The sequence below is a fragment of the Labeo rohita genome, chromosome 19, assembly GCF_022985175.1.
Source record: "Labeo rohita strain BAU-BD-2019 chromosome 19, IGBB_LRoh.1.0, whole genome shotgun sequence".
NCBI lineage: Eukaryota > Metazoa > Chordata > Actinopteri > Cypriniformes > Cyprinidae > Labeo > Labeo rohita.
Window position 1 is genome coordinate 23,014,277 of NC_066887.1, and position 72,089 is coordinate 23,086,365.

The 72,089-nt window shown below is 34.5% G+C and overlaps 1 long non-coding RNA gene across 1 annotated transcript; it reads left to right on the forward strand.

The window, feature by feature from the left end:
• Positions 1 to 35,451: 35,451 nt before the first annotated feature.
• On the forward strand, positions 35,452 to 41,083 carry LOC127181460 (uncharacterized). The gene is made up of 5 exons (XR_007829781.1): positions 35,452 to 36,208; positions 36,310 to 36,401; positions 39,052 to 39,152; positions 39,706 to 39,783; positions 39,976 to 41,083. It is a non-coding gene; the product is annotated as an uncharacterized LOC127181460 (long non-coding RNA).
• The last annotated feature ends 31,006 nt before the right edge of the window (positions 41,084 to 72,089 follow it).

A 72,089-nucleotide genomic window follows, 5' to 3' on the forward strand; every position in this document is an offset into this window, starting at 1 on the left:
AAAAAAAACAGACAAAAAAAAAATAAAGCAAAACATTTGCATTGCAATTTCATAAGGTATTTTGGAAATTTCTGTGGCAAAAAAACTAAACAAAAAAAGAAAAAAACCCAACCAAAACAAACATTTGCACTGCAATATCAGAAGATATTTTAGACATTTTTGAGCAATAAATAAAAAAATAAATAAATAAAACGAATGTTTCATCTTTTGAAATTTCTGGGCCAAAAAAATAAAAAAACAAACAAAACAAAAAGCAAAACATTGACATTGTGATTTCAGAAGAAAGAATGAAAACAACCAAAACGAAAGGAAACAAAAAACCCCCCAAATGTTTGCATTGCAGTTTTTATAATATTTTTTAGAAATTTCTGGGCCAAAAAACCCCCAAAACAAATGGGAAAAAAACAACCAAAACAAACATTTGCTTTGCAATATAAGAGGATATTTTAGAAATTTCTGAGGGAAAAAACAACCAAAACAAAACAAACTTTTGCATTGCAATTTCAGAAAATATTTTGAAAAATTCTGAGCAAAAAAATAAAGAAAAGAAAAGACATGAGAAAAAAAAGCAAAACAACCACAACAAAATATAAAACAAATGTTTACGCTGCAGTTTCAGAAGGTATTTTAGAAATGTCTAGGCCAAAAAAAATGAATAAAAAAAAATCAAACCAATCCAAAACAAAGAATGAATTATTTTCATTTGTTTTCTAGCAGTCTTATGCCAGACAGTATGTTTACTAACAACATGCTTGTGGTAGTCATGATTTTATTTATTTTATCTCTAATGTGGGTCACGGTGAATGGTTGTTTTTCCCGCCACATTGTCATTTCCTCCCAATATGACCGTAACGTGATTTATGGCCGACAGCTCCGATTCCGTCACTGCGAGGGATCCGGCTCTGTCGTGCGCCTTGCTAACTGGCTGCAGACATGCTGTCTCTTTTGAGCTAGACCAGACCTGTCTGAAAACCAATCAACTTATTTCATCACGCTGGAAATGAAAAGACGTAATTATTCATAATTGGCCTTTATTTTTTGCACTTCGTGATTTTTGCGGCGTTTTAGGTGACGTTCATTCACTGCTTCTAGAGAAAGATGAGAACAATTTTGTGTTCCGTTTGAAAATGATTACGCGTGACGCGTGACAGTTTTTTTTCTCTCTCTTTGCTTAGATTTTTTTTGTGGGGTTGTGCTTTGATAATACTGTTACACTTTCGTTTAGAGTTTTGTAGCCTAGTTTTCTCTATCTGTCTCCAACAATGTTATTACCTCTGAAGCTAAAGAAAAAAAGAGAGAGAGAGTTTGTGAAAGAATTGAAGTAGCTTATTTCAGCTGCTTGTGCCACTTCTGCAAGTCACGGTAATAATGGAAGCCAGTGATCCAATACCGCTTTCAAGCATTTCCAAGCGTAGTTTTCTGTTTTAACACACTTTATGCCATGTGGCCCAAAATCTGCTGAAGAGAGTATTTTTTCATGCCGTCAGTGATGAATCTGTTTTGGTTGCAGGCTGCACAACATTTTTACACTCACTTTATATAATGTGACAATTTGCTTAAAATGTTTTTTTTTGTTCACCTGTACTTTGCTCTTTGGGGTTTTAAAACTAGCATTTGTATGTTGAAACCTAATGTTTTGTTTTGTGTTGTTTTACATGAGTTGGTGCTTGAACTGCAAAGTGTAGGAGTCTTGTGTTAGGAGCCCTTGTGTCAAAAAAAGAAATAAAATATCAGCACAAAACAAACTCAGAAATGGGGCGTTCTGTGAAACTGCTACCTTTTGAAAGTAAATTTCTGTACATTATTTTAGTCTGATTTTACTGAAGAGCAAATGCATTGTGGCACATAAAATGATTTAAGTTTTAAATATGTTGGGATATAATTATGTAAGTAACATAGTAAGTTATATATAATGTTATATTGTCATTAAATATATATATATATATATATATTATTAAAATGTGCAACAGAAAAACAAGAGATATTTATATAAAATATAATAAATATTTTTTAAATATGTTTGTTATATAATGTACATGCATTTATAATTAATTTTTACAAATGTTACTTTAATTTGGTAATTAATTTAATATTAAATATTACAATGTGATATAATACTACAATATTTAATTTACAATTACTTCAGTATTTATTATTATATATATATTCTTTTATTTATATTGTCTAGATATTATGTATTAAAATATACATTTTTTGCTAATATAACAACAACAGAAAAACAACAATAAATAAAAATATTTATTTCTATAAAATATAATAAATATTTTGCATGTTCATTTTAAAAAAAGTTATATATAATGTTAATATTTAAATGCATTTGTAATTAATTTTACAAATGTAATTACTTCATTTAATTTTGTAATTAAATATTAGATATTATATGATATATTAGATTAATATAAATGTGAATATTGTGAATAATCCCATATATATTAATTAATTGCATTTATAATTACAAATGCATTTATATTAAATTTTACAAATGTAATTACTTCAATTAATTTTATAGTTAATTTAATATTAAATATTATAATGTGATATATTTGATGAATTTATATGTGAATATTGTGAATAGTCCCATATATTTGAATTTTTCACATATATATTAAATATGTAAATATTTAATTAATATACAATTACTTAAATATTTAATTTTATATATATTCTGTTTTATTTATATTTTCTAGATATTATTTTTGTAATATTTAAAATATGCATTTTTGCTAATATAGCAACAGAGAAACAGTAAGAAAAGAGAAACATTTTTCATGTTTTTTTTTAAAATGGTGTATGTAATGTACATATATACATGGATTTAGAGTTAATTTTGTAATTGATTTAATATTATATATATATATATATATATATATATATATATATATATATGTGTATTAATTTCAATTTTATTAATATTAATTTAATATGCAGTTACTTAGACATTTAATTTTATATATTGTGTTTTATTTATATTTTATAGATATTATTTTTTCAAATGTATAGCAAGAACAGAGGAAACAATAATAAATAAGTATAGACAAAGAAAGATCTTTTGATGTGTGTTTTTAAATGTCTTTATTCACACAGAGCAGCAGTTTACATCAGCTATTCTTTGTTAAATTCGCATATGCAAATGAGGGACTCAAATGGCATCTGTTTTGTAGAATGACCCAAATGTCTTTGAATGACAAGAACACTTTAAACATTAAAGCATCATCTTTTAGACCAACATAGTTACACTCCACTTACTTCAGTCATTGTTCACTGGCAGCTCGATCAATACAATAAAACCTGAAGCAAAAGCAGAACTAGTTGACCCCAGAAGCCTGAGTGAAGGGAAAAGGAAAAAGAGAAAACAACAAGCAGAAAAGAAGAGCAGACAGAGGGACAGAAGGCGTCATATCGCTCTAGTTGAACACATGAGGCTGGGAGAAGTGACAGTGTGCTAGGGGTGTTTTCAGGGCCTTTTTCTGTGGCTGTCTGTCCACATCAGGGACTGATAGAGCTGCCTGGTGGCTGGTGTGTCATAGCAGGGGGGTGAGCGGATGCTGCGCGCTCTTCTCGTGGAAAAATGATGGATTTGGTTTGATCTAAAGCGCAGGAACAGGTTTTCCACTGCAAGGGCTGGTGCTGTCATTCTGTATGACTGCGGCTTCCTCTTCGCATTTAACTTCACACTTTCTGCCTGGGTGCTGTCTTTTTTTGTTCGTAATAGGGGAGCTTGGGTAAACCATGCCAAGTTTTACTGAACTTGTCTGAAAATTATTTTTAAAACTGTGGAAATGTGATCAAAAGCACTCTAGGTTTAAAGTAAGCTGTGCCATGTCAGGGGGTAAATTGTCTCATTAGTGGATATGTCAACAAATGACATTAAAAAATATGAACATGAGGGTGAAAAACTATTTTATTCTTGCACAATTCCATTCAGAAAAATTCAGATAAAAGTTTAATATTCAGAATATATGGATGGAGAAAAACATTGGCAGTTCAACAAATATATGTATATATATATATATATATATATATATATATATATATATATTTAGACCTGGATAAACTTTCTTTGATATTACAATTCATTTAACAAATGATGCAAAAAAAAAAGTGTTTAGCTTTAAAAAAAAAATAAAAAAAAGTCAATCAGTATATGATAAAAGAGTATTGTGAAAAATGTTTGTTGATAATTTTTTTTTTTACTGTGACTAAAATGAGACTGTGATGAGACGTTGATAAGCTCAATAAAGGATAATGGTGACTACATCAACATGCAATATCATTGACGATAAAGTTTTAGACGTGTTTTTAAGTTTTAAAAAAATGTCAGTCAGTATATGATAAAAGCCATGTTCATTTTGTTAGCGAAAAATATGATGAAAAATGTTGATGAGCTTCTTTCCCATGACTAAAACAAGACGATGATGAGACCTCAATAAACAATAACTGTGACTATATCAACATGAAATGTTATATAAATAAAAGACGAGATTAAAATGTATTTTAAAAATCTTACAACTAATATCAAAATTATTTTTATTTTAGAACTGGATAAACTTTCTTTGATATTACAATTAATTGAACATGCAAAAAAGTGTTTAATTTAAAAAAAAAATGTGTCAATGAATATACGATAAAAGCCATGTTAATTTCGTTAACGAAAAGTATGACGAAAAATATTTGTTGACAAGCTTTTTTCCCGTGACTAAAACAAGACGATGATGAGACATCAATAAACAATAACTATGCAGTATCGTTAACGATAAAAGACGAGACTAAAATGTATTTAAAAAAATAACTGTATCAAAGTTTATTTTTATTCATGTCAAAAAAAAAGGGGTCAAAATATTACGGCAGTTCAACGCATGATATATGACAATGACAAATATATTTTTAGACAAAATTTCTGTCATATTAAAATGACTTTAATATGCAAAAAAGGGTTTAGCTTTTAAAAAAAAAAGTGTCAATCAATATATGATAAAATCTATGTTAATTTTGTTAACGAAAATTTGACAAAATGTTTGTTAACAAGCTTTTTTCCCATGACTAAAGTGAGATGATGACGAAACACAATAAGGTCAATAAACAATAACTGTGATTACATGTGACCCTGGACCACAAAACCAGTCTTAAGTCGCTGGGGTATATTTGTAGCAATAGGCAAAAATAGACTGTATGGGTCAAAATTATTAATTTTTCTTTTATGCCAAAAATCCTTAGGATATTAAGTAAAGATCATGTTTCATGAAGATATTTAGTAAAATTCTTACTGTAAATATATCAAAATGTAATTTTTTATTAGTAATATGCATTAGTAAGAGCTTTGTTTGGACAACTTTAAAGGTGATTTTCTCAATATTTTGATTTTTTTGCACCCTCAGATTACATATATTCAAATAGTCGTATCTCGGCCAAATATTGTCGTATATAGTTTTGAAAAATTAACCCTTATGACTGGTTTTGTCGTCCAGGGTCACATATATAACTATATTAACATGCAATATTGTTGACAATAAAAGACAACACTAAAATGTATTTAAAAAAATAACAACTATATCAACATTTCTTTTTCAAAATCAAGTCAAAATATTATGGCAGTTCAGAGCATGATGTATGATAACGAGATATATATTTTTAGACCTGGATAAGCTTTCTTTGGTATTAAAATTAATTTACCATGAAAAAAAATGTGATAAAAGCTATTTTAATTTCATAAGCTGAAGGTATGATGAAAAATGTTAATTTCAGTTTTTTCCCGTGACTAAAGTGAGGCAACAATAAGGTAAATTAAAAACTTTGACTATATCAACATGCACTATCGTTGATGATAAAAGCCATGACTAAAATGTATTTCAAACTATATTAAATTTTCATTTTATTTGTGTCGAAAAAGGAAGACAAAATAGTTCAACGTACGATGTGTGATAACAAGATATGCATTTTTAGACCTAGATAAACTTTTAGTCATATTAAAATTAATTTAACATGCAAAAACATGTTTAGCTTGAAAACAAATGTGTCAATCAGTATATGATAAAAGCTATGTAAATTTCCTTAATGAAAATATGACGAAAAATGTTTGTTAAGGAGTTTTTTTCCATGATTAAAACGAGACGATGAGACGATGATAAGATCAATAAACAATAACTGTGACTATATCAACATGCAGTGTTGCTGACAAGACTAAAATGTATTTCAGAAAATAAAAACTAGGTTATATCAGAATTTTTATATCAAAGCTTTTTTCCCATTATTAAAACGAGAAAATGATGATACAACAATAAAGTCAATAAGTGATAACTGTGACTATATCAACATGATGATAAAAGACAAGACTAAAATGTATCTACTACATCAAAATTAATTTTTATTTTGTCAAAAAAAAGGGAGACGGAAAATAATTGTGGTCTGCTGTACATACCTCCACTACACAAGCGTTCATGTGTGCGGTTGCCAGATATCAAGAGTTAAAATCCACAAATCATAGCTTCTCTGGTAAAAGGATACATTTTCTGCTCAGTGTTTTTCTTATATTTTGCAATCTGGCAACCATGAGCACACACCAAACGCAAAGCGAATATTCTAATCACATTATCGCTCGAGATTACTCATGGGATGTTTTTCGTGTCACTCGCACAAATAAAATCATGTAATGCTTTTAATGCTTTCTCCATTTTCTGATACAACCCGACGTGATAAACTGGATGTGTCAATAAGTTCTTCGCTACTATGTGTCATGTGATTTTTCTGTTTGAGTTAAAATGTTTTAACTTGTGCATGTTCACAGCAATCGCATCGCCTGGCGAAAATTTGTATCTGTTCGCATCTTTGCATTGGCTATGAATGAAATCTGTTTGCGTAAATAATAAAATTGGCTTTTGGTGTGCACACACCATTACGGAAGTGCCAGCGATGATCTGAAAACACAGATCAACAAGTAAGCTAAAGTTTAGCGATCTCCATGTGAGATGTTCGGTTTATGAAAGTGTCATTCAACCTGTCTGTGTTCTGGAAAAAATAACTATATCAAAATTTCTTTTTATTTACGTCTGAAAAAGGGAGTCAGAATATTATGGCAGTTCAAGGTATGATATATGATAATGAGATATATTATTTTTAGACAAGGACAAATTGTCTTTCATGGGATCTCTGCCATTCTGTTTGCAATTGTGATTGCAGAATAAATGCACTTACTTAATAGAGAAACATTGCCATTTGGAATTACTATTAGGAATTTCACTGTTAAAATTAATAGTGTTCGTAGTGTCGACAGAGAAAATGCACATCTAAGTCTTAGATGTTCATTTATATATTAAATAGCCTATAATAAATCAGTACACTAGATGAGGTGTATGTAAACCTTGTGTATCAGTCCATTTTCTATTTATTTGTACTTATTGTTAAAAGTGCAATACCTCAAATGTAAAAAGAAATTTCTCAAATGACAACATCATTTCGATTATAACTTTGTGCTAGACTTCAACTTTGATGGACAGGGTCATAAAAATTCCATCTTAATCTATTATTACCCGTCATTTTAATTTTTGTATTTTAATTATAATAACACATTTAATTGCTTTTCTTTTTGTTCGCATTTTCGATTTTAATCCTGAACCTACAGGACTACAGCGCAGTGTTTAAAAACAACAAAATATGCTAGGGCTGGGTAAAAAGAAAATCGATTTCTCGATTCTCATTTTAATGAACCAATATCGATTCTTAAATCACAATCGATGTCTTGGTCTATGCTGTTTTCAGTTGATGAATGGACAGTACATGGTACGTCTTCCTTCCAGTAAATACCAACAGGCTAAGTTTGTGTTACTTTTGATATGAAACAAAGTCTCAGATTTTAAATTTTGCCAATTTCCTCATGAAATTCAAACAATAAATACCGTTGTGGTGCTCTTTAATGTGGTGTGATAGATCGCTGTAACTTCTGTTTACTCGCTTGTGCGTAATCATAGGAAAACATTCGTGACAGTTTCATTTTTGTTCTGTATCTCGTGCTCTGCTGCCAGACTGGAGCGCACTCACCACCAGCTGGACAGGAGTGGGAATTACAGCTACAATTTACAATAGATCACCCTCAGTGTAATCTGTCAAAATGACGGACGGCCTTTAGATTTTTCCGTCACTGATAAAGAATTTTCGGTTAATGCGACATCTAATATATATATATAATCAATTTAACTATTAAACAGCATGACGAAAATGAGATAAAAAAAAAAGTTTACATCGACTAAAATGCTCAGACATTTGGTCGACTAAAACGTGACTAAACAAAAACAGGACAAGGTTGACTAAATATGATAGTAACTAAAAGTACATTTGACACCAGGACTAAGACTAAGTCTAAATTAAACATGGCCGTCAAAATAAATACTATTTTTATGTGCACCGTTTTACAGATAAAAGATGTGACCCAACTTACCTCACTTTCTTGTAAGTTTAGATTGATATGCAGTTGGTTTGATGTTGGACTTGCAATATGCTTGATATTGATTTTAGCACACATTCAAAAACCCCAGCTAACATTGGCTCAGTGATGAGCCTATAAACCAGTAAGAGGTCTAAAATGACTGATTTTATGAGTAATGCTATCCATTAGTTTCAAATCTGTCCATGAGAAGGTATGAAAGAAAGAAGTTCATGGTTTGAAGCACAGGGGAATTGTACAAGTGCAAGTTATGATTCATTATAACCGAAATAACTTTGGTGTGTACAAATCAGTTGCCATGGGATTCAAGACCTCATCACAACAAACAAGACATTGGCTTTGTGGACTGAAGACTGAACGTGTCAAAGCATACCAGAACATTGGGGCAATTGTTACACTGTCTATGGTTTTTGAAAACACTGTTTAAACTATGTGATGCATCCCAGAAGTCTCACAGTAAATTTTACATTAGCTGCAGTGTTTTTATGCTACCAGTCAAAAGTTTGGACATACCCACTCATACTTTATTACTGTTATTTTCCATATTCTCTCAAACAACTTCAGAAAGTAGGACATTCAGGATGTTTTAAACATTATTGAAGTGTTTACATGGATGATTAGCACTTGTTGGACCAGATAATGAGAAAAAGCTGCCATTTTTATGACATTTGAATGTAGTCATTTAGCAGATGTAATCAATTTACTTCTTTTCCTTTTTCTTTTTAAAATTGCATTTAAAACCTGGAAATAAACTCTTAAACATTTTAACATGTTGCAAATTATAAATGATTTAAAATCTAAAATATTTTAGTATGCTTAACAGATGTAAACAAATTTGTGATCCTGAGCATTTGATTTTCTTGAAAACTTTTTAAAATCATGCTGGATATCCTGACTAAAGATATTTAACACTTCAACAATTCAAAATTTCACTCAAATTATTGTGTTGATAATAAAAAAAAAAATTATTTTGTGTATTTTTATACTGATTTGCAGATCATAGTATCCCATAGTATCATAGTAATATGGTAATATTGTCCAAATTTATTATGATTCAAAATAACTCTTTTTCTATTTGAATATATTTTAAAAGTTTACAAGTTAAGAAACTTTTTTAAATATTATCAATGTTCAAAAAAAGTTTATTAAGATTGCGGTTTAATATTTTTGTGAAAATCATGATACTTTTTTAAAATATTAACATTTATTTAAAAAATATATAGCTTTTTTTTTTTTTTTTGAAAACTTTTAATCAGTCTAATGCATTTGCCTTGATGCATAAAAGTATTCATTTCTTAAAAAAAATAAAAATGAAAGTCTTAATGACCCCAAACTTTTAAACAGCAGTGGAAAGCTTAGTTTAAATATGAAACAAACTGGCTTTCTCAAGCATCTGTTCAAAAGTGTTTTCCGTTCTCCTCGCTCACCCCTCCTCTGGCACACACACACTTGCTCTCTCTCACACACACACCGAAGCATTCAGAGGGGCTTAAGCCTCCAGAGAGTTGACATGTGGCACATAAGTTCTGTGTGAGGAGTGAAGGTGTGGTAAGATGCGTTGAGACAACGTTTCTTCAACTTACCATGACTTGGCCAGCTGTGTTTCCGCCCAACAGTGGGTGACGTGCAATTGGGGCTGATGGGTGTGTTCTGTTCATCTCTCTTTTTATGCATTCATCTGTTTATCCCTCCTGCCCCAGTGTCTGCCGAGAGGACGTGCCCTGTCACTTCAGGTGTGTCACGCTTCCCATATGCCATGGATATCTGAATCTCGGCCAATCAGACGCCACCCCACTGACCTTCTCCGGAGCAATGAGCATGATGGGAGCTGAAGGCTGGAGCTGGTGGCACACTGAATGTGAGAGACTCTTCCGAGGGAGGAGAACGGGAAGAGGCGGGGGGCCGTAGGGTCGAGGTCTCGCCCCGATATGATCGCAGGTTCGTATTAGATGCCGTTTTTGTTGGGACGGCACCCCGCCCCCATCCCTCGACCTCTCCCGCACCCCTCCTGCGTGTGCTGTCGGCGCGCGCTCGGCCGGCCTGGGTGTGGATTTACATGGCTGTTAATTAGAGTGGAAGAAGTGATTGGCTGCTGGATGCATTGTGGTAAAGAGTGCACAGATGCAGCCACGCTGGCGAGAGTAACGCAGGCGGGCATGGTGCATCAGCCCACGTCACACTGCTGCAGCTCAGCCGAGCCCTGCCCTGTCTAACACGATTTGCAGAGTGTCACCACCGTCACACCGCTCCTGTACCGCAATACCCCTCCCTCTGTTCTCTTTTACCCCTTCCTCTGATCCTTATTTGCTCCGTTCAACCGTTTCCGTTCTGCAAGCCAAACTACTTTTCCCGATCTGTGTACTTTTTCTATGGGGATTAAGTTTGGTGGGAACTTTGGGGATTAAAGAGAAGGCTTCAGAAAATCTAAATCAAAAAACTGTATTTAGATGTTTAATGAAGATAGGTGCCACTAGTGGCATTAAACAACTAAAGATTGTTTTCAAACAGGTTTTTCTATCTAAGCCCCGCCCCCCTTAGTTACTGTTGCTGCCTCGGACAAACAAACAGAGTTGTTAAGTGTCTTACATTGACAGCTGTCAGTGTGAAAATCTTGTCCCAATATGTTTTTGATACATTTTGGACACAGAAAGCCGAGGAGCATTCTAGTGGGACTTTAATATGTCATGGAGGGATATATACAGTTTAGCTCAAAAGTTTACATCCCCCTTTCAGAATCTGCAAAATGAGAGGGATCATACAAAATGCAAGTTATTTTTTATTTAGCACTGGCCTGAATGAGATATTTCACATAAAAGTAGTTTGTCCACAACAGAAAATAATAGTTGAATTTATAAAAATGACCCTTTTCAAACATATACATATGCTTGATTCTTACTGTGTTTTTACCTGAATAATCCACTGTGTTTTTTTATTCGGTTATAGTTGTTTATGAGTCCCTTGTTTGTCCTGAATAGTTAAACTGCCCCGCTGTTCTTCATAAAAATTTTTGAGGTCCCACAAATTCTTTTTTGCATTTTTGTGTATTTGAACCCTTTCCAACAATGACTGTATGATTTTGAGATGCATCTTTTGACACTGAGGACAACTGAGGAACTCATATGCAACTATTACAGAAGGTTCAAATGCTCACTGATGCTTTAGAATAAAAAACAATGCATTAAGAGCTGGGGAATGAAAACTTTTGAATGGGGTTTTCTGTTGTGGACTATAAGTAAACGTCTATTATGTGAAGTAAATTATTTAGTCCAGTACAGATTCCTGTTATTTTGGTAAACTTATGACCTCAACTGTAAAAGATTTTAAAATAAATTTGGTAGGTAACAAAATTAATTTGAAACGAGGGTTTGCATATAGCAATGTAAGCGGAAGAAGCCTCATGGTATGGTCGTCACGATCACAGATGGCAACATCCAGGATCCACACTGTTTATGTACCGTAGTGTAAAATGAAATTCATTTATATTCAACCAGTTTTATATGAAGAGGCACTGAAATGTAGACCTTCGTTTATGTGTTTTTGACCTACACTGTACATGACGTGAGAAAAGTTGGCTATTTAGGTTGTGCGTTAGCATGGACTCACTAAAGGTGCATTCACACTTGTAGTTCAGTTCTCTTAGTTCAAAAAATGAAAACGATACATTTGGTCCTGCTCCTCTTAGCGTTCACTCTGGCATTTTTTTTTTTCTTAAAGATTTATTTTCTGGCCTTTTTGCGATAGGAAAGATCATAGATGACAGGAAGCCAAGTGGGAAAGAGAGAAGGGGGCTGGATCGGGAAACGCCACTGTATGTCGGCACGCTGCCCACAAGGCTGTTGGTGCTGACGCACTCTGGAATTTTTGACAGTGAACCCAAAGATTCCAAAACTAAGTGCATTGGTTGGGTTGATTGACGTATATTTCATGACGGAACTTACTGAATACCCCAAACAATAGGTGTGTTCGATTTAAAGCGGCGCCATGCAGAACGATCTGTGTATGACATAGTACCCATTCACTGTTTGGTCTTTTTAGCGCTGCTTTAAGTCAAGTACACCTAATGCCGTCTGCTGGACTAAGTGCACTGGTTGCGTGAACATATGATTTTATTTTCAGCACCTGCGAACTCACGAAGAGCTCATAAGAGGAAGAGCACTTTACTTCCACATTACTTCACGTTTGCCCTCTGCTCATTTTGTTTTAGATACACTGCTCATTCCACGTTGTCACATTATGTTGCATCTTGTCATCACAACCTGTTTTTCAGTTTGTTTAGCAGTATTTGGTCCGCGCTGCATTCATAGTTCATTCGAACCGCAACAAAGTTTGTTTGGAAGCGGACTGAGACCCATCTTTTTAGTGCTCTCAGTCCCCTTTGGTCCGCATCAAGGTTCAGATGGCAGTGTTCACACTTACTCAAATGAGCCACACTAACAGAGCACCAGAGTTTGTTTTAATCAAAACAAACATGACAAATGTGAACACACCCTAACTTTAACGTTAGCTAGTTTTAGCCAGAGACACCTTGCTGAAGCTGATGACATTAACGTTCTGCTTGAGCAGATGAAAGTTGTAACTTAATAAGAGTATGACAACCAGAAAATGAATGCTGAATAATAAAATAAATTTCAGATTTTATTGCCTATCCTCTCAGGATATCTTGAATCAGTGTTACAGTTACCCCAGGCACATCCTTTTACCATTTTTGGACCATAAACACCATCAAACCAATGAGAGCTTTGGATCTTCCAATGTTTCTCTATGGCATTGAAAACTAAAGAATCTGGAGTTCCGGTCACTGTGGAACTGATACTCAACTGCCATTGGTTCATCTGCGTTAGAGGTGAGGGGCTTACCGATAAGTCAGTTGACCCTTTGCAGGGAGTTTGATTGACAGGCAATCTGATCAATCATAACATGAATAAAAATGAAAATATGTTGCATTTACACTCTTAAAAATAAAGGTCCTCCACGATGTTATAAAAAAACTTCTTTGTCTAAATGGATCCATATAAAACCTTTAACATCTGAAGAACCTTTCTATTTCACAAAAGGTTCTTTGTGGTGAAAGCTGGTTCTTCAGATTATAAAAAGGTAAGAATGAGATGGTTCTTTAAAGAACCTTTGACTGAATGGTTCTTTGTGGAACCAAAAATGGTTCTTCTATGGCATCGCTTGAAGAACCTTTTAAAGCACCTTTATTTTAAAGAGGGTGAGTTAACCACAAACCTTATTTCTGACATTTAACCAAAAACACATTGAAAAAAACCAATGACTTCAGGAACCAGAAGTGCTAAAATGCTAATTCTTTTTTTAGGTTACACATTGCATCTTTAAGAATTCTTTTATGACCAAACAAACTGCATTGATATGAAGAACTCCCAACAAAATGGGTGTAATCCAAAAAGGGCTATTACATATTACTACTCAACGAATATTACATGAGGTAATTAATATTCATGAGCCAAAAGTGCTTTTCGGATTATTTCTTTGCCCCTGACTACACTTTTATTGTAGAATTATTATGCTTTTTTGTTATCAATGCTGTTGAACTGTGTTATTTGCATTTAGCCATTCTTTGTTTATTCTGTGAGGGAACTTGACTGACTATAGCAGGTTAACAAGATAAAATAAGCAGCATTCAGTGCAAACGCACTGCACCTTTAAGAATGTTAAATGGCCACTGACATGACAAACTAGTGAAAAAATAGATGTATTTGGACAAAGCAGCCTCTCTTTGGCTTCTTGCACGTATTGGGACACTGGTCCCATTGGTGTCAGTGCTATTTGTGTGATGTCATAATCAGCATCTGTTGGCATGGCGATGGTGGCACGGCGGTTAGTCTCATGACAGGGGTGGCAAATTGATGGTCCCCTCTCATTTAGAGCAGAAGAATAAGGAAGGACCAAGGTCTCATGGTTCTTTCAGTTTAAATGCATGGTGACATTATATGAAAGCACCGGGGGGGTCAGAGCCTCAGACCTCCACCCAGGCTGGCCCATAATAACCGGGGTCTTAAATCAACACTAGGCTTGTAATAACATTTCAGCCAGTGTTATTCCACTGGCAATTAAGGCCTTCACAAGGCTCCGGTTTTGTGTCTGATGCCTCCTTTGATTTTTCAGTCCAGCCTGGTGGAGGGCTTTTTTCCTTGTTTCTTTTTTCCGCTCAACGTTCGCTTCTCTCCTTACACGGCGCAGTAGATGTGGCAGAGAGTACAGAATTGCGCTCATGCCCAAAGCGTCTACATTTCACCTCCGATCCCCCCAGGGTTTTGTAACTACACGCACACACACATGCATGTTCAGTGAGAGGTGTTAAGTAAGTGTCAGAAAATAGGTGCTTTTATTTACGGGGCTGTGCATGAACTGTACGCAAGCATATCCCAACAAAACAATTTTTTGTGGTGTGATTTTTTTTTTTTTTTTTTTAAGCATGTCAGCTGATTTAATATTAGAAGAAACCAGGTGCATGTTTACTAGGAGTGAGAGAATCAATTCTCTGATGCATTGAGATTCTAAATAATTATAATTGAATAAATTATAAAATAAAGCTTTTTTATTTATTTTTTTATTCATAAATCAGAAATATGAATCAGAAATTGCATTTAAAATGGAGGAAAACAAAAAAATAAATATGCAGTGTGTTTGAAGTAAATAAATGTGCACTACTGTTCAAAAGTTTAGATTTAAGGTTTATATTTTTAATGTTTTTGCAAGAATTCTGTTTTTTTTCTCAGCAAGACTGCAGTTATTTGATAAAATACAGAAAATGGTTCAAAAAAGCTGAATTTTAGGCATAATTAGTGCATCTTTAGTGTCATATAATCCTTAAGAAATCATTCTGTTATGCTGATTCTTCTTATTAGAACTTATTTGCGGTAGGATATTACAGTGTAAAAGTGTTTACTGTACTGTACTGTGTTTACTTTAATCAGTTTAATTGCTGAATAAAGTATTAATTTCTTTAAAAAAAAAACTGACTTTTGAACAGCAGTGCATTTGCAAAGTCAGATTGCTTGCATGTGGCTTTTCATTTAGACAGAACAAAAGCTGCAGTGATTATATTTTTACACATGCTTATTATATTTAATTTGGTGGGTCACCGAAGGCATTTTAATTCCTGCTTTTATGCACAATCTTTAGAGAATTTCAATACCAGCAACCTTAACTTTCCAAAGAAAGTGAAATGCATCGAGAATCATTTAAGAATCGAATCTCGGAATGAATCGTGAAGCACCTAAAACCTTACGTTAATGTATTCATGTAACAGATTGAGTAATGTAAAAACATACTAAAAAGGGTGAAAGTGCGAGGAAAGTATTTGCATTTAAAGTCGGCACTGTCAGAGGTCTTTTCTCTTTAGAAACTCAACTGTAGGAAAAGCAGTGACGGTGTTAACAACAGCAATTACCTGCTTCTTAGAAGGAAGAAAAAAGGGGAGGGACTCGTTCCTTCGCGCGCTTGTGTGTCTCTGCATACGCTGAGTGCCGTGTCAACCTTGTGTGTGTGTATGGGCGGCGCCTTCATTTGTCTAATATATCTGTTTTTCCCTTTTTAAGGTTCTAGACACCAGGGGGCTTCAGGGGGCCAGGAGACCCCCAGCCCTACGTGCAGTAGCTGATACAATCCACCCCTAAGTGTCTCCGTCTCTGTCTCTCTCTCTTTCTCTCTCTTTCTGTAGCAGGCCTTTGAAGTGGGGTGATGAGGGTAAGTTAATTATCCCCATTACACAGGCCTGGCTACATCCAGCCCTGCCTCAGCCCCAGCCTTCCTCTGCCTATAATTACACTGAGAGGGAGGCAGAAGCTGTCAGCAACATTTAAAACAGACCCTCTGATAAAAACACTCCAGCAGAGAGAGAGAGAGAAAGAGAGAAAGACACTGGCTCCAGATGTTGATGTAGACATTTTAAGTGATTGAAGAGAGTAGTGAAGAGTGCAAAACAGGTATATTTCTCTCTGAGCACTGACTCTTGAAGTCTAAATTCAAGGATTGCTCTAGAAAATTAGTATAAAGGATGCTACCCTTTCAATTTTTTTTTAAAAATAATAATAACTGTATTTTAGGCTTTGTTGGTAATACTTTACAGTGGGTTTCTGTATGTTTACAATCATTTAATGCAGTAGCTAATATGAAACTACAATGATCAATACTTTTACAGCATTTATTAGTCTTTAATTAATGTTAATTGTACACTGTTTAATAGTTTGGGGTTGGTAAGATTTTTTGGTAACCCTTTACAATAAGATGTTATTAGTTAATGTGTTTAACTTAGTTAACTAACATGAACGAACAATGAACAATACATTTATTACAGTTTTTATTAATACAGTTGTTCATTGTTTGTTCATGTTAGTTCACATAATGTTAACAAACACAACTTGTGATTTTAATAATGCATTAGTTAATAAATGAAGTAGAAGTATTGTTCATTCTTGGATCGTGTTAACTAATGTTAACTAATGAACCTTATTGTAAAGTAGACAACGCTTTACAATGTGTCCTTTGTTAACATTAGTTAACTAACATTAACGAACAATGAACAAAACATTTATTACACTATTTATTAATATTTGTTAATGTTAGTTATTAAAAATATGGTCGTTCATTGTTTGTTCATATTAGTTCACATTACTTTTACTAATGTTGACAAACACAACTTGTGATTTTAATAATGCATTAGTTAATAAATGAAGTAAAAGTATTGTTCATTCTTGGTTTATGTTAACTAATGTTAACTAATGGACCTTATTGTAAAGTGGGTAACACTTTACAATGTGTCCTTTGTTAACATTAGTCAGTGTATTAACTAATACTGTACGAATGAACAATGAACAATACATTTATTACAGTGTTTATTAATCTTTGTTATTGTTAGGTAATAAAAATATGTTTGTTCATTGTTTGTTCATATTAGTTCACATTACTTTAACTAATGTTGACAAACACAACTTGTGATTTTAATAATACATTAGTTAATAAATGAAGTAAAAGTATTGTTCATTCTTGGTTCATGTTAACTAATGTTAACTAATGAACAAGTAAAGTGGGTAACACATTACAATAAGGTGTCCTTTGTTAACATTAGTTATTGTATTAACTTATATGAACGAACATTGAACAATACATTTATTACAGTATTTATTCATCTTTGTTAATGTTAGATAATAATAATACAGTTGTTTATTGTTCATGTTAGTTCACAGTGCATTAACTAATGTTAACAAACACAACTTGTGATTTTAATAATGCATTAGTTAATAAATGAAGTAGAAGAATTGTTTATTCTTGGTTCATATTAACTAATTTTAACTAATGAACCTTATTATAAAGTGGGTAACACTTTACAATAAGGTGTCCTTTGTTAACATTAGTTAGTGTATTAACTAATACGAATGAACAATGAACAATACAGTTGTTACAGTATTTATTAATCCTTGTTAATGTTAGTTAATAAAAATACATTCGTTCATTGTTCATGTTAGTTCACAGTGCATTACACTAACTAACATTAATGTTAACTAACAACTTGTGATTTTAATAATGTGTAAGTAATTGCTGAAATTAACATGAACTAAGATTAATAAATGCTATTGAAGTATTGTTCATTCTTAGTTCATGTGAACTAATGTTAACTAATGAACCTTATTGTAAGGTGTTATCAATTTATTTATTTATTTATTTTATGTTTTTGGATTTATTCAATTAAAATGCAGTGGAAACTGTAATATTGTGAAATATTATTGCAATTTTAAAAGCTATTTGTTTCTATTTTAATATATTTCAAAATCTAATTTAAACCTCTGATTGCAAAGCTAATTTTTTAGTCACATAATCCATCAGAAATAATAGTTAATATGCTGATTTGGTACTCAAACACATTTCTTATTATTATCAGTATTAATTCTGCTGTTTAATACTTTTGTCGAAATGTGATACATTGTTTTCAGGATTCTTTGATGTTTAGAAAATTCAAAAGAACAGCGTTTATTTGAAATATAAATATTTTGTAACATCGTAAATGTCTTCACTTTTGACCGATTGAATGTGTTCTTAGTGACCCCAGACTTTTAAACAGTAGCGTATAATAATATTTTTAACTTTTCAAGTTAAAACTAATGAACAAACATTGTATTATGAACTAACATAAATGAATAATGAACTATAGTGTATTCAAATTAAGATTCGATTAATAAATGCTGTAATAAAATGTTCATTAATCCCAATATGGCTGAATCAATCAAACTGAAAGAGCAAATGTAACATGAAATATTCATGAGCATTGCTGATACTTTTCAGATTTTTTCTTTGCATTGACAGCGTTTGGCTCATTCTTTTTAAACTATGTATGTAGCAGTCAGCACCCAAAGCCTTTTTTTCACTTTTTGCTGTTTTTATCTCTCCGCTTGATTTAATTCATCATGATGTGGATAAAAAAGTCAATAGACATTTAGCGCGTCAACTATGGATGAGGTATTTTAATACAAAAAAAAACATGTTGAAAGACTGGGCATGAAAAACCAAGCAGCTGAAATGTTGTTTTTCTTATCATAGTTTGAAGCTCTGCTCTCTCCCTCATTTTATTTTTTTTCAACGGCTCATCTCCTCCAAACACAACAGCGCGGAAACCTCTAAAACTCACCAATACTTCTCAATAACATTACTGTCCCTTAAATTCAGCCCACAAACTCGCACTTAAGACACAGCAAAACTTAAGTTCATTTCTGAAACCTCATGATAAATGCTTTGCTCTAAGAAATCTATCATGGGCAGGAACAAGATTATAGAAATAACAAGATACGGTGGGTGAAATATGAGCTGGTTTTGGACGAAGAGGAAAGAGATAACAGCACGAGATTAGGATGAAATCTAAAGAAGTCTCGCTGGCTTCTTTTTGATGTCTTATAAAATATACGACATGGCGACTACGAGAAGGGCCGCTCACGATGTTAGCTTAGCCTCGTGACTTGATTTTTATCCTGTTATGCTTTTACATTTCGCTACGCTCTTCTTCCTCCCTCCCATTTTTCTCTATAATCAGGAGTCTGTGTTCTCTGGCAGGAAAGCTATGAGTTTGGAAAAGCGGTCCAGGCTCGTACGTCGTACAGTGCCGCTCGCCTGTTGGGCAAACTTTATAGTGGGCGTTCGGAGTATTTGTCATTAGCGTAATTCGCCGTTCGCTTTTACGCGCGTTAATGAAGACCTCACCTGTTCGGCTCGCTCTCAGAACAGTCTAATTGCAAAAAATTAACCTGTCAGACGCTCGCATGGCAGTAACCTAAACTGGAGCAGTCAGATTGCAGGGCCCTGTATGTTTTCTTTCTTTTTCTCTCTCCTTTTCTCTAGCTCTGTACTGCACTCTGTGGGGTTCCAATGGCTTCCCTGAGCCAAAGCACCGAGGCGAGCAATTAAAATGGAAAATGACAGCATGAGGGATGATGATTACCGTTATACAAAAAGCCACATTTATGAATTTAGCAGATAACTGTCACTTCTCCCTTGGCTCTTATTTGCCCCGTGCTTTTGTTAACTTAATGTCTTCAGCGATTCTCACCCGAGGAGAGGGCTAGAGTTCTCTTTTTAATTACTCTGACACTTGACACTTCTGAACTGTTTTTCTGTTTAAACAGAAGAATCAAATATTCCTCCTTTTCTTTTTCAAGTCGATGAGGAAACGCGCGTTCATTTATACCGCACCTGGAAATTGATTTTAATGTGAGCTTTTTGGGGCTGTTTTATTTATTTGCTTAAAAAAATCCATTTAGCTGCTCTTAGAAATGAATTGCCTAGAGGAAGTTAATGGACAACGCTCTAGTATCCCTTAGGATCCCTTACATCAGCGTAAGGGGGTAATCTCTCTCTTTTAGCAGAGAAATGGCGGTGTTTTCTGTGCAGATCTGTCATTGGCTTCTTTGTTTGTTTGCTGAGGCGACCGCGCACATATGCTCAAGAGACGTCGTCTGAACGAATGCAGTTGTGTCCACCGCTGATCAGTTGTAGCGCTTTGTTCTCAAGGTCAACTCGAAAAATATGGGAAAATGGCAGTTCAGTTTGTCGCTAAATAAGAACATGGCTGGGCATGTTGAGATGTCGTTTCACAGACAGCTGAAAATGAGACGTGATAAAATTAGAAAAGCCTTGAGTCATCTTCGGTTTTGAGAAAACTACTTCGAAAATGTAGCTTGCCAAGTTAGAAACTTCACATCATGTGAGGTAGTTTGTAAAGGAACACTGCAAGCAACAAATTATATATGTATATGTAGGTGTGCGTATCTATCTATCTATCTCTTATATAATTTATTAGTTTTATTACGTTATTATGTGTGTATATATATATTTATTAGTTTATTATTATTTTGTTATTAGTAGTTTTTTTTATTATTGAAAAATAAACTAATGTTATTTATTTTTATTCTTTATAATTTATTAGTTTTATTACTTTCACTATTCCTTATTAGTGAAAAAAACTACACTGAAAATGTATTTATTTATTTTTATTCTTTATTTTATAAATGTTATGTTAATACTCTTTAATTAGTGAAAAAACTACATAGAAAATGTATTTATCTAACGAATAAAATAATAAAGTAAAATATAAAATTATATATATATATATATATATATATATATATATATAGTTTTATTTATTACTATTTTGTGACTAATATATATATATATATATATATAAATTAATATTATTAATTATTTTTTAATATATATATTATATAGTTAACTATATATATATATATATATATATAGTTGTATTACTTTATTACTATTTTTATTAGTAATTAAAATATATTGAAAATTTATTTATTTTCTTTATAATATAAAGTATAAAGAATAAAATGTAAAAAATAAAATATAAAATAAAAATTCTCTCTCTCTCTCTCTCTCTCTCTCTCTCTATATATATATATATATATATATTTTAATTTTATTTTATATATATATGTGATGCGATCTGGGAAAACCCGTTGGGTGTTGCGCTGGGCCGTTTTCAGGAAAAATGAATGTCATTTTTTTTTTTTTTTTTTTGTCAAAATTAGGTTTTCATTAAATTATTATTCTATAACATCTTGTCTATCGTCTCTGAAAATATCTTGGCGAAATTCACTTGGTTAGTGCAGAAAAATAGCCATTTATTGCAGCAAGCAGAAATATGTCTTTCTCTTATATTAAGAATGCGCTGCTGAGGTGCTTTCCCTTAACACCACAAAAAAGTTAACCTATCAAAATAAACCACGTAACATATTTAGTAAAGGCGTATCAATTCACGTTCTCCGCCAGTCCTGTGTAAACTACGGCACGCAATTTTTTTTATTTATTTATTTTTTAATATTGTGTGACGGCAGAGCACAACAACGCCGTCTTAAGTACTGCAGCTGCTCACTTAACCGATCTTACTCGTCTCAGTCTGCTCAATCTTGGTGATGTCAGTGCCCTAAACGATGTTATAATGGACTATTTCACGTCCAGAGATAAAGGATCGGAGTTAAAGATTACTAAAGAGGAGGAGTCTGATGACAGTCTGTTTTATGCACAGCGCGCGAACAGTTGCGCTGCACTCGCTTTTACTACAAGGTAGGCTGCATTATTCGTGCTATCTAAACATAAAAGGGGTGATCAAAAGTTCGGAGACTATGCACATGATAAACAATAGGAAACAGTTGTTAGTCTGTTTGTGTAATGATGCAGTATAGTGCTCCTGACTTGACAGACAACTCTCGTTAAACCCGTAAAGTGAAAATGAAAGTCGTCTTATTTTAAACCCGTTTTTCTCAAAATTCCATTCTTGAAAATCATCGCTATCAGCCAACTTAAGATAGCCATAACTTTGGTTATGTTCAAGCTATCAATGAAATAAAAACAGTTTTAAAAAGGGCTTGAACCCAGCTTTCGTATCAAAAGCTAAAAAAGGTAAAATTTCACCATGTGTTAGGGTTTTCCTAGATCGCATCTATATATATAGGGGTGTAATGATACACAGATGTCACGGTTCGGTATGTACCTCGGTTTGAGGGTAGCGGTTCGATACGATTTCGGTACAACAGAAAAAAAACCCCCAAATCTACTGCACTAGGTTTCTTTTCATTTATTTTAAACAGACAGTAGTACAAATTAAAAATTTTCCACCTGCATGTGAAAATACTAAATATTATATCAAATTAATAACAAATATAGGCTATAAAATCTGCAGTACATATATACATACAAAGAATAAATACCTAAAATATATATTTTATTTAGTTAACTGATGGACAAGGGAAAAAACTGTGCGACATGTAACCTAGTCTACACTGTAAAAAATAAAAAACACAATTTGTTGAGTCAGCTTAAAATAATTTGTTATCCTGCTGCCTTACAATTCTAAGTTCAGTCAACTAAAATAAGTTTAGTCAACTTGAAATGTTAAGATGTACTAAGTAACTGTGTTTGCTAAACTTAACAGATGGGTAAGTAACCCAGCTGCCTTAAAATTTTAAGTTGATTCAACTCAAATATCTAAGTTGTCAGTATAATTTAACATTTTAAGTTGAATAAACTGTTTTTGAGTTGAGTGAACTTAAAATTTTAAGGCAGCCAGGTTACAAATTATTTTAAGTTGTCTCAACAAATTGTTTTTTACAGTGTATATTTGCTGAGTTTCACTTCAGTTTTGTGACAGAAAGTAAACTCAAATGGCTAAAAAAGCGACATTCTATTTGTTTTTTGTTTAAGTTGATTTTACTGGTATGAGGAAAGTTGAAGTAATGGCGCCGGCTCACACAAACACAAAACATATCAGTTCCAGACTGCTAGCATTGCTAACTTGACAGCTCAGTTGGTACTTTATCAAAATAAAACACAGTGAACCAAACATCAGCACGCCCGTCTCAAGTGTGTCACCGTTAGAGCGCGACTGAAGTACAAAGTTTATGATTTACATAATAAATACAACTCACGGCATTCGCTGTTCTTCTGCTGGTCGGTTATCAAACAGAGTTGCATTACTGCGGGCACCCCCTTCTGGATTGAGGTTGAATTGCATGTATTCGTTGTAAGAGCCTCGCGGACCGAACCGAGATGCCCGTACCGTGACGGTTCGGTACAAATAAATGTATCGTTACACCCCTAATATATATATGTTTATGCTTTATGATTAAAAAAACTACATTGAAAATTACATTTTAGATGTGTGTGTACTGATTATTAAAATTATTCAATTATTTATTGAAATGATTGAATCTGTTTTTTTCTTTATTTAATGTAGATATTTACATTAAACGAAAAAAAAATCACTTTAGTAAACAATTGAACAATAATGAATGATTATGTAAATTAATCTTTTCTTTTTTCAGTTCACTGAGATGATTTGATCTGACCAAAATAACTTGCTAAAATAAATCATAATTTGGACTATTTCAGAGAGGGAGCGAGAGCTACCTCTAAGCTATTATAACATGTTTAGTTAGTGGCTTGCCACTACTGTATTTTGGTTACTTCCCAGCACTCATCATCGTATCATTATGACACTCCTAAATTTAAAAGCTGCAGACCCTTTTGCAGTCATTAGCTGTCTCATCTGTTCCGTCAGATTTATTTTAGCCCTCTGGAATGAATAACATGATCGGTTATAGCAACCTCTGACTGATCTCAGGCCTTCTTACGTGTTTTCATTTATAAATTGAAGCATCAAAAAAGCAATTTTGCAACTGACATTCACAAACAGGCTTTTTGTATTCCAGCCACACGACATAAATACCATCACAGTCTCCTCATGTGCGGGCATGATGTCCTCGCATATTTCAGCATGTGCAGCACATGTATCGACAGCTGAGAGGGTGATGGAGGGCGCGAGCGGGGTTTTATTATTTCAGGTCCATGTGGAGAGGATCCTCGGGGTGTCGTCATCAGTCCTAGTGAGAGCAGACGTCCAGAGCACTGGCTCCAACAGTCTGGCACCACACTGTAAAGAGATCCAGCTTCCACACACTAGCCGGATCAATAGAGAGAGAGAGAGGCAAGAGAGAGACTTCTGGAAGATTCTCTGTTGCATATGCGTCAGGTGGATTAGGCCACAAAGGATGGCCCGTATGGCCTGCGGTGCATTAGTGGTACAGGAAAATATGGTGTCTCGTCAGGACGCATTAGGATTGCATGTTGATGGACTCTAATGTTGCGTTACCACAGTTGTTAACATCGCAAATCTAAAAAAAAAATTTTTTACAAATAATTGAGAATTAAATCGGTTTCAATAATCTTAGTTTTTTTTTATATTGAAACAGTTTTCACTAAGAAATTGTTAGTAAATAATTAAGAAACTGCAAGTAAAAAAAGAAACTGCTGTTGTATTAAATTTGACAAAATAGAATTTGATGTAGAAATACTGAAATATTAATTTCTTACAAAATATACTATAATAATCTTTATTTACATATTTGAAAATGTATTTTTTACATGTACTTTTATACTAAAGAATTAGCTTTCACTAAGAAAATGCTAGTAAATATCACAAATAATTAAGAACCTGCATGTAATGTTGAATTAAATGTGAAATTTTGAGGTAGAAATACTGAAATATTAATTTATTGCAAAATATACTCTAATAATATATACCAAATACTAAAAAAAAGCAGCTTTGAAACAGTTTTCACTAAGAAATTGTTAATAAATTTCACAAATAATTAAGAAAATGCAAGGGACATGTTGAATTTAATATCAAATTTTGAAGTAGAAAGACTGAAATATTATTTTTTTTTGCAAAATATACTCTAATAATCTATACTAAATACTTACAAAATTGCTTTGAAACCGTTTTCACTAAGACATTAGTAAATATCACAAAAAAGTAAGAAACGTATAATGTTGAATTAAATGTGAAATTTAGAAACAGAAAGACTGAAATATTAATTTATTGCAAAATGTACTTTAACAATATTTGCTTCATTTACAACTTTGGAAAATTATTTTTACATGTACATTTATACAAAAAATAATTTATACTAAATACTTAAACTGCAAGTGATATGTTTAATTAAATGTAAAAGTTGGAAGTAGAAAGACTGAAATATTAATTACTTACTAAATTTACTTTAATAATTATACTAAATAATTTCACAATTAACTAAGAAACTGCAAGTAACATGTTAAATTAAATGTGAAATTCTGAAGTAGAAAGACTGAAATAATAATTTCCTGCAAAAATATATTCTAATAATCTATACTAAATACTAAAAATAGCTTTGAAACAGTTTTCACTAATAATTTTTTTGAGTAAATATCACAAATAATTAAGAAACTGCAAGTAGCATGTTGAATTAAATGTTACATTTTGAAACCGAAAGACTGCAATATTAATTTATTGCAAAATGTACTCTAATAATATTTGTTTTATTTATATCTTATAGAAAAATTATTTTTACATGTACATTAATACAAAAAAAATAGTTTTTAAACAGTTTTTACTAAGAAATTAAAGGTAAAATTTGGAAGTAGAAAGACTGAAATATTAATTTATTGCAAAATATACTTTAATAATCTTTGTTTTATTTACAACTTTGAAAAATTACTTTTTTACATGTACATTTATACAAAAAAAGCTTCGAAACAGAAATTGCTAGTAAATTTTACAAATAATTGTGAAGCAATGGCAAAAAATGTTGAATTAAATAACATTTTGAAGTAGAAATATTGAAATAGTTTTTGTTGTTGTTGTTGTTGTTGTTAAATGTACTTCTATAATCTTTGTTTTATTTACAATTTAATTTTTACAGTGTATTTTGCACTGAAAAAAGTTGGCTTTGTTTTCTGCTAGCATTGGCTTCTGTTTTTGAAATTGTTAGTAAATATTACAAATAATTAAGAAACTGCAAGTAACATGTTTAATTAAATGTAAAAGTTGGAAGTAGAAAGATTAAAATAATAATAATTTGTAGCAAAATGCACTCAAATAATCCATAGTAAATACTAAAAAAATAGCTTTGAAGTAGTTTTAACAAAGAAATTCTGAGTAAATATCACAAATAATTAAGAAACTGCAAGTTTAATTAAAGTTAAAATTTGGAAGTAGAAAGACCGAAATATTAATTTCTTGCAAAATGTACTTGAATAATCTTTGTTTTATTTACAACTTTTTATACATGTACATTTATACTGAAAAAGAAATTGTTACTAAATACCACAAATAATTAAGAAACCGCAAGTAACATTGAATTAAATGTGAATTTTTGAAGTAGAAAGTCTGAAATATTAATTTTTTGCAAAGCGTACTCTAATAACCTGTTTTATTTACAACTTTAAAAAATTATTTTTACATGTACATTCATATTAATTAGCTTTGAAACAGTTTTAACTAAGAAAATGCTAGTAAATTTCACAAATAATTACGCAGAAATGACAAATAAAGCATTGATTTAAACATGAAAGTTTAAGTAGAAAAATGAAATAGTAACTTCCTGTCAAACAAAGTGTTTCTAACAAAACAGCTGAGAATGTGACAGCAAATTTGACATATTTTTCTTTTCTGACCGCTGAAATCAATATTTTTTTCTCATTTGTGAAGTCATAGAAATGTTTTTCTTTCACGATTGGAGCACAAAAATAGTATTTGTTGTAGTACTTGTTTACCACTAGAAAAGTTTACCCAACGAAGCCCCTATTAAGACAAGAAAATGAAGAAATAGAAGGAAAGATGATGAGTGAAGGTCAAAAGGTCAGCAAGTGAAGGCCAAACACTTTCTTTTCCCCAGGAGGTCTGGATGGGATTGGACTGTGATTATGGGATGGAGGGGAGGAGCGAGCATCTTCTTATTGGAGAGCTGTCAGCTCTGATGCAACTCTACCAGACCATTTTATTTTCCCTGTAACCCTGTACTTCCCTCCCGCATTGATTACCTATGACACACGCTAGCACGGGCTAACCATTACTTTGGTTTTCACGCGTCGCTATCCTCCTGTGGCCACCGTCCACTAGCAGTTCTGTCGCCGTCCCGACATCTGCCTCTCCGCAGGAGTTATGGCCAAACTGTCCGGCCGTAATAAATTCACCTCTTCCATCCTTCTTTCTCTCTCTCTGCTGCTGTCTTCACCTCTCTTACCTCCATAACTAACCTATTTTTCCACATAAGCTGCAAATTGTCCTTATGGAATTTGCGCTGGTGATGTATGGTGCCAGGAATATTTTTACAGCCAGTTCTCTCACACTGTCGCTCTGTATGTGTGGTACAGTTCAACAGCATTGTTTCACGAGCCCAGGGAGAGGATTCGGAGAACGCAGCCAGACGAAATGTCTCGTTCTCGTCCAGACGCTAATCGCTGTCAGAGCTCTGACCTGAGAGACCCTGCCAAAACTACAAAATATTCCTACTGAATTTCTTGAAACTAATATACTCACTGTTTGCCGTTGCGTTTCCATGCAGTTGTTAAAGGTGTTCTGATTGGCTAAAGGTGGAATCGGTAGGTGGTGGTGTGTTGTTTTTCTTAAGTTGTGTATTGTTTAAGATATTTGCTGCCACTAGATAACTATATTGCAACAGGGTTTAATCGCCGTGTAAAAAAAAAAAATAAATTACAGAATAGAGTCATAATGTTTTGAGAATAACAAGTTTATGCTTAGTAATATTTTAAACAAATTAATACTTTTTCCCTATAAGCGTGCATTAAATTCATAAAAAGTGACGGAAAAAACTTTTATGTTGTTACATAAAATAAAATAAGTTTAAGATATTAGGAGTTTAGGGTCAGTATTACTTTTTAAACTAATTTTTATACCTTTTTTTCCTCAGAAGGATGGATAAAAAGTGACAGTAAAAACTGCCAAAATTTTTTACGAAAATAAAAAAATAAAATACAATAAAAATGCAATAAAATGTATTAAAAATAATATCATAGAAATAAAATAAAATGTACATGGTTTCCACAGAGATAAGCATATTTATTTTCAATATTGAAAATAAAATAATAAAAATATATAAATAAATAAAATAAAATAAAATAAAATAATTTCCTGCCACCAAATTATAGTGCAACATGGTTTAAGTAGCATGTGAAAAGAAAATTACAGAATACAGTCAAAATGTTTTGAGAATAAGAAGTTTAAGATTTTAGGAGTTTGGGGTCAGTACATTTTTTAAACAAAAATTTTTAACTTTTTTTTCCCATGAGGATGCATTAAATTGATAAAAAGTGACAGTAAATATGTTTTACATTGTTCCAAAATAAATAAAATAAAAATAAAGCAAAGCAAAATAAAATAAAATAAAATAAAATAAAAATATATAAAAATAATTTTAGGAGTTTGGGGTCAGTAATTGTTTTTAAACAAACTTTTTAAACTTTTTTCCCATGAGGATGCATTAAATTGATAAAAAGTGACAGTAAAAATGTTTTACATTGTTCCAGAATAAATAAAATAAAAATAAAATAAAGTAAAATACAATAAAAATAAAATCTAAATATATAAAAATAATTTTAGGAGTTTAGGGTCAACTTTTTTTAAACTTTTTTTTTCCATAAGGATGCTTTAAATTCATGAAAAGTGACAGTAAAAACTGTTACACTGTTACAAAAAATATATAAAATAATAAATATGATTAAAAAAAATAATAATAATAATAATTTTAAAACTTTTTTCCCCATAAGGATGCATTAAATTGATAAAAAGTGATGTTAAAAACTTTTTACATAGTTACAAAAAATTAATAAAATAAAATAAAAACATTTACTAATTTTTTAACTAATTTATTTTGATCTTGAATTGATAAAAAGTGACAGTAAAACCTTTTTACATTGTTACAAAAATGAAATGAAATTAAATGAAATTAAATGTACATGGTTTCACAAAATCAGCATATTTCAATAATTTCTGAAGGATCATGTGACTAAAAAACATCAGCTTTGAAACTAAAGGAGTAAATTACAATGTAAATTTTACTAAAACAGAAAACAGGTATATAAAATTGTAATAATATTTCACAATATTACAGTATTTTTGATCAAATAAATGCAGCTTTGGTGAGAATAATATACTACTTTTTAATTGTTTTAAAGTTATAAAAGTTATTCAAGTACATTTTGCAAGAAATGAATATTTCCATCTGTCTGCTTCAAAAATTTACATTTAATTCAACATGTTACTTGCAGTTGCTAAACTGTTTGCAATATTTACTTACAATTTCCTAGTGAAAACTTTCAAAGCCAATTTTTTTCAGTAAATACAGAAAATATTACTACTGTAATTTCAAAATGCTTTGACTTTATTCTCAAAATGTTTATTTTTATTTTATTTTTTAAAATATTACTTAATCTAATAATACTTCAAGTACTTTGATCATTTTTATGTTAATCTTATAATGCTTCATTCTTGAAATGTACAGTATTCTTAGAAAATACTTATTATGCAGTGATCTCAAAACACCATGACTTTATTCTCAATTGTTTCTTTCTTTTCCTTTATGTGTCACTAAACTGCTTTTGTACTGTAGGACTTATAAGAGTACAGTATAAGAGTGCCTTAGCAAGCACCACTAATTACCACGGAGTCTTTCTTCACATTATTACCCATAGTTCTTTGATGTAAAGGCAGCGCGTGCCTTGGGCTTGTGAAGACGAGTGGAAAAGGTTGAGTCTTGGCCAGTTAAATGGCACTCAGTTCATGGGTCTCACCTTCCTTTTTCTTCGCAGGCAGTTTCAACTTCAACCTCAGCACCGTGGGCTACCTGTCAATACGATTCATCTCTCTCATTCTCCGATCCTCGCCTCTCGGCCTCCCTCCCTTTTCTCCCTGGGTGCCAGGGGAGTATCAGTGCGCCGTTTTTGCGGAGAGTGATGGGTTGGTGTCAAGTGTGTGTGTTGGGTTTTTGATACGAGGATGTGCGCTGTCGTAGGGTATCATGTCGGACCGAGGCGAGAGGCCTATCTGAGCTGAGCTGCTTTGCCTCTCTCCCGGTCACCTTTCACTGGCAATTAGTGTCCTACCAGCAAACCGCTCACAAGTTGTCAGGAGCGCTTATCATGAAGATCAGCGCCTATCAGTCTCTCCATCTCTTCCTCTCACGTTCTCTCGCTTCGGTTTGCTTTCTACCGGCCATCTCACTTTCCATATGCGTGTGTGTGTGGGTGATGGGTCCCAAATGCCCCTTTACTTGTAAAAGTTTTATGTAGTGAGATCATTTGCTGGGTATCATTGATGTCGTCAATCAACAGCACTCGTCCTCTCATGTCCTTCTGCATGCCAGCCTCTGTCCTTGCAAGCCCTCTGTGTTGTTGCCACTTCCTGTTTTCTTGTCTCAAGTGTTATTAGAGACCGAATCAAAACTGCAAAACTGCCTTCAGTGTGCTCATAAAAGTTGACAAAAATCATATTTAGCAGATGAACACATTTTGAATTTACTGAAACAGGCTTTCAAAGCATTTCAAATGAAAATGTACTACTTTTTTTTCCCCTGTCTGTATCTCTTCCTTTGTTTGATATCCTTTCTTCCTGTTTTTTTGTTTGTTTGTTTCTTTCTTTCGCCTGCCTAAGTTCCACCTTTTTTTATCTGATCCTTCCTTTTTTCTTCCTGTCTGTTCCTTCTTTTCTTACTTCTTTTCCTGTTTGTTTTCCTTCCTATCTGTCTGTGTTCTATCCTTCTTTACTTTCTTTCTTTCTTTTTCTTTCTTTCTTTCTTTGTCTTTCTCTTGCCTGCCTAACTTTCACCTTTTTTATCTGATTCTTCCTTTTTTGTGTTCTATCCTTCTTTTCTTTTTCTTTCTTTCTTTCTTTCTTTCTTTCTTTCTTTCTTTCTTTCTGATCCTTCCTTTTTTCTTCCTGTCTGTTCTTTTTTTTCTTACTTCTTTTCCTGTTTATTTTCCTTCCTATCTGTCTGTGTTCTATCCTTCTTTACTTTCTTTTTTTCTTTTCTTTCTTTCTTTCTTTCTTTCTTTCTTTCTTTCTTCTTTCTTTTGCCTGTTTCTTTATTATTTTTTCTTTCTTTTGCCTGCCTAAGTTCCACCTTTTTTTATCTTATTCTTCCTTTTTTGTGTTCTATCCTTCTTTTTCTTTCTTTCTTTCTTTCTTTCTTTCTTTCCACCTTTTTTCTTATTTGATTCTTCCTTTTTTGTGTTCTTTTGCCTTCTTTTCCACTTTTTGTTATTTGATTCTTTCTTTCTTTCTGTCCTTCTTTTTTTCTTTCTTTCTTTCTTTCTTTTTCTTTCTTTCTTTCTTTTTTTCTTTCTTTTTCTTCCTTTTTTTGCCTGCCTAAGTTCCACCTTTGTTATCTGATTCTTCCTTTTTTGCGTTCTATCCTTCTTTTCTTTCTTTCTTTCTTTTTCTTTCTTCCTTCCTTCCTTTCCTGTCTGTCTTCCTTCTTATCTTTTTTCTTCCTGTCTGTTCCTTCCATTTCTGTATTTTTTCTTCCTTTATTTCTGTCTGCTTATTTCTTTCCTTTTTCTGACTTGTTCTTTCCTACTGTCTGTGTTCCTTCCTTTCCTGTCTTTCTTTCTTGTCTGTCTGTCTTCCTTCCAGTCTTTTTTCTTGCTTGATTTCTGTCTGCTTGTATTCCTTCCTTTTTTTGTTTTTTTTCCTCTTGTCTGTCTGTTTCTTCCTTTCCTGCCTTTCTTTCTTCCTTCCTTCCTATCTGATATGCCTTCCTTTTTACTGTGTTACTTCCCTTTCTCCTTTATTTCTCTCTTTCTGTCTGTTCCTACCTTCCTTTTCTGTATCTGTTTTCTTTCTTTCTGATATTTCTTCCTTTCTGCCTCTCTGTGTTTCCTCCTTTCCTGTTTGTCTTTCTTCCTTTGTCTTTTTTCTTCCTGACTGTCTGTTCCTTCCTTTCTTACTTCTTTTCCCGTCTGTTTTTTTGTTTCCTTCCTTCCTTTCTTCCTTCCTTCCTTCTTTTTCTTTCTTTCTTTCTTTCTCTCTTTCTTTCTTTCTTTCTTTCTTTCTTTCTTTAATCTTGTCTGTCCTTGTTCCGACCTTCCTTTTCTGTCTCTGATTTTCGTCCTTTACTCTGTTTTTTCCTTCCTACTCTGTTTCCTTCCTTCCTTCCTTCCTTCCTTCCTTCTTTTTCTTTCTTTTTCTTTCTTTTTCTTTCTTTCTTTCTTTCTTTCTTTCTTTCTTTCTTTCTTTCTTTCTTTCTTTCTTTTTCTTTCATCTTGTCTGTCTATGTTCCAACCTCCCTTTTCTGTCTCGGATTTTCTTTTGATCTGATATTCCTTTCTGCCTATGTTTCTTTCTTTTCTGTCTCTGTCCTGCTTGCTGTTTGTTTTCTTTTCTTTCTCCCTTTTTTCCTGTCTGTCTGTCTGCCTGTCTTCCTATCTTTTTTCTTCCTTCATCTCTGTCTGCTTGTATTCCTTCCTTTTTTGTTTGTTTTTCTTTCCTCTTGTCTGTCTGTTTCTTCCTTTCCTGCCTTTTTTCCTTCCTTCCTTCCTGTCTGATATCCCTTCCTTTCTACTCTGTCCTTCCTTTTCCCCTTTATTTCCAGTCTTTCTTTTTCTTTTTCTTTCTTTCTTTTTCATCCATCCTTCCTGTGTGTATGTCAAAGTTTGTGTGACACCGGCCTGTCTCGGCAGTGCAGGTTTTGATGGTAATGTGATGTGCTGGATTCCTGCTGTTCCAGCACAGTGTCGGTATCTGCAGGACGCCTGTAGACGTGTGTGTGAGTGAGAGAGCGAGAAACCCAGAGAGCATGTGTGAGTGTGTGTGTTTGTGACAGTGCTGGTGCTGACTGGTCCTGGCAGGCTGGAGATGTCGCTCTCCATGACGCGAAGTGTGCCAGAGTGGTGCTTCATCTCAGGGCTGACACACATACACACAGGGCATCATGATCCTTGCTTGCCCTTTTCCCCGTCATTCTCATATACACACTTTACTCTGCTCCCATAACTGTAGATTGCGGGTTCAGGCTCAACTTCTTTGTTGTGGCTGGCTTTTGTGTAACTTAATGTATATCATTGCAGGATTTTAACAGCTACAGAACGGTGATGTAAAACATTAATAATATTTTACAATTAAACCAAACCTAAGAACTGTAATGCAGCATGTTAAGTAAGCATGCAAGTTTAATGTGAGTATCAGGAGATGAGGGAATTGAGTAGCACAAGAGGCCTGGTGTAGAGCACCAATGTGCAGATCTCACAGTTTGTTTAGTAGCATCCCAGACTTCCAGGTCGAATACTGAATACTCAAGAGAAGAGGGAATGTAGATAAACTTAGCAGTAGATATAATTCTTACATTATAAGAATGATATAAGTCTTACATTCATTTTAATGAGAAAGTATTGCATTTATTTCAGTGGTTTTCAAAATTTTTGACTTGAAGGCTATGATATTTCTGACAAAGCTGCTTGTTTTTAATCTTTTTTAATTCATAGAAACTGTGAGTATTCATATATAGGCCATTCTACAGAATTGGTGCAAACTGCTGTCCCACAACCAAAACACATTTAAAAAACATTTAAATATTCAAATCTTAGATGTTTATTAAGATCCTTCTATTATCTATTGAAACCCACAATAATATTTTAAATATTAGTAAGCTTAATATATTTAAAATAATCATTTTTTGGGTACTTTCAGTTGGGAGGTGGCTGTCCTGAACCCTAAAAGTATATTTTTGATTATTTTAAAAAATGATGTTAAAAAAAAAAAAAATTAAATAATTTCTTTGTAAATTAGGAAACTTTATGTAAAAAACGTCCTGCATTTTCATGTCCGAAACAGTGTATGTTGTAGTCCATTGGCTGAGACTGATCTGAACTACACCCCTACATTTATGATCAGGAAATATTCCTTTGTCCTCCTCTTTCATACCTTCAAGGTGAGTATAGAGCCCATCATTTTGAGGTAAATGTGTTCAAAAGTCTGAAAAATCTTTGTGTAACTTTAAGGAACGTCACTACCGAACACCTTTTTTTTCCTGCAGTTAAGCAGTTTTTTGTGAGTTATTCCATAACATTTAGCTTTTATATGTGTTTAACTGTTCAGAACTGTGCTAGCTAACCATGTGCTGATTAGCATATTTGAGCTAGATTCAAAAGTATCTAAAATTGTCACTACCGAAACAGTCACTTCCGAAATATTTGGTGAAGTTTAGGTACTGACATCTTTGTTTTTTTGGGTGTTATCCCATGAAATTGTCACTACCGAAACAATCATGACGGAACACATAATCATATTTGGGGGAAATATACAAAATTTTAGTACAGTTATGCATTTTTTTCTTTGTATTTTAGTATGTTTTAGTAGTGTTTTACAGTAGTTTGCAAGTTAAAATGTGCTGTCATGAGAGAAACATGGGATGTTATTTAAAAAAAAATAAAGTATACTGAATGATCAGCGAAGATGTTATGATAGTTTTTGGTTTAATGTATATTCAAACTAGTGCTGTCAAACGATTAATCACGATTAATCGCACCCAAAATAAAAGTTTTTGTTTACATAATATTTGTGTGTATACTGTGTATATTATGTATATATATTTACACACACATGCAGTATATATTTTGAAAATATTTCCATGTATTTCTATGTATATATTTGTATTTGTATAATTGATATTATATATAAATATTTGTAATATATAAACATAAGATATTTTTCTTAAATATATTCGTGCATGTGTGTATATTTATATATACACAACAAATATACAAGGTACACACACATATATTACGTAAACAAAAACTTTTATTTTGGATGCAATTAATCGTGATTAATCAGTATTGAAATCAGTATGATCAACTTTTTGTCTTTTACAAAGAAAAACCATATTCAGAATACAACAAATCTCATAAATTACACTTGAAAATATTGGTAAAAATGTAATTGTCACTGATTTACCTCTGAAAAAAAAATGAAAAAAAAAAAAAAAAAAAAAAAAAATAAAATATATATATATATAAAAAAATATAACATATATATATATATATATATATATATATATATTTATATATATATAAAAATATAAATTATATAAATATATATTATATAAATTATTATTACTGTGTTTTGGTAGTGACAAATTTGGGGAGAGGACAAATATTCCAAAACTTTCTGAAAATACAATATGAGAATTAACTGCACAATTACTAGAAATGTGTACCTTGGATATTATGCAATTTCCATACATGCAAATTTTTTGGAAAAGACATTTATGTAAAGACGTTTCGATCTCTAACTTTGAACCAATTCTGTAGATATATTTAATTAAACGTGTTCTATAACTGTTCTCAGTGTTCTTCAGTATTTTTTGAAGGAGAATAGAATATGATTGTACTTTACATCTTGATTTTATTTGTTTTTTAGCATTTTTCTTTTAGCATTTGGCCCCCTAATGTGTCCTGGTCCCTGTTTGAGAACCGCTGATTTATATTGCAATCTAAAACTTGTTTTTAAGTGAATTTGTTCAGAGTTTGCAACATTTTTAAGAAACTCTAGAGAAGAAACTTGTGATATTATTAAGAAAAATCTGTGAAGCACTTGAGCAAAAATCTGTATTTGCTCACCACTGCTGCATAAAAGAAAAAGTTGAGATACTAAAGAGATCTTACATGTGCTTTTTCTTTGTGCCTATGCAATTATTCAAAAGCCAAATGCATTGTCTCCTCTGCATTGCCATTTAATTGTATTTACAACTAGTTTTTCATGCTAACGTGAGTTCTGTTTCTCAGGATCACATTGCGGGGCAAAAACCTCCTAAGCGTTCGACCAGCGCAAGCGTGTTAAAGCTTGTAGAGGTGGAGCGGTCCACCTCATCTGCTCTCTGCCAGAGCCGGCGCTTGTGATAAATGGTGGGTGTGTGTGACGCCCCCCTCCACCCTCCCAGCATGTATAAGTTTTGCCTTTAATTACCATGGCTGATAATGTTTCCTATCCATAACTGTCTGTGCAGAGAGGAGGCCCGGTCTGCTTACTGATGCACAGGAGATACCGAACCAACCCGTCCCCCCACCTCCTCTTCCTCCATCTTTCTGCTTCATCTATGTAAGCGGGGCATCTTTCATTTCAATATTTCAATATTTATGCCTAATCTTTACAAGCGGAAAAGTTCAAAGTCATTGTAAGGGTATGTAACTTTCGCTGTCAATTACACTCTACTGGCAGCTGGGTCTGGCTGTTTATTTATTTATTTGTTTGACGGCTTTTCCGGCTTGCGAGGCCGGAGAAAGACAGCCCTGTCATATCTGACTCGTCGACGTAGTTGCCGAAATCCCGGCGAGCTGAAATCGCTCGGTCCGGTCCTAACAGACAGGCCTGCCTCTCTCACAGCTGTAGCTCGCTCTGTTTGTACTCTCATTGATTGCTGTAATTAGTCACTATGGTGTTTCGGCTGAAGAGGGGGAGAGTATTTGTTATGCCTCGATATAATTCCGGGTGCGCGCGTCTGCGTCCGCTCGCTTGCCTAGCGTATGTACACATTTCTCCATTGAATGTGAACTTGAATAAAAAAAGCCCAGAAAAGGTCACGCTCATTTGCATGATGGCCTTCATTAGAATATGCTAAGGACGGACGCGGGTGCTTTCTTTCTTCACCGTGATGAATAGCTGCAGCATTACCTACTCGCCTCAAAGTAGTCCTCCGTCACCCTCATTTACATAGCCCTCCCTTTTATATTTATTTCGTACATTTGCGAAATACTCACAGATATTGCTTCTGAAGAGACCTGGCAACCTGTTTTGCAATTTAAATTGGCTGTGCTTTATGGTGTAATAGTCAGCTTGTCATTTAGAAGCGCCGCTGCTCTCACGGCCTCTTACGACTCTCAAAGAGTTCGATTTTAAATCAAACAGCGCTTTGGGGCCTCGGCGGTAAATTAGGCTCAGCTTAAACACACTTGATTGGACACTTCAGGCGCATTTTAAACCATATCTTTGTTTCATGTTGAAATATTGAGCTGATCACTATTATTTTGGAATAGAGTGGGTCAAAACTGATTTTTTATGGAAGTATTTGGCATATACAGTCAAACCAAAAATTATTCAGACACCAGATATAATTTTTCAGAATTTATGTTTATTTATGTAAGTGAGGATAGCAAAATAAAGTAAACTGTGACACACTGTACCAAAAAATTCTTCATACAGTGGACTACCAGTAAAAATTTGGGACCAAAAATTATTCAGACACTTTGACCTGACCATGTTTTGCTTAAGTGTTTTTTCTTTAGTTGCCAATTCAACCTTTTCACACCACATACTACACAAAATTAAGCATTGCTTGGTAATTGGTCAACAAATTATTGATAGTTGTGTAAATATTGTCATACTAACGGTTGTCTGAATTTTTGGTTGATTATAATCCATTACATACACTGTCAAAAACATGTTGCTTCAACTTAAAATAATTTGTTATTTTGCTGGCTTAAAATGTTAAAGGAGAAGTCCACTTCCAGAACAACAGTTTACAAATAATTTACTCACCTCCTTGTCATCCAAGATGTTCATGTCTTTCTGTCTTCAGTCGTAAAGAAATTATGGTTTTTGATAAAAGCATTTCAGGATTTTTCTCCATATAATGGACTTCACTGGTCCCCCCGATTTTGAACTTCCGAAATGTAGTTTAAATGCAGCTTCAGGAGGCTCTAAATGATCCCAGCCGTAGAAGAAGGGTCTTATCTAGTGAAACTATCTGTCTTTTTTTTTTTTTTTTGAAAAATAAAAATTTGTATACTTTCTAAGCACAAAAGCTTGTGTAGCCCAGGCTCTGGGATGTGCGTCCACAACGCACCAATGAAATACATTATATGGAGAAAAATCCTGAAATGCTTTCCTCAAAAAATATAATTTCTTTACGACTGAAAACAGAAAGACATGAACATCTTGGATGACAAGGGGGGTGAGTAAATTATTTGTAAATTGTTGTTCTGGAAGTGGACTTCTCCTTTAACAAATATCTAAGTTGCCACTTAGAACAACTTAACATTTCAAGTTGATTAAACTTATTTGAGTTGACTAAACATAAAATCTTAAGGCAGCCATGTAATAAATTATTTTAAGTTGACTCAACCTTTTTTTTTTTTACAGTGTACCTTTCTATCTGACATTATCAAGATGAATTTGTTCTGACACAGTTTAACTCTGAGTTCTTGTCATATTTTAATACCATTTTCTAAACTAATCAAATAAACTGTGATAATGTGAGAAATTTTGAAGGTGTCTGATTACATTTTGGTTTGACTGTACATAAGTGTTAGGTCAAGTTTTGTTTTCCAAAAGCTGATATTTAGTTAAGCTGAGATACACAGTGAAAAAACAAAACAAAACAAAACAAAAAAAAGATTTTAGAAGAAGAAAAGAAAAATGTTTGTACGTTTGTGTGTGCCTATAGTATGTTTCAGATTTTGGTACTTTTATTCTTTTATTTGGTAATTTTATTCATGACACATTCAGTTGATATAAATACACGTATTAAAGCTGTTCTTACAATGTATTATGGTTTCCAAACAATTACGGTAAACAGCACAACTGTTATAATAATAGTAATAATGTTTTTTGAGCACCAAATCAGCATGGTTTTTGATCATTTGACCAGGGTTGCCAGGTCTGTTAAACAAAACCAGCCCATGTTTTTTTTTTTTTTTTTCGCTCAGATTTCCTCTCTGTCTAAATTGTGGGATATCACTTTAACCCTCAGATATCAAAAACAACCGATGGCAACAGAGTAAAAGTAGCCCAAATCCGCAGTAAAACTGCAGACTTGGCAACCCTGCATGTCACACTGATATCGATACAACAGTAAGTAAGTTTTAAAAAGTTTAATATCTAGTTGAACTTTTTGTGTTGACAAGTCTTTTATGTTTTTAACTATGTTAATACGTCTTTGACGATTTGGTTAAATATAGGCCTGACACAATTTTTTTATTCATTTGCACATTAGCACAAAATGAAATGCTAATATCAGTGATTAAAGCCTGCAGTAAAATGGACAAAAATGGTGATAATGACATAATGAAATATTGACAAAATTTAAAAAATGCATTTTCTATGACTAAAATGCTATTATTGTAATCATATAACAGACCTTACAATTTCAAAATGATTAATGTCTTGGTGGTATCTTTATTCTGTAATATAGTACAGCACTGACAGACTCAAGAAACTTCTGTAGACCACACTGTTTATGCAAAAATTAATAAGGCATTGTTACCTTTTTCATGATTTAACAATATATATTTATTTGGACAAGGCTCCTTTTTATCAGAGAGTCTTTAATGTGTGTGATCTTATTAAACAGACAGAGAGAATTGACTGACCCTTCTATCTGCATTTGGCTCTTGCCACCCTACAGTAAATGGACGGGCCCTTTATGCTGAAATATTCATAATGCTGTGAGGGGAGAGGAAAATCATATCTGTCATCGATAAAGGTGATGAAAATCAAAGAGACTCATACTGTTCATCATTTTGGAAGCTGAATACCCTAGAGTTCGCCTGCTCTTTTATACTTAGGGGAAAATTGTAAAAAATTAATTTCCTCTCTAAGGCCCGGTAGAAACAGTAAACAGTAAACACTCTAAATAAATGATGTTTTTTCTCCTCTCTCTCTTTTGAATGGACAGACGGCCCCTGCTGGGGCCTTGGTCTCCGTGGCCCACCGCGGCCCCGTATGTCGAAAGCGAACCTGAGCGGTGGACCTCAGCGGTTGTTTAATCGAATCAGCCCGGGTCTGAGTGGATCTGACTTCTCTCCTGTCCCGAGTGAGGGCTTCCAGTCACTGCCTGCCATGGTTACCCTTCAGCCCCTATAAACAAACCACAGTAAACCCCATCCCAGAATGCCCGCAGTTAGAGCCTCTGAGCCTCTGCGGAGACATGAAAGTTCTGACTCTCAGTTCAGGCTTTCATCTGCGTTCATTTGCTGTGAGCTGATACCAGCGTTATTACGCTCAAACTGTAAAGCCTGAATAAAAGGACGCCTAATAAGAGTTGTTGGGAATTTACGAAACTTAAAAACTTGTGCAGACAGTTGATTCGGAATGTTTGAGAGAGGTTTTGTGGTATCGGCACCATGTCTGCCATGATGACGTTTGTTATGAATTGTGGTTTACAGTGGTTCAAAACATAAATGCAAGTATGAGTGTATAGACTTACAGTTTAAATGTTTTAAAAGAAGTCTCAACAAGGCTGCATTTATTTGATCAAAATCAATGAAAACAATATAGCCGCAAGCAGCAATTAAGAAGCCAAGGGACCAACTGCAGGGATGAGTAATTGACACCATTTTAAAATGATTTTAGTCAAAATGGCTGAAAAATCATAAATGCAACCACTAGTAATATGATTTAATGGCTTATCACTTATGACCGATGGATGCTGCTGCTATCAAATCAATGTCATGTGTTCTATGTGATGCGACAATGGCACACACAAAGTTTGGTGTCAATATGTCAAAGCTTTGTCGAGATACAACCTCAGACGTAGCCTGGCATCATGCCTCAAATTTGTTGCATTGCTATACAAAAACAGTTTTGTCTGTTAACATGAAATCCATAACTTTTTGTCAGCACAGTCTGAAGATGACCTGACTCTATTTTGGTGAAAATCGGACCAACGGTCAAGGAGGAGTTAGAAACAGTATGTTCTCAACATAAATCAAAAAGGCGGACAGGAAGTTCAGCCGACTATGGCATAATTGGTATCTATGTTGTCAGCATGACCCAAGGAATATTTTAAGACCAGTTTAATTCCAAAAGGCTAATGCAATCAATAATGCAATAGCATTTTTGGAAATTTCATTAATGATTAATGAATGGTTTATTTCTCTTGACCAATAGGTGGCGCTGTTATCAAATTGGTGTGGCATGGTCAGTGTGAGGTGACAATGGCACATACAAAGTTTGGTGTGAATAACCGCTCCATATATCGACACAAAATCTGTAACTTTTTGTCAGCATGGTCTGAGGATGATCTGAGCCAAATTTGGTGAAATTTGGCGGACAGGAAATTCGGCAAGAACTTTCATTACAATAGGCCAATTAAATCAAATGTTATTAGCATTTTTTGCAACTTTTGGGCACAAGGAGGCACTACCCCTAAACTTTTTGAGTACTGTCAAAGCTTGGTGCCGAAGACACATACTGAGTTTTGTAGCGATACGCCTAATGCGTTCGTAAAATATAGCATTTTATGATAAAATTACACATGACATGGGAAAATTGGGTATGGTTCGACTCGGCATGCTCCGCCGAATCTAAAGAGACCAGTTTTGTGCCAAACCATTCAGAAGTTATAAGCAAAGTAGCCATTTTTCATATTTCCTGACCATTAGGTGGTGCTGCACAGGTAGCCTCAGGTCATATTTGTTATAACACACACCAAGTTTGGTCTCAATGCGCCAAACCAGTGCAAAATATAGCCTCACATACTTTTTTGCGTGCTTTTGATAAAATTTGTTCGCTCATTATTTGAGAACGGTTTGATTAATCAACTTGAATTCCATAATCTTTACCAGCATTGTCTAAAGATGAGCTGAGCTAATTTTGGTGAAAATCAGACAAACCGTCTAGGACGAGTTTAAAAATATAGGTTTCTTGAGCTATTAAAGGGGTCATCGGATGCTAAATTCACTTTTACATGCTGTTTGAACATTAATGTGTGTTGGCAGTGTATGTACAAATCTACCCTATAATGATAAAAATCCATGCAGTGGTTTTTAATTAGTCTGTAAAAAAAAAAAAAAAAAAAAAAAAAAATCCCTTTTTCAAATCGAGCTATTCTTAGATTACGTCACACAGACAGAGGCTGCTCCCACGATAGTTGATTGACATTAGCATCTTACCTTCGATCAGTTGTAACAGTCCAACCTCCATGTTTTGATACCAGAGCAGGGATGTAAGTTAGACAAGAATTGAGCGATTGAGGTGTTGTGTTGCTGGCATGAGCCAAAGATTCAAGGGGGGGGGAAAAATTCCTTCTAGAATTTACAGTTTAAAAGTTATTAGCATAAATATAAGTGAAACTTTGGTTGTGTGTGGCGCTAGAGAGTTTGAGTTAGACTTCAAACGTGTGTTTAATGAGATATAGCCTCAGATCCTAATTTTTGCGCACTTTCCGTCAAATTTGTTTGCACATAATTCGAGAGCTGTTTGACTAATCAACTTAAATTTCATAATTTTTGCCAGCATGGTCTAAAGATGAACTGAGCCAATTTTGGTGAAAATCAGACAAACCGTCTAGGACGAAAAAAAGTATGTTTCTTGAGCTATTAAAAATAGCAAAAAAAAAAAAGAAAAAGAAAAACTTGACCTGACGAATTTTACATTTTGGTGACCATTTGACTCGGCATGAGCCAAGGATTCAGAGGGGGGGAAAAAATCCTTCTAGACCTTACAGTTCAAAGTTATTAGCATAAACATAAAAATGTTGAGACTTTCCTCTATCTGTGCGCCAAATTTCATAACTTTCCTGCAAGTGGTTCTATGGGCTGCCGTAGACTTCCAGAGCTGAAGAAGGAGGAGCAGAATAGTACATCAAAGGATGCAATAGGTGCCTAAGCACCTTTGGTGCTTGGCCCCTAATTAAAGAGATAATTTACCCAAAAATGAAAATTCTGTTATTAATTACTCACCCTTGTGTCGTTCCAAACCCGTAGGATCTTTGTTTATCCTCAGAGCACAAATTAATGCAACTACCACGTTCAAGGCTCAGAAAGGTAGTAAGAACACTGAAAAAATAGTGACATCAGTGGTTTAACCGTAATTTTATAAAACTGCAAAAATACTTTTTGTCTGCAAAGATTCAACAATTTCTTCTGCGTCATGGTACTTGTGCAGTGAAGACTGACATGAAAGAGAAGAAATAGTTAATTAAATTAGCCTTTTATGTTTTCTTGCGCACAAAAAGTGTGAATAATTGTACATTTATATTACGTTATATATTTTTATTATTATTTTAATCAAGTTACACTATGATTCACAGAAAATGATATTCTAAACTGAGCTTTTCAATTTGTACATGCAGGAAAAGTTTAAGTGAGATGCCAATAAAATGCAGAAAGGGAGGAGAAGTGCGGGAAAAGTAGACACTGTCCCTTTCTTTCCTTTTATGGGAGGAGAGGGGGCCATTTTCCTCTGAGTTATATACAGCACTTAATCCCAATGGAGTTTTTTTCTTCAATTAGATTTTCTTCGTCAAAGGCAGGTCTTCATTGCAGCCTCTTCTTAAGGATGCAAAAGAAAAAAAAATACAGTACTCTGATATCCTATTCAGTTCTTTCTTTTTCCCTACTGGATGCCTGTGGATATTTCACTTTTCAGGTATTCTGTCCCAAAAGGACACAGAGAGGACAACTGCACCCCATAGAACATAAGTGGCGACTCTATCGGACCTATTCAGAAGTTCTTTTGGAATATATGAGACAAATCTCCTCTTAAGTGCCTTTGAAAGATCCAGAAAAGCCTATCAAAATAGTTTACTCCTTGTCTGGTTATCTTCTTTCTTGTCTTGTATTGAGTCCACACGGTGTTCTTTTATAAATAAATGAGGAGGAACGAGATCTGTTATTCTCTGACTACAGTTTTCAAAATATTGTGTCTTCTGTCTTCACTCACAAAGAAAGAACAAATGGGGAATATATATTGTTATATATAACATTATGAGTAAAACTTTTCCAGAACGGGGAAGGAGAGGACAGGATGGGCTAAGGTGGGACAGAACATCCATTTAAGCCTGCGGGCAACTACCGTTGCCAAAGGCTCTGCCGTTCTTTTTCCATTTGTAAACATTTTTGGCTGACTATAGATGTTTTAAAACCCTGAGGAAGAGCTTTTGACAACTTGCAGAATAATGTGTCATGTGGCGGTGTTTAATTCATGCTCCCATTTCTTCATGTTTACTCAGAAATGCACCTGGGAACTAGTAAGCGGTGGACAAAACCCCTTATTATCTCAATCTTTGCATCTGAACTTCTATATATAGATACTTTATGTGCCACCAGTCACTGAAGAACTGCATTGTATGTTCAAATGAAAGATTGTGCACATAATTAAGACAGCTCTTTGAAAAAAATCGGGATGTTAACATATATAATAGATACAGTGAATATTTCAGTGGTAATAACTGAAATTTGCTATATAAAGCTACTGTTGCTTCAGCAGTTGATAAAGTGCATATTGTCTGGCTGGCTGATGCATTGTAAAGCCTGATGTCTACAAGAAAGAAAGATTCCTATATCTATTTTCTCTGGCATCATGGTGTAATCAGTCTGTTTCTGAAGAGGCTTTTTGTCTATGAATTGTAGAATAGGATGCATTTCCATAATAACATGCAGTTGAGTTGAGAGTTCCCCTCTCTGCATGTATCTGTGCTGTGCCGAGGCTTACACCTGTATAAGAGCTAGTGTTTTTGATAGGTTTGTTTAGATCACCTGTCTAGATGCTGCTACCATGCATAGAATACCACTGCTCATATGTATGATAAGAGGAAGGGTGAGAGTTACAGGCATGTCTGGCCACCCTAATTAAGGCCAATTAAGAAGTTTAAAAAATGGCATATAATAAAGAAAGTTTTAAAAAGTTTGCATATACAAAACAGTTTTAAATTTAGTATGCCGCTCTTTTAAAGGAGAAGTTCAGTTCCAGAACAGAAGTTTACAGATAATTTACTCACCCTCTTGTCATCCAGGATGTTCATGTCTTACTTTCTTCAGTCATAAAGAAATAGTTTTTTGAGGAAAACATTTCAGGATTTTTCTCCATATAGTGGACTTCTATGGTGCCCCATATGCAGCTTCAAAGCTCTAAACGTTTCCAGCTGAGGAAGAAAGAACAATTGGTTATTTTCTAAAAAATGTACAATTTATATACTTTTTAATCTCAAATGCTCTGCGTGTACTCTGTGTATTCCGGTTCAATACAGTTAGGGTATGTCAAAAATTCCCATCTCATTTTCTCCTCCAACTTCAAAATCGTGCTACATTGCTGCAGAAGTACCGACCCGGTGTTTACAAAGTGAACGTAAAAAAAAGATCAAATGCCCTTTACAAAAAAGGTAAAACGGCAATGCAGGATGATTTTGAAGTTGGAGGAGAAAATGAGATGGGAGTTTTTCGATATACCCTAACTGTATTGACCCGGAATACACAGAGTTCACGCAGAGCTAGACAGGAGACTTTGAGGTTAAAAAAGTATAAAAATTGTATTTTTTTTTTAGAAAATAACTGATTGTTTCACTAGATAAGAACCTTCTTTCTCGGCTGGGATCATTGAGCCCTTTGAAGAGCCATTTAAACTGCATTTTGGAAGTTCAAACTCAGGGGCACCATAGAAGTCCAGTATATGAACAGAAATCCTGAAATGTTTTTCTTAAAAAACATCATTTCTTTTAAGTTTTTGCTATGGAAGTGAACTCCTTTAAATACCCAATTCTGATTGGACAATCACTGCATCTGTCAAATATCTTCCTATCATTCTTCGTAAATCATCTGTTAAACTGTATAATGGACTCTATCAATGGTCACTGTCTATCTATCTATCTGTCTATCTATCTATCTACAGCATATGCATATTAGCTATAACAAGCAAAGTTTTACTATAGTTTTACTTTTTATTAAATGTATTGTAGCCAGTATCTGATTGGGCGATTATAGCATATTTTAGTTTGCTATGGGTGAAAGTTCACATAACAACAGAGATGTTGGTAGAACGCTGAAGGCAAAACTCCTTGCATAAAGTCTGTTTACTCTTATATCACTCCATGGTCTCTTTAGACTCGCTTAATAAAGTTATTTAAAGCTAAAACATTATGTAGTCAGATAGTGGGATAATATTTTATTTTTTAAATTCATTTAATTTGGATTTAATTTGTTAAGTTCAGTTACCACCATTAGTAACTGTAGCATTGTCTGTTCGGATCAATATCAGATTGGACAAAACTTCATGGACAAAACTTATCGGAATAGTTCTGTCAAAAATAAAAAATACCCCATGATTTACTTACCCTCAAGTCATACTATACGACTTTCTTCTTTCAGACAAATACAGTTGGAGTTATATTAAAAAATGTTCCAGCTCTTCCAAGCTTTATAATGGCAGTGAATGGGTGTTGAGATTTTGAAGTTAAATAAAGTGCATCCATCCATTAAAAAAAGTACTCCACATGGCTACAGAAGGTTAATAAAGGCCTTCTAAAGCAAATCAATGCATTTGTTTAAGTAAACCATCCATATTTCCAAACTTTATAAAGCGTAATCTCTAGCTTCCGCGAAACACTGTTGCCAAGCCTGCATTTTTCCAATGAAATTGGGCTACTTTAACATTGTTGCTGCAGGTTGTTTTTCATGTCTGCAGCTTGATGCGACCCCAACAGCGTAATATTTAGCATTCCAGGGGCTCCCCTCAAAATGTGATTGCAAACATAGCCATATTTGGACTAGTTTTGAGTATCAATTGGGCAGATTTTTTTGTGAAAACCTGGCAACCCTGCCGATAACTGTTGTATGCATGTTCATGAGAGAGTGGCATTCCAGCGGATGACGTAGACCATAGGCGTAGCATAAGCTCCAGTAAGAATTTACTAATCTTATGAGAACCAATTTTGTTTACAACAAAGGAAAACCAGTTTCCTTTTGGCTTATATTAAAACCCTCTGACTTTTTCTTTACAAATCCTCATTTTCTACGTCTAATTTGTGAGCGGTGTTTTGTTTTGCGCGCTCCACTGTCTCTCCGTGTTCGTCTACTTCCTACGTCATCTGCTGGAACGCCACTCTCTCATTAACGTGAGCACGACAGTTAGCGGAAGCTAGAGAGTACGACTTATAAAGTTGTAAATATGGATATTTTTCTTACATAAACGCATCGATTTGCTTCAGAAGGCCTTTATTAAGCCCCTGGAGCTGTGTGGAGTACTTTTTAAGCTGGATAGATGTACTTTATTGGACTTCAAAATCTCAACACCCATTCACTGCCATTATAAAGCTTGGAAGAGCCAGGACATATTTTAATATAACTCCAATTGTATTCGTCTGAAAAAAGAAAGTCCTATACACCTATGATGGCTCGAGGGTGAGTAAATCATTGGGTAATTTTCATTTTTGGGTGAACTATGCCTTTAACAAATCACTTTATTATTTAATTTTAAAAGTCTTTACAACAGCTATCTGTTCTTACACTGCGCAAGACAAACTAAATCAAATGGTGGCCTGAAAATTACCTGTTGAAATTCCTCGTGAAAAGGCCGGTGTAAAAATCGCACACTGGAGACTAGCACCGGTCACGTATAAAACATCCCTGAGAGTGTCTGAACTGCCACAAGCTGCTGTTGGTCCACAGATTCTGTGTATTTCCATGCATGTTTCCAGAGACGCGGGGTCCGCCGGTCTCACGCGAGATGAGAGAACATCAGCGCTTCAAGAGCTGCTCAACTTTCTGTGTGTGTGTGTGGGAAGGGAAGGGAAAGGAAGGCAGCGCTCTCTCTCCAGCAGCAAGAGCTGTTTTTAGTTTTGACTGCGGGTTTCAGAGCGCTGTTTGTTGTGCTTGGCTGAGCAGCGGCTGAAGTTGTCAGCGTAAATAAGACTTTGTATTCAATCATCTTGACACGTACAGAGGAGACAGTGAGTGACAGATTTAAGAGGGAGGTGTAGCAGCAGTAAACTCTCTCTCTCTGTCTGTCTGAATAAATTCACAAAGAGAAGTGAGAAGTGTTCTCCTATCACGCAACCTGCCACAGCCTTCTGCATAGACGAGAACTTAGACGCCGTGTCTGGTCTAGTAAATGTGTTGACAGTGATAAACAAAGGATTGTTACTTTCTCTTTTTTTAATTGTCTTTTTTTGCGGCCTCGCAGATCAAGTACACACTTTTCCAAGGCTATCAAATCTGTCTTCTCCTTTTTCTGAGCGGGGCTCTGGAATCATGTGATATATCCCTGAGAGCTTCCCAAACAGACATTCCTAAAGTGATATTGACATGTTGTCAAGCTCGCCTCTTTCCCATAAGGCCTCCTGAGCTCTGACAGACTCCAGCGAAAGCAGGAAAGTTGCCGTCGCTCAGGACGCGCAATAATTTCAGCCTGTCTCCGCCGCTGATGTGCCGGGCCTATTTTTAGTCCCTCTTTTTTTAATTTATAGTCATCAAAATCACCATTCTTCATAAACACCTGCTCAGGAAGTCCTCTGGGCTTCCTTCTCACAACCTAGATGATCTTGATGACTGACTCATGCTGGAAGAGGAAGCTGGATTCTTGAGTCATCGTTGAGCAGTGATGTAGAAGAGACGTTCGAAATCGGATGATCCTGAATATGAAAGCGTGAAGCCACCGTGGCGTCATCGTTAAACCCTGTTTGCCCCGGTTATCCCCTTTACCACAACTAATGAATGTATTAACGCTTCCTTCATCTCACTGGCCACATATACGCAGAAACTAAATACGGTTGTCACTCTTCTGACTGCTTAATCCTGTTCTGTACACACACACACACACACAAAATGGTGCTTTTGCCCATGCAACAGATATATGCAACATTATACGTAATAGTTTGACCCGTTTGATGTCTGGAAGTTTTGAAATCATAGCGATGTTACAGAATATAAAATAATGTTTTGTTTCCAGTAATATATAATAAACATGTATTTGAGCTTATTTAAGGTTTATGATAAGACAGTTTGCTTAATTTCACTCAGTTCACTCTGCCACAGTGAAACTTGGTACGCATCTTTGAGCAATACAGATGCTAGTATTGTTTTGTGACTGACTGAATTGTTTTAATGAATCAAATGAGTGAATGATTTAAAGTATTAGTTCACCCAAAAATTAAAATTCTGTTATTAATTACTCACCATCATGTCGTTCCAAAACCGTAAGACCTTTGTTCATCTTCGGAATACAAATTAAGGTATTTTTGATGAAATCTGAGAACTTTCTGACCCTGCATGAACAGCAACGCAACTACGAATCAGACAAATCAGATAAGTGAATAATTCAATGACTTGCTTGTTTAGCTCCTGAATGAATCAGTGTGTATAAATTAATTTTTTTGAATAACATGAGTCAATGATTTATTCATTAAAGATCAGGTCATATAGTATTTTAAAGTGTCCTAATATTGTGGAGTCCCCTGCAACATTATTAAATGCATGTAAGGTCAGAAAACATTGTAATTTTCCCAGAGTATACATTTATAGAGTCATTTGTCAATGATTTCGAAACGGTACGTTCAAATCAGTTCTGAGTTCTGTGTTTGTAAATCCCTCCCTTCCATAAGCCTACTCTGCTCTGATTGGTCAGCTGGCGAAGTCTGTTGTGATTGGTAAAGAGAGGAGTACTTGAGCAAATTAGCAAGCGCTACCATCTGTGTTGCCAAGTCTGCAGTTGTTTTTTAAGTCTGCAGGTTGAAGCAACCACAATAACGTCATATTTTGCAACTCGAATGCGAATTTACCAGAGGAACCTCAACAAAAAGCTTGTATTTTACACCCTAGAACACGTTTTTTAACAGGGGACCTGCCTTGGAACACGATTGGGCTAGTTTTTGAGTAGCAGTTGGGAGTGTTTTGTTGTGAAATCCTGGCAACCCTACCATCTGTTCTTAAAATAATGACATAAAAATATTTTGTTTAAAACTTATGCAAGCAAATCATACCCACAGCTAACAATAATGGTGGTTACGCTAGCCGTTCATTCATAAAGACATAAATAAAGAAGTTGCTTGTTTAGCCCCTGAATGAATCAGTGTGTGTAAATGAATTGGTTTGAATGACATGATTCAATCATTCATTCATTAAAGAGCAGGTCATATGGTATTTAAAAGTGTCCTAATATTGTGTTGGAGTCCCCTACAACAGGTTTAAATGCATCTAAGGTCAGAAAACATTGTAATTTTCTCAGAGTACACATTTATACACAGAGTCATCTGTCATTGATTTCGAAATGATACGTTCAAATCAGTTCTGAGTGTGAGGTCTGTAAACCCCTCCCTTTCATGAGCCTGCTCTGCTCTGATTGGTCAGCTGGCTAAGTCTGTTGTGATTGGTACAGACCATCCATACTTAAAGTAATGGCATAAAAACATTTTGTTTAAAACTTATGCAAGCGAATCGTGCCCACAGCTAAAGTTTAGCTGCTAAACTGTAAACACATCAAACTGTAAAAACAATAATGGCGGATATGTTAGCCGAGTGGTAATGTGACTAACTGATGAAACAACACAGTTTGTAAACCAAAATATGTCAAGATATATTGTTTATCATTAAACAAAATAATTAGAATAACATCAGTCTACATTAATCGGCACATTCTCAAGAAATAGTGGGTTCGCCGTGAATTTTCAGAACTATCTGAAACTATCTGCTTTATAACCTAAAGCTGCACTAGGTATACATCACATATTAGGACAAAAAAACTTGTTATTTTGAGCACTCAGTTGAAAATGTACACATAACGTATCAATTGTACTTACAGGTTGTGGTTTGGAGAAGCGTTTTACTCAAAGTAAAGAAGATTAGAAGCCAAAGAAGATAAAAGCGAAGATTAGAGAAGCAGTCAAATGACGTAAAATGACGAGCACAACAAAAGGTTTGAATTGTATTGCTGTGGTATCGTGGAAAAATGAATTTTAATCACTGATTCTCCACAGCATCTTTTGGCAATGAAAATAAAACAAACTTACTTTGACAAATGTTTCTTTTGAGAGACAATATCTTTATCATGCACTTTCAGATTAAAAACTTTGCGGACTGTTTATATTGAAGGATAGCTACGTTACAAACTGCAAAAAAGATATTTTTCAAAAACCCGTATGCCCTGCTCTTTAAGACCAGCTAACGATGTAACTTGCAGAAAGAGTTGTATTATTAATGCACACAATGAGTCTGTTTATGTACCTGTATCACTCATTGCAAGTTTAGGAGTGACTCCTGTATACTGTTCATATACACAACTATAATTTAGAGATTTCACTTGTGCAATTACAGTAAATATGGGCGTATTTCCCAGAACTTTGTAATATGAGGTTCTCATAAGGGTTTATGAGGGTTCACCATCTGAGTCTCAGCATACACATTAAAATGGCATCCCTCTTTCTTCTGACTTATACTTCTCTCTCTCTCTCTCTGCTGTTTCTCAGACAGACGTGCTGGGTTATTCCACCAGCCACTTCCATCCAACCGGGAGATGTATTGCTGTCATTCTGTCTGCTCTTTCATCTCTGAAGCCTTAGTGGTCTAGCTCTAGCCCTAAACTGTCTGAACCCTTGTGGTTTTTGATGAGGTCTTTATGGGTGCTGACCATAAAAAGTTCATCAAAGCAATGAGGTGGGAAAAGCGAGTAAGGAGTGTAGAGAGGACAAGAGAGGTGTGGAAGAATGATGGAGAGAGAAGAACGTGCAGACAAAGGAACTAAAGAGAGAGAGACAGGTTGTGAGAAAGACAGAGAGACTGACAGACCGATAAAATACATAGATACAGATTGATAGAGAGAAAGAGCAAGGCAGAGAGAGCTGAGGGGTAGTATTTAGCCCCCGTGGAGGCAGTAAAACAGCAGGTGAGTGCCATCATTAGGCCAGGCAGATGAGGCGAGGCTCTCAGTATGACCATCTCTCTCTCTGCCGCCCAGTCTAGCATACAAAATGGCTGCCGAGGGGCTGCTTAGGGGGAAGGGCAGAGCAGCCAGCCCTTACCAGCCCCATCACAATCCCTGCCCTCCTCTGGGGCAAAATGTCCCAACGGTGTGCCCATCTATTAGTGTAAATGCTCCTCATGTCTTGGCGAGGGTAATCTGTGTTTACGCTTGGGTGGTGTGTAATTAAGGTAGTTTGAGTGTCAGCTTGTTCTGAGTTTTACGTGCCTGGTTCGTTCAGGGTTTCAGGTGGATGCAGCTTCGGAGAGACTCGAGTCGGATTTTAATGGCATGTTTTCTTTTTTAGCCCTTAAAAGTGTTTTAGGAAGACACTCACTGTAGAAATCATTGTTTGGTGGTGAAACTTTTCTTAGTTTTAGACTTTTCTGAGCAAGCTTAAATTTGGATATGTTCCAGAAAAAAAATCCTGATAATTTACTCCAAGGTTTTTGGGGATTTTTGTCCATTCAGTGGACTTCAATGGAACCCAACGGGTTGAAGGTCTAAATTGCAGTTTCAATGCAGCTTCAAAGGGCTCTACACAACCCCAGTCAAGGAATAAAGGTCTTATCTAGCGGAATGATCTGTCATTTTCTTAAAAAATACAAATTTATATGCTTTTTATATGCTCTGCGATGCGCGTTCGCAACTTCACGCATTTAATTGGAAAGGTCACGTGTTACAGTTAGTTCTTCGTGTGTGTACTTCGGTTCAAAAAGGTGGGGTAGGGCGAAAAAATTCATCTCATTTTCTCCTCCAACTTTAAAATCGTGTCAGAGGAGTCCTGCACCACTCTCTACAGTATCATGATCTGTAAAGTTCCTGCATCTCACCGACCCACTAGTGAAAATGAATATTTAGTGGGCTATATTACAGCTGTTGCTCTGGCATTTGTAAAAGATTTCCTAGTAAAATAGAAAGCCAAATTGAAAAGCTTAAACAACTGTTTTTTCTGCTCACAAATTGTGTTTTGGATGCTCTTTTTAACAGGGACTTCAGCCCTCACTTCAGCCTACTGTATAAAAGTTTGAGGTTAGTTAAACATTTTTTTTTTTGGATAGAAAGAAATTAATACCTTTATTCAGCAAGAATACATTACATTAATCAAACGCAGTGTTGGGGAGTAACTAGTTGTATGTAACAGAATTACATAATTTAATTACAAAATAAACGTAACTGGAATCTGTAAGCGATTTCTTTACAAAATTGTCAAAAATATAAACACCAAACTGTTATTTTTTAAGATTAACAGTTTTTTTCCAAGGCATTGTTAGATGCCAGTGTTTCCTGTTGTAGCTATGCAAAAATTTGATTTTTATAAACACTATCATGACTATTAAACTATATCTTGTTATGATTTTTTAACCTCAAAACAATCTCAAAGTAAAGAGATGTCTAATGTCTGTTTAGTGATGGCTGTGCTTTAAAATTAAATTATTATAATCTCAATTAATAAAAGGATTTTGAAAGTCTGACAGTAATCAGTGTTGAGTACTACTGTAAGATTGATGCCAGCTGGTTTAAATGTTAAAAAATGATTAACAGTTTAGAAATATTTAGAAAAAAAATTAATTCATTTAAATTTTGAAAAGTAATCAAAAAGTTACTAAATGTAATCAGTTACATTACTTTAATAAAGTAACTAAAATAGTTACACTACTTATTACATTTCAAATAGGGCAACTCGTAATCTGTAATGTATTACATTTCCAAACAAACCTCCCCAATACTGATCAAAAGTGACAACAAAGACATTTAACGTTTTTAAAACTATTTCAGTTTCAAATAAATGCAGTTATTTTGAGCTACTGATTAAGCTACATTGATAATAATAGAAAATGTGACCCTGGACCACAAAACAGTCATAAGTAGCACAGTATATTTGTAGCAATAGACAAATTTAAAAGCGATTTTCTCAGTATTTTAGAACTTAATTAGAATTTTCTTATTATTTTGAATCTGTCCCATCTGAACAAACCATAAATCAATGGAAAGCTTATTTATTATATAAAAAGCAATTTTAAAAAACTGACCCTTATGACTGGTTTTGTGGTCCAGGGTCACAAATGTTTCTTAAGTACCAAATCAGCATATTAAAATGATTTCTGAAGGATAATGTGAGACAGAAGATTGAAGTAATGACGGCTGAAAATTCAGCTTTTCCCTTGATATTAAATAAAACACTTTTAAAAAATACATTAAAATAGCAAGGATTTATTTTATGTCATCATAATATTCACAACATTACAGTTTATACTGTATTTTTGATCACATAAATGCATGTGTAGACTAGGCTATGTAATTGTTTTTTGAAGTGATGTGTGTTTCATTTGGTAGATCTGAGTGTGTGTGACTATCTGCACGGTTGTGTTTTAACCTTGAAGTGAAAACACACCGACCCGAATTGGAAAAGTCACAGGACTCGTGACATTTGAGCGCTGCTGAGCTAGCACTTGAAGCGCCTAGCCTGCACGCACAGCCGCTAATTACCGTACACGCATGTACAGGATGCTGAATTATAGCACATTTAGTTTATACAAAATATTGTGAGGCAGGAAAGCAAACAAACAAATTCCTGTGATGTGGCTTTGCCCGTAATTCAAAGCGTGCACAGTTAGCGCCTCAGTGCTAACGCAGTGTAGCATGTCGTTAGTTACACGTGCTAATGCGCAGCACCCACCACTCTTTTTAATCTAGCTACCCCGCCGCAGCCTGGGGGTGCGAGGGGACACATTAGTGAGATTTATATTTTCCTAAAAAATAGAGTGAGTGGCATTCCGTAATATCCTTTTATGACAATAATCAAGACACAATCATCAAAACCGTAGCGAAGCGATGTTGTTCCAGCCCCTGCAGGCAGGGGCTCGACTCAGATGCGCGGCAATGGCTGTGACGGCGGCGGCGGACGTGGAAAGCTGAAGTGTGTCCGCTCGCTCCCCTCGTTCCTGCCATCTCCCAACGGGCAATGCCATCCATGCCATCTCACGTCGCAGTTAATCCAGGCCTTACGATGAGAATCTTACAGCACGCCAGTTTGATTTGCAAGCTGCCCTATCAAAGAATGCTAATTAAATCGTATTTTTGCATATGCCATGTCTCTTTCATGTACATATGCAAATGGAGCCCCGTTGCCTTTCAGCGCCTGGTAATTAAGTTTATGAAGGACAGCTGTAATACATAATTAACAGAAATGTTTGCAAGCCCGCTCTTTCGGCGCCGAGACGGGAGAGAGCGACGGAAGCGGCTGTGAATGTGTTTGTGCGTTTTGTGTGTGTGCGTGAGGGGTGCGTGTTGTGCGCCTCAGGTTCCCCTGAAGCCCTGGGATAGCTGACGGTTTGAGTGTGTCAGTCTTCATCACCAGAATGGAAGTCTCTCGCTCGCTCTCTCTCTCTGGTTACTCTAGGCTACATGCTCATCATCCTGGCAAGGGATAGGCTGAAGACACGCTGAATATTTATAACCTTGTCCTGTTTTGTTAGTGTTGGAAAGTGACTGATGGAGAAGTGAGTGTGTGTGTGTGTGAGCCACAAAACAGGCTTTGGAACAGGCTCACGGGTTATAGTTGATTTAGCGACTCTGATCCATTATGGGCTAACAAGACGCCGACCTCTGGTAAACCGAGACCTGTGCGCGTTGACGTTCTTTATCAAGTCGCCGTTGTAAAGGATGATCAGTTCGGTCATTTTTCAGTACATTTTTGCCGTTCTGTGAGTGAAACGAGGGCTTGATTCTTTCGAAGTAGCTGACAGTGTCCTTCAATGAGCCAAGCCAGCCATTATGATCACCAGAACAGAGAAATATGAGGCAGATATCAGATTCATGAAGAAACCGGGGCCAAAACCGAAGCTCTCGCTGAATGTTCGGATCGTAAGTGCTTTGCTGGCTGTAATTTCTTTTAAAGTGCCAGTGCTAAAGTCAGCATAAAGCTATAATCACTGTCATCCATATCTTGATATTATGTTTTACTTAATCAGTGATGATTGATTCGTTATTCTTTCTATTAATTTCTGGGTAAAAATAAAATAAAATAAAATAAATAAATATACACTACCAGTCAAAAGTTTTTGAACAGTAAGATTTTAAATGTTTTTAAAGAAGTCTCTTCTGCTCACCAAGCCTGCATTTATTTGATCCAAAGTACAGCTTTTGAAATATTTTGAAATATTTTTACTATTTAAAATGTTTTCTGTTTGAATACATTTTAAAATGTAATTTATTCCTGTGATTTCAAAGCTGAATTTTTAATATCATTACTCCAGTCTCATGAACCTTCAGAAATCATTCTAATATTCTGATTTGCTGCTCATAAACTATTATTAATATTAATATTATGATGATGTTGAAGACAGCTGAGTAGAAGTTCAGAAGAACAGCATTTTTTAGAAATAGAGATTTTTGTAACATTATAAATGTCTTTGTCATCACTTTTGGTCAATTTATAGGATCCATGCTAAATAAAAATATTAATTTATATAATTATATAATTTTTATTAAAAAATACTGACTCAAAGCTTTTGAATGGTATAGTGTATAATGTTACAAAAGCTTTTTATTTTAGATAAATGCTGATCTTTGGACCTTTCTATTCATGAAAGAATCCTGAAAAAAAAATTACTCAACTGTTTTTAATAATAATAATAATAATAATAATACATGTTTCTTGAACAGCAAATCAGTGTATTAAAATGATTTCTGAAGGATCGTGTGACACTGAAGACTGGAGTAATAATGCTGAAAATGTAGCTTTGATCACAGAAATAAATTACATTTTAAAATATATTCAAATGGAAAGCAGTTATTTTAAATAGTAAAAATATTTCACAATATTACTGCTTTTATTGTATTTTGGGTGAAATAAAAAACATCTTACTGTTCAAAAACTTTTGACTGACTATAATAAATATAAATAAAATATATATTTATTCCTTCTGTATATTCCTCACTTTCTATCTATAGAAAGTAAAATACATTAATTAAGAAAATTAAATGGGTCACCACATGAATGTCTTACAGAATTAAGTGAGTCAAATGTGGCCTTCATTGAAAAAACTGCATCTCCTCTATTCCACACTACATCTCATTGGCTACAGCAAATACACATGTGCCATCTCTTTATGAGTTCTTTATGAAAACCAAAACTCTTAAATGCTTTATCAAGGCATGGCTGTCCAAATCAGTTATAAGTTAAGCAAATAAACAGTGACAATTAGATTAATAATGCATATTGTTTGTGAATGTTTCGGCTTTGAGTGATGTTCGGGAGGATGGTAATTTATTGAAAGTAAATTCATGTAATTGTGCTGGAAAGCTTGATGAGGCAAAAGAAGGTGTCAGCATGGTTTCCATCACCATGAGAAGAAAAAAAATCATTAAAGAGAGAAACGAATGCACTTCAAAGCTTTGCGGAGAACAAACATTTATGAATGTGTATCATTTAGAGAGAGAGAGAGTTAGGATTCATAGGACTTACATGAATGGAACATCAGAAATCAGCTTTGTTGTGTTTATTTTTGATATGCGTGTGTCTAACGGGACGTAAACAACTATTCTGTTTATCAAAACAGTCAATGCGAATTTAATTCTCAAAACTAGAAAAAGAATAGCTAAATTTTTTTGTCAGCGTTTGGACATTTTGACTGAACTGGAGTTCAGGCTGCATGAATATCCAAAATGCTAGACATTTGTATTTATTTCTCAGCCTTCTAATGAAGCTGTAACAATGTTTTGAACATGGTTTCGATGCTGACGTGGAGTCAGACGCTGAAATCTTTACATGACAAAATTATTATTTAAAATATATATTGAAATTAGTGCTGTCCAAAGATTAATCGTGATTAATTGCATCCAAAATATACGTTTTTGTTCATAAAATATGTGACCCTGGACTACAAAACCAGTCTTAAGTAGCACAGGTATATTTGTAGCAATAGCCAAAAATACATTGTATGGGTCAAAATGATTGACTTTTTCTTTTATGCCTAAAATCATTAGGATATTAAGTAAAGATCATGTCCCGTGATGATATTTTGTAAATTTCCTACCATTTTTGATTAGTAATATGCGTTTGCTAAGAACTTTATTTGGACAACTTTAAAGCCGATTTTCTCAATATTTTGATTTTTTTGCACCCTCAGATTCCACATTTTTATCGTTATCTCAGCCAAATATTATCCTATCCTAACAAACCATACATCAATGGAAAGCTTATTTATTCAGCTTTCAGTTTTAAAAAAATTACCCTTATGACTGGTTTTGTGGTCCAGGGTCACGTATGTGTATACTGTGTATATTTATGATGTAAATACACACACATAAAGCATATATTTTGAAAATATTTACATATTTTTCTTAAATATATACATGCATGTTTGTGTATTTATAGATACATAAATACACACAGTACTCACACATATATATGTAGACAAAAAGTTTAATTTTGGATGTGATTATTCGCAATTAATCGTTTGACAGCATTAAAAGTGGAGTTACTTCCATTTTGCTCTATGGATTTTATATATTCAAAGTACAGTAAGGCAAGTGTGTCACTTTGTGGTTGAAAATTGCTGCACATTTTTAAAGAATTATTCCCTCCAAACTTTTAAATTCTGTCATCACTTACACAGCTTTATGTCATTCCGAAAGATACGACAGATTGAAAGAAAAATCAGTAAATAGAGATTTAAACGATCTGTTCCTTGGACAATTATATACGTTTTTTTTTAAGACGCTGAATACAAAGCATTAACCATTTCTACTACACTGTAAAAATATTGTAAATAAAATATTATTGACTATGTTTTACAAGAAAATACAGTTTCAGTCTTTGTATTTGCTGTTTCTTCATAATTATTTGTGAAATTACTAGCAATTTTTGATTAAATGAGTAAATACTACAGCAATTTTCTTCAGTGTGTGATAGTTTTCTTTTTTTTTTTTTTGTTTGATTAAAAAGCGTGCATTTATTTGATCCAAAATACAACAAAAGCAGTAATATTTTTTAAATATTCTTCCAAACATCTCTTTTGTTCTTCAGAAATATGCATGTGTATTTGAAATGGTGATAGGACCTTTATTTTTTGGTGAACTATCCCTTTAATAAACCATTTGGTAGATCAGCTAATTACCTCCATCTAGCTTTGCCAGCTTAATTTTTTTCACTTTCAAGTTTTAAGGCACATACCCTCGTAAACTAGACATCCAAAAGTAAACATTTTCAGCTTTGTTTTTGAGTTACGTCTGTGACATTATCAGTTCTTAAAGGGATAGTTCACCCAAAAATGACAGTTCTGTCATTAATTGTCATGTCGTTCCAAACCCGTAAGACATTTTTTCATCTTCGGAGCACAAATGAAGATATTTTTGATGAAATCAGAGAGCTTTCTGACCCTGCATAGACAGCAAGGGTCCTACCGTGGTCAAAGCACAGAAACGTAGTAAAAAAGCGTTGTTAAAATAGTCCATGTGACATCAGTGGCGATAATGGTGGCGGACTATCCTAGGAGAGGACAGCTGTTATTTTTGTTTTCTTTGTGCACAAAAAGTATTCTTGTAGCTTCATAAAAATACGGTTGAACCACTGATGTCACATGAACTATTTTAACAACATCTTTACTATGTTTCTGTGCCTTGACCGTGGTAGGACCCTTGCTGTCTAGGACCAGAAAGCTCTCTGATTTCATCAAAAATATCTTAATTTGTGTTCTATTTCAACCCCACCCCTAAACGGCACATAAAAACAAAACAAATCCTGATTGGCCCCTCTACATGTCTCTCCCTGCCTGAAAAGTCTGGCTGTGCGAGGCTATAGGAGAGACGGGCCGACCTCCCCCTCCCCGCCTCCCGCTCCTCACCGCAGACCTCAATCGATGCGTCCAGTGGCAGGGACGGCTCTTTACGGCCTGCTCCCAGGGCACTTTTTAAGCCACCACCACGGGCAGCAGCTTTCAGCGGTTCCACACCAAAACCACTATTTACTGTAATGAAATCAGAGTGGGACTCTATGGATCGTCTGGACCCCTTCCTCCCTAGTCTGATTCAGCATTCTCCTGTTCTCCTTTCTCTATCTTCTATCTCTCAGGCCACGTTCGCCAGCAATAGCGTCCCATCAAAGTAAATTCGCTTTGATCCGTGATTAAACGGGCATGTGTAGCGAGCTGCCGGGCCTCGGCTGGCTCCATTCATAAAACGCAGTGTGTCGCCTTGACTGACAGCTCTCCTGCCAGGAGCTTCTGATCGGCGTCTGATGAGACAGGACGTTGATTGACAGGTTGCGAGGTTGCTCCTTGTGTGACTGCCTATAACGTTTCACTTCCTTGTTCCCCTTCTCTCTCTCTCTGGCTTTCTTTCTCACTTCCTGTCTCTCTGCTGTCAGAAACGTCATTCGTCTGTCAGCTTGGCTTTTCCTGGCAGTAAATGGAGTTGTGAACGTCTCTTTTTTTGAGGATGGCTCAGTGAAAGCAACATTAAATACGGACAAATCTGCAAACAAACTGCTGCAAGGAATCGGCTGTTTTCCATCCCTCGCTCTCTTTTCTTTCTGAGCCTTTCAAAATGTTTTTAAGAAAAGTGTCATGCTGAATGTGACAATTGACTCGGCGTAATAATAAAGGCACCATATGGTCTATGTTTGATAAACATGCATTATTAAGTTGATTGCCTGTGTCAGACATTAATTTACATTTGTTGTATTAAAAAAAGAATTACCCTCGGTTAGATCAAAGCTACGAGATTAACCGAGGGGCTCTATAATTGTGCTCTGATTTTGACTGGTTAAGGAGATGGGAGCTGTGATCCAGGTGTAGAAGTGACTCATAAAAGCCTGATTACGCCAATTCTGACTTTTCAGCATTGAAACATGTACAACAAAATATTTAAATGAAGCAACACATTTCAATAAACTCATAATTACAATAAAATGTTTTTTTTTGTTTGTTTTGGACATTTTTTGTTTTTTCAGATAATTAACAACTTATTCAGAAATTATAACTTTATTTAGTTATTCAAGTGCAATAATTATATTTTCATATTTTTTCATTGTCTAGGTGCATTAAACTTTGTATGAATACACTGAGATTACATTTATTAATGATTATAATATTAATCTTTTTTTTTTTTTTTGATGTTCTGTATATTTTGGAGTTTGATATCCCAGGTCACTATATAATTTAGTTGCATATAAAGGTGTAAATATCCTTTATAAATATCAAATTTTGCTTATACAATTAAGGAAAGCAATATAGATATGGAATGGCATGAAAGTATGGAAGCCCGTTTCCTCCACTGAATAAAAAATAGAAAAAAGGTAATTGTAGTTATCTCGTAATTGTGAGTCTAGATCTATTTTTTTTTTCTCAGATTTGTGTGTTGTAAAGTCAGAATTGTGAGACATAAACTCACAATTCTGAGGAAAAAAGTCAGAATTGAAAGATATAAACTTGCAATTGTGAAAAAAGAGAAAAAAGTCAGAACTGCAAGTTTTATCTTGCAATTCTGACTTTAATTCTCGCAATTGTGAGTTTATATTGTAATTCTGAGAAAAAAGTAAGAATTATGACTTTATATCTTGCAATTTTGACTTTATATCTCGCAATTGCAAGTTTAGATCTTTTTTCCTCAGAATTGCGTTATAAAGTTGTAAAGTCAGAATTGCGAGACAAACTCACAGTTCTGAGAAATAGTCGAGTTGACATCTCACAATTCTGAGAAAAGAAGTCAGAATTGCGAGATATGAACTTGCAATTGTGAGAAAAAAGTCTGTGAATTTATATCTTGAATTTATATCTAAACTGTGAACTTATATCTTGCAATTCCGACATTATTTCTCGTAATTGTGAGTTTATATCACAATTCTGAGAAAAAAAGTAAGAATTATGACTTTATATCTCACAATTCTGACTTTATTTCTCGCAATTGTGAGTTTATATCAGTAAAAATTTTTAATGTTTTTGAAAGAACTGTATTATCCTCACCAAGGCTGATAAAAAATACAGTAAACATTGTCATTCTGTAAAATATTACATTTTAATATTACATAACTGTTTTCTTTTTGGATATTTAAAATGTAGTTTATTCCTGTGATGTCAAAGCTGAATTTTCAGCATTATTGCTCCAGTCAGTGTCACATAATACTTCAGAAATCATTCTAATATGCTGATGTCAGATGTTCTCAATATTTTTGAAGGAGGTGTGATAGATTTTTTCAGGATTCTTTGATTAATAGAAAGTCCAAAAGAACAGCTTATTTTAGGTATAAATATTTTGTAACATTTTAATTTTTTTTTTGTTTTTGTTACACTCTAAAAAATACTGGGTTAAATATGGACAAACCCAGTGTTGTTAGATGTTTAACCCCAACCTTCTGGATAGTTTTATTTAACTCAACTATTGCTTAAAATGAACCCAAAATGGGTTGAAAATTAACATTTATTAATATGTTTAATAAAGTAACATTTATTAAGAAGTTGAATAAATCATTAAATCATAAACATTTTTAAATTGCCTATTAGTAAATGTTCACCTTTTGATTATTGCTGATACCTCTAGTAATTATGTGTCAGATTTTTAATTTTTTTTTTTATTTTAAGCCAGCCATATAGTAATTTTTAAATAAAACTATACAGAAGGTTGGTTTAAACATTTAACCCAACCTCTGGGTCAAAACAACCCACTTGCTGGGTTTGTCAACATTTCATCCAGTGCTGGGTTGTTTTTAACCCAGCACTGATTAATTTATTGTTTCATTGCTGTAAAAAAATAACTGACCCCAAACATTTAGTTTTATATTTAGTCATACAGAACATGGCCTTAAGAATGACCTCAAACATTAGAAGATGTGCATTTGTACCATACATGTCGTAAAACAACATACTGTATGGTATTAGCAGTGAAACAAATGATTGCTGGGAATATCATATGAAAAGATGAATGGTTTCGCAAGTGCGGTAATATGCGTATGTGTGCGTGTGTCAGTCTTTTCGGAAACCAGACACTGGGCACCACATGGCTTCCCCGACAGTCATCAGAGTTAGATGAGGCCAATTCATCATCAGTCTCCGTGAGTGAGTGTATGTGTGTGTGTGTGTTTGGGTATGTGGTACATCATTACGAAAGTGATGGAATAAGCCTCTAGCACACAACAACCGTGCTAGCACTCAATCCACTCTGAAGCCTTTCCTTTGGACTAGTCTGGAACAAACTTGCTGTATTTCAGTCAAATAATGGCAGTCCGTAGGAATATGTCATATGTTTTCACTCGTTTCCCTCAAATGCAGGAAAATGTTCTGGAAAATTCATTTTCCCAAGAGCTGTAACCGTCAGCTAATGATGCTGTCGTTGAAAGCCTCTCTCTGTCTTTCTTACTCATCTGCTCGCGAACACGCTCGTACACACAAATATGGCACGGAGCCATACTGTCTGTGTTAGGATGTGTTAACATGATTTGGTGAAAACAAGTACACAAGCAGCAAGCAATGGAGCAGACATTGATTGACATTGAACTGCTCTCTTATTTACTGCTGGGGTTTCTCATCCTCGGCTGACAGATTAGAAAGTGCTGTCTGTAAGCTGGATCCAGGCCTTTTTTCCCCCCGTCTAATTCTATTTCAACTGTAAAACATGGTGTCATCATTTTCTGACAGTCCTCGAGACAGAATTTATCTCATCATTAATTAAAGCTCGTATTTCTTACACGCCGGCTCTTAATTAGTGAGAGGTCATTGGGGAGGGCTTATTAAGTGGAACAAATTCAACCAACGTTAAGAGAAGAGTTCGCTCTCTTTCTCTTTTCACTCTTTCACACATACACGCACATGAAAGATAAAAAATAGGGGGATTTAGTAAGAATGAATTGCGCCCGCTGACGGCACGCACAGTCTGTGCATTAGCGGTGGGGAGTTTTTGCAAATTTTTACAGGTTACATAATTATGCCAGTAGGTGGCAATCAGGGATTGTCTTCATGATTGAGTCACTGATTTATTAATTTAACTAATTCATTAAAAAACCAATGATTCAGTCAGGAACAGAACGGTCTTTTTGAGTAAGTCAATCAATTGATTCACTCATAACAATGAATCGTTCAGGAATGAAACTAGTCAACACATTTATGAGTAAGTAAATTAAGCATTAATTTAAAATACTGCTTTTGAATTTATTTATTTAATTCGCTCAACGATTCACTTAAAACGCTGATTCATTTAGGAACGAAACAAGTGAACATCTGTATGAGTGAGTCATTGCATCACTCACTGTCTTATCCTTTCAGAAACACTGATTAATTCAGGAATGAAACCAGTAACTGCTGCTGAGCTGTTTAACTCAGTAAAATCGATTCGCTCAAAACACTGATTCGTTCAGAAAGAGGTGACCATCTATATGAGTGAATCATTTCATTATTCACTGTCAGATTCTTTCAGAAACAAGGATCTAGACAAGTGACTACCTTTGAGCTATTTAATTCACTCAAACGATTCAATCAAAAGTGAATTTTGTTAGAAACAAAACAAGTGAAATCTGTATGACTGAGTCATTGAATCACTCTGTCTGATTCTTTCAGAAACACTGATTAATCCAGTAATGAAACCAGTGACTGATGCTGAGTCATTTAATGAGTTGATTTGTTGAAAATATTCTTTTAACAACAAATCAAGTGATGGTAACCCCCATTACTTCCGGCGTGATTCTGAAGTGTGCACATGATAGACACTTTATTATCCCATGAGGCCATGGGAGATGATTTATGAACGCCAATGATGCAACTGATGCTGGTAGGTCACATGACAATGACAGCATGGAGTCCAGATTACATTCATACTACACACATTTGTACTGTATAGAACATACTATTTTTGCGGTCACAAAACTATTTTTCTTTTTTTTTTTCAAAAAAGTACCTACACTCAAAAGAGTATGCGATTTTGGCCCGTCTGTATGAGTGAGTCACTGAATTATTCACTGACCGTTTTTTTCATAAATGATTCTTTCATGAAATGACAGGCCCTGCGTCCCAATGTGCATACTATCCACCCTGTCTGCCCTAAATAGTATTGAAAATTACTGGTATCACATAGAATTTGGGGTGGATAGTATGCACACTGGGACGCAGGCTGACTACCTTTGAGCTATTTAATTGACTGAACTGATTCGCTCAAAACACGAATTCTTTCAGGAGCAAAACAAGACTCTTTCGTGAACGAGTCATGGAATCATTCACCCAACTGATTCGTTCTGAACCAAACGCTGTGTGTCGCACGGATGTAAGTTACTAAATTGTTTATCCTTCTGCCTGTGGTCTTGTCTGGAACTATTTTGGTTGACAGAACAACAGTAGACAAACCAAGCAGAGAGATTTCGTCTAAAATGTAAGTTACTCACAGTTGTTTTCATGTTTGTTGAACTTTTTATTCGCAGTCCTACTGTGTTGCCTCGTACTAACGGCTGAAACAGCATTCTTGCTAATGTGATATTGCTTAATTATATCGTACTTCTCTATCATTTTATCACCTTGTGATGAATAACCGAGGCTTTGCTCAATAGAAAACAAATATAATGGTGTTTGCTGACATGAATGTCAATGACATAACCTACTGGCTTGCACTATGTCAGTGCATTTAGCATCTGTCTAAACCAGATTTTTAGTGAATTATTCGCACCAAGTGTCGCAACTGGTGATTTTGACTCGGTGTATGCGTTGTGTTCGCTTGGTCGCGATGATTGATAACTACACCAGCGTGAGCTGTATACTGGGAGGGCTTGAGCAGAGACTGGGGACGTGGGGCGGCGATCGGAAACATATGCTGTTAGGAGAGGAGACAGATTACAGAAGAGGCCATGTCACAGATGCTGGTTTATCATGCCATCCTTTCTCTTTTTTTTCTCTCGATTCTCGTTCCCCCCCTCACCTGGTATTTTTAGTCGAACCACTGACGTTTTTGTCAGAAAGACGCTGGAAAGAAATGATTACATAGGAGGGAGTCTCCACGCGTTCGATGGGAGGAGAGAGAGAGATAGAGACTCGTCCCCGTTGATTCGGGTGACACTGTTTTGCATTATCATAATTCAAAAAGACAGAATGGGTTTGGCTTGTCGTGAAGACAACAGCTGTTTTGCTCCGCTGTGACATTTGTTGCCAAATTTCATCGCGCGGCTTTGGAGGGGCGCTGCGCGTGTTCACCGCTGACCTGCCGCTGGGTTTGGCACACTCCGGCCCGCACCGGGGAGGAAACGTCGCGAAAGCCAGCAGGTGACAGCTTGTCAGAGAAAGAGAGAGAGTGGGGAAAGAGAGATGGAAACACCAGTCTTCTCCATTGTGACACATCTGGTACACAGGATCATATTCACGCTCTCCTCCCCTCAAAGAAAAAAGAGCCCGAGTGAGAAAGTGCAGTGTCTCGAACTGTGTAATGATGGGGGAAAGTTTGTGCTTGATTGACAGCGTCGGCCTTGTCTTAATTGGACATAATTTGGTGCAATTTTGAGAGGTCCCTTCGACTGACCAAATAATAACAGAGGAATGGACTCTGCGCTGTTTTTATAAGTAATAGTCAAAAGACCCCCACACATCATTAGTTCCATTTTCACATTAGAAAAATAAGCCTTTTGAACTAATGCACCCTTCAAAACACCCAGAATGAATGCGGTGGGTACAAACTACAAGGCGCCTCAAAGATACAAAATGTCATCGTGCTCTAAGATCAAAAAGACGAGATGTTTAGTGGGGAATTGACTATCTTATAGGGTGTCAATGATTATTTTTATTATGTTAAAATGTGTGTGTGTATATCTATCTGTCTATCTATCTATCTGTATACACAATCTTATTTTATAATTTTGATAGATCTCTTATGTTAACCTTCCTTTTTTAACAAGGTTGCATTTTTTTTTAAATCAAATTATCAAAATACAGTAAATAGAGTGCATTGGTTTAATTGGTTTAGATATCAGAATCAGAAAGAGCTTTATTACCAAGAATGTAATTGCGCATACAAGCAATTTGTTTTAGTGTCATTAGCTTCCAGTACACAGAGACAGCAACAACATACAGACAATAAAAATGAGATGAGAATAAAATACACATGTAAGTATAAATAGACAAAAATAAATTGGGAAATAAATCAATTAGTGGTATGTACTGTTGTGCTATAGATGATAGAATTGAATAGAATAGAAAGAGGTAGAGATTTTCGATATTTATGTAACGACAAAGCTGAATATTCAGCTTAGTATTTTTCTGGAAACATGACACATTTTTAGGGTTCTTTGATGAATGGAAAGTTCAAAGGAACAGTATTTATTTGAAATTAAGCTCTCAATTAATAATAATAATAATAATATTAAAAACAGTTTGAAAAGGTCCAGTAAACTTTTTGAGCAGTATGATTTTTTATGTTTTTAAAACAGGCTCACAAAGCCTGCATTTATTTGATCCAAAGTAAAAACTGTCAAATTTTGAAATATGTTTTGCTATTTAAAATAACTTTTCTATTTGAATATATTTTAAAATATATAATTTATTTCTGTGATTTCAAAGCTGAACTTTTAGCATCATTACTACAGTCACATGATCCTTCAGAAATCATTCTAATATAATAATGTATTATTATTATTATTATTATTATTATTATTATTATTATTATAAAACAGCTGAGTAGAATGTTTCAGGTTTCTCTGATGAATATAAAGTTCATAAGAACAGCATTTATCTGAAGTTGCAATCTTTTGTAACATCATAAATTTGAAGCATCCTTGATAAATAAAAATATTAATTTCTATCATTTCTTTTTTTTTAAATAGTATAGTGTATAATGTTACAAAAGCTTTTTATTTTAGAAAAATGCTGATATTTGAATCTTTTTATTCATCAAAGAATCCTGAAAAAAATTTACTCAACTGTTTTAAATATAAATAATAATAAATGTTTCTTGAACAGCAAATTAGCATATTAGAACGATTTCTGAAGGATCATGTGACACTGAAGACGGGAGTACTGATGCTGAAAATGTAGCTTTGATCACAGGAATAAATTACATTTTAAAATATATATTTAAATAGAAAGCAGTTATTTTAAATAATACAAATATTTCAAAATTGTACTGCTTTTGCTGTACTTTGGATTAAATAAATGCAGGCTCGGTGAAGTCTTACTGTTCAAAAACTTTGACTGGCAGTTGTATAATAATGAAATCACATTTTAATTTAATAAACAAAATTCTGGTTAAAATCATTTTAGCATCAACTTACCAAAGAAAAAAAGGAAGAATTAATAATAACTACCCTTTTTTTAATACTTTGACTTGATCTTTGCTTGTTTTTGCACAGACGAATGATATCACTTTGTGTTGTGTTTGTTTGTACAGCAAAAGTGAGGACAGATGAGCAGCGGCGAAAAGCTCTAGGGGGTGACGGTGACATCGACAGCGTTCAGGTCAGCGTCCTCTCCGGACACACACACCTGTCATGCAAGATGGCACAAATCACATGTGACACAAAAGAAAACAGGGCAGGATGTCCAAGGCCAAGTGCGTGACACACTGCAGCCAGTGGAGCGCCGGACAAGTGATTTGTACCCTACACGTCTTTTAATATGAGGTAACACTGTTATGATTATGACATCAGCATCCGATTTGGGGTTTGCTTAGAATAAACGACTTTTTGTTTTCGGTAGTAAACTTTTACACGTGCGCACGACGATCAACTTTCTGTTTGATGTTCTCGCTGTCGCCACGTGCATTAAATGACAGGACTTTGTGGTTTGACTTAAAAAGAGGGGAAAAAAAACATGGCGTAAACATGGTATGGGAAGACGCAGCGCTGGCCCGCAGCTCCTGAAGGAGTTGATTTCAGCTTCACTTCTAAAAGTCTCTTTTAAAGCTTAATGGCCTTGATTACAAGAGTCTAAGCGCTGAAAGAAAGAGAGGCGATCACTCGCTCTCATCAGCTCGTGCTCAAACGACTGCAAACTCTGCGAATATAATTAACTAAATTAAAGCGCCCCACAAGTTCTTCCCCTGCAAGCCCGGCTCATTTACATGCCGGATGTTTGTAATTTAAAAGAAGAGGCCTTTGGTTTCTCTGTGTGTTTGGGAAAAATATGAAGGCTGGGACTGGGGGGATGAAGAAAGAGAGAAGGAGCGAAGAAAATTAGTCAAGTTGCAGAATTTAGGAGCAGTAATATGCAAAAAGCTGAGGAGCGTGTTTTCATAACAGCCCTGTGGTTATGAGTGAATCGTTAATTATTAATGGGATCTTTCACCCTCTTTGTTTCATCCTATCACGTATTCCAAAAGAAGAACAATCTGAGAAACTTCCAAAGAGCAGCGTCTGTATATTTTACAAATAACACAATGAATTCGTGCCCCCGATACATATCAAATGCGCGGCGCTGAAATGTCACGCGCCGCTGTGCAGACAGGTGGAAATACTTAAATGAGTAAACGCGCTGTAACCTAAATGTTTACCGCAGTAATCCGAGTTAACTTGTAGTGTTTTTCAGTCTGTGTGTGTGTGTGCGGCAGGGTGACATCATTAATAATTCTGCTTTTCTTAAAAATGCGATGTGATCTTTATCAACTCCTTTGTTCTGACATCCACATATGTCTTTTTTTCCCTCTCTCTTCTTTTTCAGCGTCTGTGTTTTTCTCATGCTCGGGAGTATTATAATCATCTGTGTTTATTTTCCTAAATATCTCATAGATAAAACATTCGGAGTGAGGGATTGCCTTAATATTGTTGCCGAAATTAAATGATAATTAAAAATTGTTAGTTTAAAGCAATTGCCCTCCATAAAACTTAGATTACTTGAACATTAAGCACATTTCATTTTTATGGCTTTACCCGAATGATTACTCAATAATTTTATGTACTTTCCGAAGCGTGTGTCAGCGAGAGAGAGCGATAACCGAGTTCATCGTCTGTAGTGTAAACACATGGAGTCAAATTAAGTATGTCTGCTTCAAACTTTTTTGACAATAGCGACGTTAAGGTAACAATTTGAACGTGGCAGCCTGGGCGGCGTGAGGCGGTCTGTCAAAAATGTGTTCCCTGTGTTGCTCTGCCAACATCTGAGTTTATTTGTAATATTGTTTTTCTTTTCTGGCTTCTTCAAAGACGGAGAAAGAGGGATGTGTGGCGGAGAGGCTCGGGGGCAAGCTGCGACTCTCCTCGCGTTGCCTGTACGACTAGTTTCCTACATTACTTAGGGGAAAATTCCTTTTTCCAATTCAGCCTGTCAGGGCCAATTTGGGCGAACAGTAAGCATGCGCCTTGCGCCCCTCCCGATCGGCCAAGCCGCTCATCGCCATGGTGACAGCTTGATTAGATCATCAATCCTGGCCGTGAACAGCGTTCTTCCTGAACACCTGTGCGGCCAGGTCACCCAAGCCTCTTAGCTACCGTTGTTTGCGTGACCCCCACATGCAGCTCCGGCCTGCAGTTACATCAAGCTGCGGTGTAAAAAATGACCTGCGTTCGCGAGCGAGACAGAGAGAATGAAGAGATGGACTCTTTCAGAGCTGCTAATGCAGGAGAAATGTAAACAGTATGTGACTCTTGCCACTTCCTCTTTCTTTCTGTATGCATTCAGTGAAAGAAAGTGTTGCGTAGGGTCTGCGCTGTACTTCATAATCTTAAGTGTTCTGAATATTATCTGTGGTTTATAACATAAATATTAAATTAATTTAAAATATATAAAATATTATATACATAGAAATTTATTATAAATATAGAAAATCTTCTTTAATTAATTTATTTTACTTTTTTAATATTTCTGAATATTTTTGGGTGTTTCTTGTACTTTTATGTCTTTAGTTTGGAATATTTGGAATAGTTTATTTTCATGCTGATGGCAGATTACGTTTTAATGGTTCTGTGCCAATTATAAGACTGTTTGATATCATTCATTTTTGGCCATGTCTGCATTCAGCATCTGTATTATAGTAAACGGCAGAAAACAACACTTAATTCACAGAATGATGCTCACTTGTTTGTAAATAAATATATAATTTTGTTATAAATATAAATGAAATATGAAATCTGCCTTAATATATGTGGGTGGGTATTTATTTATTTGTTTATATATTTATATGTCCCTGAATATATTTGGGTGTTTCTTGTACTTTTCGTTTTATTTTATTTATTTTATTTCCCAGGAAAGTTTTACCATGCCTTTGTCATTTATTTTTACTACTGTTTATAGTTATTTTTTTATTTTTATTTATTTTGTTTTTTAATCACAGCAAAAAGTGATACAAGCGTAGCATATTTCCCTATTTATGTTATGAAAACTGTATTGTTGTTATAATATTATATTTCTTTCTTTTTTTTTTTGAAATTTCCAAAAGAAGCAACAATTTTACCATGACGGTTTGTTTTAGGGTTTAGCATGCTTGATATAAAATATGAGCCGTGAGTTATGATAAAAAAAATACATAAATAAAGAGAAATCAAGGTAAACATGTATTTACATTTTTAAAGTAATATATTTGAGCATCAAAGTTCTAATTTTGTCTAATTATGTTTAAGTTGTCAAAGTGTGAAAATAATATTAATTCATTCATATATTAATTATTCCTGAATATATTTGGGTGTTTCTTGCTCTTTTTATGATGCTTTTAATTAAATTTTATTTTTCCACAGAAATGTTTTACCATACCTTTGTCATTAATTTGTCAGAAATTTCCACTAGAACCAACTATTTTACCTTGACGGTTTGTTTTAGGGTTTAGCATGCTTGATATGAAAAATAACCTGTGATATATGAAAATAAAAAAATAAACAAATAAAGAAAAATCAAGTTAAATATTACTAGCAATTAATTTTTTAATTAACATATTTTAGCATCAAAGTTGTTATTTTGTCAGATTATGTAAAAAATGTTTGAAAATAATATTTAAATAAAATTAATCCATAAATGTATTTATTAATTATTTATTTAATGTCCCTGAATATATTTGGGTGTTTCCTGTACTTTTTAAGTCTTTAGGTTGGAATATAATTAAAACTTTGTAGCTTTTAATTACATTTTTTTTTGTCCACAGAAAAGTTTGACCATGCCTTTGATATTTATTTTTGCTGGTGTTTATATTTAGTTTTTTTTATTTAATTGCTTTAACCACAACACAAAGTAAAACAGA